The sequence below is a fragment of the Nicrophorus vespilloides genome, unplaced genomic scaffold (genome assembly GCF_001412225.1).
Source record: "Nicrophorus vespilloides isolate i.1.1-1 unplaced genomic scaffold, Nicve_v1.0, whole genome shotgun sequence".
Taxonomy (NCBI): Eukaryota; Metazoa; Arthropoda; class Insecta; order Coleoptera; family Silphidae; genus Nicrophorus; species Nicrophorus vespilloides.
Genome location: NW_017096314.1, coordinates 1 through 72,089, shown reverse-complemented (window position 1 = coordinate 72,089; position 72,089 = coordinate 1). Strand labels below are relative to the sequence as shown.

Here is a 72,089-nt window from a genome sequence, read left to right as displayed (position 1 = left end):
GCTTTCGGAATTTATAAAGTTAAAAATGGAAGGAAAGAAAGAAGGATGCGGCAAAAGGAATCTTCTTTTTTTTTCTGTCAATTAGGAAAGGAAATACCAATCGCGATGACTAATACATCTTTTTTGTGTGTGTGTATGTGCAAGATTCGATCCTAGACCTACTATATTTATTATCGTTACTACAATCTAGTGGAAATATTTTTAGTAATTTATGTCATTTTACTATTAATAAAACTGTGCGCTCGCTGTCGCCGATTCGAATTAGAATCGTTTTATATTTGGACCTGTACGACTCTCACACTCATTTATATGTATTATATATATATACATACACACAAATATATATAAACATTCGTCACCGAAAGTCTTGGCGCCGCAAAAGTTTTGGATGTTTGTGGTCGAACCTTTTGCCGCCTCTGTGACCCGGTCGGTGCCATTTTTTCTTCCCGACTCGACCTTTTCCGGGGACCCACGGTGCGGATCCAAAACAAAAAAAGGTTAGAATCCGCCACCCCCGTTCCGAATTTAAAACGGAATCCTTGTTGTTTCGGGAATGGAAAGAGGGAGAACGTTGGGACGAGGCTTGCAGTGAAAGACCGATAAAGCCAACACCGCCTCCCGCGAATGGCACAACCCCTCCCTCCCACCTCACCGCTTCTGGTTCCCAATTAGATACACTCCAATTCACAAAGTTCTTAACCCACTTTTTCGTGTGCCTCCTTTTTCTTGCCCCGCGAGTTTTATTTTCGATATTCAGTAGCTAAATTTAAGAAAAAGAAAAATCCTCTTCGGAATAATAGAAATATGTGTGCTTGACTCGTCAGCTATTAATAACCGTTGACAGATGACAGTAGTTACATCTCCCCGTCAATTATCGCAATTTAATGGAGATTTAAAGCAAGTGACCTTGTCAATGGTTGTCATTTTTTGCGTCTGACTACGACAGCTCTTTTTATGTTTTGTGTTTCAGGAAGCTTCCTTGCTTATATCCTAATTGCTTGTTAAATAAACGTATTACATAATGTATAGAGTTAATAATTGCATCTTGACTTTTGTTGATAAATGCCATCTCTTGAGCCGACTTACATTATTGTTTTCTCGGAGGAGGCTTCATTATTTGTCAACTAATTAATTATTAAATAAAAGTACAGTAATTATATACCAATAACCCGAACTAGTTTTAAACAGGATGGAAAATTATTGTTTAGAACTTATTTCTATTTTGCTCAAGTACATTTTAGTTTGAAATTTTAAAACTGAACTATTGCAAATCCGGACGTTAACGATTGGATCTCGACTTTTGACAGTTATTGTCTTATTTTGTGTTGATTTACGTATGCAGTCTTTCCTTTCTTGTATAATGAAACAAAACTTCATTATAAACTAATTGACGTATTCATTTATATTAATAGAAAAGTAAATGATCGGAGTTCGATTTTTATCGGTCATTGTTGTCTTTTACTTGAATTTTTTCTTTCTTTTTTTATTTCATGAAAGCTTAATTCCTTGTAATCTAATTGGTTGTTAAATAAATGTATTATCAAATTTATCACAATAGAAAAGCAAATGATCGGATCGCGTTGTTGTTGTTATTTGAGGGCTAAAGATAATGCGATTAAGATTATTATTATAGATATTAGATGGGCGGAATAAAGTAGGAGGATGAACTAGAAAGGAGAGATATAGATAGTTAGATAAATAGAGAGCGAGCCCTTGATATGCGCCCGAACTAATATCCACCCTTGAACTAAATTTTCCAATGTGAGGCAGCATAACACAATGATCTATTTATACGCAAACAAATCGGATCCCACGCGAAATGCATTTACCGAGGCACGGCATTTACGCCCAATTGCCTATCCTGACTCCCGCCGCGGCGTCCGGTCATTTCGTCAAGGGGATTTCCTTTTATCCAGTTTTTATTTTAAATTTTCCGTTCTTTCCCCAATCACATTAAAAAGAATCCATTGCTCCATACAAATTCGAGTCGAAATGCACTTAAGGATCCGATTTTCAATTGAATGGAATGGCGAAAAAGGGAACAGAAAATGTGCACCGTCCAAGGGTTTCACAATCTTCAACCTACCACCACAACCATCGTCGTCTTTGAATGTAGAACCGCTCGTGCCTTCGTGTTGGACTGTAATAAACTCGCATACTGCGGCATTTTATGTCGTTTTATATAGGCGTTCGTGTGTGTGTGTGTGTGTGTATGTGAGTGCGGAGCAATTTCCTTTAAAATTCGCAAAATCCTCATTCGAATTCCCTTTTAACCCGAGCAAAGCCTTCCTCGTGCGCACATGCGCATCAAAGGGCGCACTTTTACAGAAGACTCCATTAAACTTATTTGTTCTGTGGCGTCGGGTTTTGCGTTTCATTGTTTAATTGAAAACTCTGCGGGATTTTCATCATCCAGAATGATAATAAATGTATTTGAGTCAGCCAATTATGTGCACGTGAATAAATAACGTCTCGTCTCTTGATTTTTTTACATGAAAAATTAAACGCCCATGATGCGGATACACATCATGGGAGAACTTGTCCCCTGGTTAATTGGATGAAAAATTGCAAGTTCATGTTTAGCATGAACGAAAGGGATTTTACATGTGTTAAATTTATTTTGCGAATATCATCAGAATTAAGGTTGGGTTCATTTATTAAGAGAGATTAATAGATTTGTCCAACTTTCAACAATATATTACCAAAACATTACCGAGAAAACTAATTTTAAAGCATAAAAAATAATATAAGATTTTTCAGCCCTTTTACTCTTGCATACTTTTACATAAATGTTGGACTGAAAATGCAAATACTTCCAAAATTAGACGTATAATAGTTGTGTATAATATAGGTTATGACATAAGTTGTCAAATTAACCAAACACAATTTGACAGTCGGGACGCGTATTAAGTATTGCAAAATATTAAACAAATTAGTAATTAATGAATTTGTCATTATTTTGATACAAATTATCTACAAAATTTATTTTAAGCATTCAAAATAACATAAATATTATCCCCTTCTTTACGTACTTATAAGTATAGATCTTGGACTGAACATGAAAATTCTACCAGAATTTGGATTATAATGGTTATGTATAATATAGGTTAGGTTTATTTTACTGTCGCAATGATATAAATTAGCATCCCTATTATGTGCAGTAATACCCACGGTCCTTGACGATGTGTGGCGGCGTACCGTCGCATATCTGGAAATCGAGAGCCGCCCTTAATGAGTTGCAGATGGAACCTTACACCAAAACAAAGCAACTTAACTTTAATATGATGTATTTTTGCTTATTATTCAAGATTTTATCAATACTTACTACACAATACTTACATTTAATAAATTAATAACTGTACATTATATAAATATAGTGATATAGAATGAAAGGATTAATTATTCAATACTTGTCAATACCAGAAATGTAAATCAAAGACATTAATCGAAGATATTAATAAAACGCATTGGTTAATTAACAGGTTTTATAAAGATTTATATGTTAATAATAGTAAAACTTGTTTGCAATTATATAAGAAATTTTCAAATTCTAAATTATTTGGCGCTTGTACTTGTGGTGCCATCTATAGAGCTGCCGGTTTACTAAGATTCGATAACTGCGCCACAGCAGTGGCCATACAACAAATTTTCAATGTGAATTGGTCCCCCTAGTAATACCTTGCATAGTGCAGTTTCCGCCAATATACCGAACTATTTGAAACCGGACAAATCAAGAAACTAAATAAATACGTAAATAAACCGCACAAAGCGAAAATTGTCTAAATATTGGTTATGACATAACCTGTCAAATTAACCAAACATAATTTGACAGTGGGAACGTTAATACGCGTATTGCAAAATATTAATCAAATTAGTAATTAATAAATTTGTCATTATTTTCGTTGCAAATTATCTACAAAATATATTTTAAGCATACAAAATAATATAAAACTTATTATCCCTTGTGCTCTTTACGTATTTATAAGTATAAATCTTGGAGTGAACATGCGAATTATAGAAGAATTTGGAGTATGATGATTATGGTTGTGTATAATATAGCTTAGGTTTATTATGTACAGTACTACCTCGCATAGTGCGCGTTACGCCAATATATCGGACTATTTGAAACCGGTCAAATTTTGAAATTTTTAAAGTAAACTATAGTTATTTTCAAACCGCACTGATGGACTCAATATGCGATCATTAATCTCAATTTTTTCAAAGTATTTATATATTTCTGACTAACTTCAGTCTTCATTTAATTTATTTATTGTCATTTTGATTACCAAGTAAACATTTAGTTGTGGGTTGAAATATAATTTTTCGAAATATATTTTTAAATGTCAATAAAAATTTTGTTTGTTTTTGATATTTTCAAAATAGACTATAATGAACCCGTTCATCGAATCCGCACTGTGCGAGATATTTCTGTAGAAGTGATGAAAAAGCATTTAAATAGTTATTTATTTTGTATTTTATACACAATATTTGATTATTTTTGAAAAAAAATATTTAAAATATATATTTTTGGCAAATTTGTACATGTTATAAAAGGTTAAATGATCAGAACTAGTTTTGCGCTCGAATAGTTACGTTATGTTTGGAAAACTGTATTTATCGTAACAAGATTTATTTTCATGTTCGCATACCGAATCTAACATACATATTCCACGAGTCCCGAATCCGAATCGAATAATGGCATCGGCAATAATTCGTCCGCTGCAAAATAGCAATAAAAAAAACAGTAAAAAATTGGTGGAAAACAACGTGAACAATCCCCCAGGCGATCGTATTTGCATTTCAACTCTGGAGCTGCCCGAAAAATGTTCACGAATTGTCCAATTTGCAGCATTATCAAATGAAAAATAATAAAAATAAATTTACATACGCCACCTGAAATGGTGATAATTGATTAAATGAATATACGTGGAAAAACGAGGCGGATTAAGGTAGAAATAAAAAAGAGAGTGGATTAGGTGGAATGAAATATCTTCATGGCGTTATTTTATTTATTCAGTGTGTACGTGTCTGCTTTATTTTCATTTCACTTTGTTCATTTTTGGTTTCCTTGTTCATAGCCCGAAAGTTTTGTGTTTAATTTATAATGTTTGCCGAGCAAGAAGTTCAAACATTGTAAACTTTGCTCGAGCACCCCACACATAGTGTGTAGATATGTATATTCAATGCAGTAATGCGATACTATATAGTACACACTATGTATGTATAACATCATATGATATATGTGTGTACCTATTGGTAGACGAAGTTGATGTCATTCATTCTCATTCCATTACGATCGCTAATATTTGGTCGGCTAATGTCTCTTCAGAATTTGCGCAGATATGGATTGTATGCGAATGTTAATCAAACATAACTCTGATCATCTATCTATCTACATGACAATACGTGATGGTTTTTATTCATTTGAACACTAGACAAAATCATTCTACAATTTGCAAACATATATTTTCCTATGAGATAAAATTAAAATTTATCCTCGTTTGGTTAACACTGAAAATCCATTACGAAATCCTTCAATTTTCAAATTACTTCTGCAGCTCTATATCATAGCATCCGGCGCTAACAGCATTTTAATTATATTAAATCGAATGCAATCGAACTACCCGCTACGAATCAAATACTAATTCCAGTTCAATCTGTTTGTGGGTCATTAAAATGTATGCGTCCTAATAAACCCCATTTCCAATCAAAATTAGTTGATAAATTAAAAAAATGTCATCAATATTTTTTAAATCGTTTGCAAATTCGAGAACCACAAATTATAATTATCAAAACAATAATTATAAACTTAAAATAAACTTTTGAATATATAATAAAAGTTGAGTCAGTTAATAACAAAATAACTTATTGGTTTTATGCAAGTACTTACTTCTCCGATGGTGTCTGAAAACCAAGTTGTTTGAGAACCGAGATGTTCGAGAATTAAAGTTCCATTGTCAATATTGAATATAGAAAATAATTATAAACTTATTTTAACCATTGTTAAACCATTATTAAGAAAATTTTGGCTTTATGTTTGTACCTTGATTTAACGGTTTATAGACTCGAGAATAAATTTGTTCGAGAACTGAGGTATTTGATAACCGAGGTTTTGTACTCATCTCATTTAAAAAACGAAAATGAATATTTTATTAATTATATAAGACAAATGAGAAGTTACTTTTTGGCTTTATGCCATGATTTATAATTTTTGAATATCTTTATAAATTCAAGAACTAAGGTGTTCGAAAATCAGAACCTTGATTTTCTGATTTTTACTGAATTCATTCAGAAAATAGTTATAAACTTGAGACAAACACAAATTACCTTTTTTTATTCCATAATAAAATATTAAGAAATTACTTATTGTCTTTCATATTTTATGCATGTACTAGAATTTACGGTTATAACTTGAGTCAAAATTATAATTCTCTTACAATTTTGCATAAAGATTCATAATTGCGTACTTTATTTTTTCCTGAAAGTTAAGTCAAATATTAATCAAAATCAGTTGATATTCGTAATATACGTACTTTACTTTTTAGGTCCTCCTTAAATACCCATGGCAACAAATCCAAGGCTTCATTTTTCTTTTTTATTTTCTTCTTACAATTAATCAATGTTTATGAAATCCATCATCATGACAACAAATCCCCTCACAGGATGAAGGAATTCGAAACGCGACGAGGTTAAGAAAATTGAAAAAAAAAATGGTACAAAGCAAAAATATTTATTTTGAATACGTGTTTGAAGCAATTGTAATTGAACTTGACGCTGCTTTGGCGTTAAACTAAATTGCGAAGAAATTAAGTGTCGGTGTTGCCATGGTAATAACAGCTGTCAGGGATGAGGATGGGTGGTATCGTGTTACCAGAAATCCGAGCGTCAAGCGTATTCATCGCCGCGGTAACCGAATCAACTCAAGAAACAATCAATGATCGTTAGTTAGATTGCGTTGGTTACGGAAGCGACACGACACGATAATGTTACACATGTTACCAACATTGATACTAATCACGCTAATATCGCCATGGAAATATACATATATCAGACGATTATCTACAGTAAAAGTACGTACACATTACGCTGTGCAATGTTCTATTTGGTATACCTATTTCCGCAAGTATAAGACAAATCAGTTTTCAAAAATAAAAATTAAGTGCGTCTTATACAGTGGTTTATATATTTTTTTATTCAAATTACAAATTGTAATATCGGTATTCTATATCTTTCAAAAATGTCGATGAAGAGGTTGTTAGAAACTACTTCAGAAGGTGATATTTTTAGAGTGGAAAACATAGACCCTCCTGATATTTCTTATTATTCACATTCTATTGTAATTTAATTGTGGAAGTTGACCTTCTAGATATGCACTTATGTACTTATTTTATTGTAGAGTGTATTTCGGGTCAAAGTGACTCCTCTATCGCAATTACATTCTTGAAATATTATTGATATATGGATTTCAAAGTGGAGTAACTTTGGTTTTCCATGTACCAAAACGAGGATAGTCAGTAATTCTGATATACAATATGCACCACACTAATACTGTAAATGAAAATATAAAATAAAAAACTGATATCAAACAGTGCACAACTGATGCATTCGATGATAAATGGCTTTATTTTATTGTATAATAAATATCGCTGGTGTCAACAATAAAATTATATATGAATGCTCACAATTGAGAAAGAATAATTTTAGGTATTCTTTGATAAAACAACTAGGACGTGCGCTGTGTGAACGATATATTCATAACCGAATGTGCAAACAAACGATTCTTGAAATCTTAGAATTCTGATTACAAATATCAAAGCATGTTGAAACACAACCTAATGAACAGATTTTTTATTTAGGTGTTTTTTATTCAAGCAGGAGCGAGCAATGTTTTGGGCTACATGTGGCAGATCAATATTTAATTGACGCATAGATAGTACATGTGTTTATTTTATTTATTCGTAGAAGTTGCTGGTTAAATGGGATAGAAAACGTTTTATTTTTGTTTAGTGAAAATTACTCTGATTTAGGAAGAAATGCTAATGTTAAGCGATCAGTGTTAAATACAATTACTTTGTATAAACATTTAAGGTAATCAACTTTAGACTCATATTTTAAAATGTTATATCATTTTGTATTTAAGTTTACTGTTGTTTCAATTTTTCTTTGTTTGAAAAAAAACTTTGTTATTCTATTCTTTAATACAGTTATTATTTGAAATTAAATACATTTTATGTATAGTTTATTTGTATACTGCTGTTTGCAACAGTTAGGTATAATTAGTATAATTAGTATTATTGTTAATTTGTTTACTGTTTGTATTTGATGTAAACATTATTATTGTAATTACATATATAAATAGTACAATTAAATTGAGTAATTATTAAGTTTTAATTAAATTTGTTTTAAAATACTACTTTAATTTTACTACAATTAATGTACACTGCGAGTTTCAATTATATATTAAGTTTATACACAAACTTCAAGTATTTATACAAGTTGTCAAATGCATGAATCTTGGCTTTTGAAATTAGTTTTTCATACTTGTGATATATGTGTTGCACGAAATTACTTTGTTAAAGCAAAGTTTCTGAGAGATTATAAAATAGTAAGATTTTTATTCTTGAAGATACAATGAGTAAAGCTCTATTAAATAAAACTTTTATATTATATTAAAATTAAGATATTTGTATATATGAACATTAAGATTAATTAGAAACGTATATACGGGATAAAATATACCTCGGTATACGTCCGTTTTGGAATAAGTTCAACTTTATATACATCCTGTTTGAACGCCAAAAATTTGAAACTTTTGTTTAGAATACTAGTCGAAAATCTTTGCCAAATGGATGGATGTCAAAAAATTCAGTGAAGTACGAGGGTAGTCCCAGAAGTACCAGACCTAACAAAGAAAACACAAAAACAAATGAAAAAAATATCTTTATTAAAATGGTAGAATTCTTTTAGCTCTATACACTTTTTCCAGCGTTGTTCAATAGCTTCGATAACCTGGTTGTAGTAAGTATTGTTGAGATCTATAAAATGGAGACATCTAAATCTGGCGAATATGGTGTGTGAGGAAGCAATTCAAACTTTAACTCATTGATTTGTCCATCGTGAAGACGGATGTGTCTTGATCGTGACCAAACTCTGCACCCATCTCCTTCATCTCCAAATTTTCAGTCTATATGCGCTTTTTAAAATACCTACCATGTCTGCTTTCAGTCGTCGGTAATCCAATCTATTTTGTGGATTTGGCGTGGTCACCACTGCGATGTTCGTCTTGGCTTTTTAACTGGCATCCAATATTTTTTTGGTGTAAACGAAGTAGAGTAGAATCTAGATGGGCTTTGATATTGGTTCGACAGACATTGAAAATGAAAGTATTGTATCATATAATGATGACCAATTTTTTCCATGTTTAGAAATTCACTGACATCGGTTACTATTGATGGCTGTCTATCAAGTACTTAACAAAGTATCGTCTTTAAACTTAAACTTTATAAGCTAGATTCTTTTGATAATAGTTTTTTTTTTCAAAGAAAACCGCCATTTATACGTGAGGTTGGGTACTTCTGGGATTGCTCTTAAAGATCAAACAAGCCTTAACCAGATAATGTCACATTTCTGAAACATCTTTAGGAGAAAGCAGAAGCAATTTTCTTTTGACAGAGTTTTTGTAATCTTTAAGCCTGCTGTTCATCAATCAGGTGTAAGTAGAAAAAGAGTCAGGATTTTTTTTTTAAATTTCGTTATTTTTTTAATTATTTCATCTAATTGCTTTTATATTTATGAACTTTGGTATTTTGAATAGACTTATACCGAGATACCACTTTATATACATATTTTTTTTTTACAAATATTTTATTCGTTATTATGATTCATTTAATTTGCACCAGCTTTTAAATAGGAACTCTATAAGTATTCGAATAAATACATTCCGTTCACAAAAAAGTTATTTAAAATTTTGTTTGTTTTTCCATTAGACTTGAACGCATTACTGTAGTAAACGCACGGATTGTTTAAAATCGGCTCAGAAAATTGAGTTATAACGTGCAGCAAGTTTGTTTGTGTACGTAAAGTGGGCGAAACCTAAAACGCGTTTTATTAGCTTCATAACGCAAAGCTGTTTATTTTAGCTCTTCTCTATTTTTCTTCGCCGTCATTCCTGGTGGCTTATTTATTTTATATTTTTCTCTCTTTATTTTCTACCAATTTCTATAGCGCCTTTCCGCTACCAACTTTTGTTTATAAACACAAGTTGGCAACGGTCTCGCTCGAAGTAGTTCGTACAAGCCTTCCTGGCTTCTGCGGCGTTGGCGTACAATCATCAATTATTTTCGAACATTAATCATTCGACGCAACAATACACGGTGTAATTAGCTCAGTATTCTCTGTTACGCTTTGCGGTTACACGGTGACACATTAAATACTTAACGCTCCCAACATGTCAGACAACAATTTTTCGATGTCACTGAATTCATCATAATAATCAGTGTAATTATGAGATTTTACAACAAACAAAATGTATACATAATTTATTTTAGATTTAGATAATATATTAAATAATTGGTACAAGTTGTATCAATGATTGTGTAAATTAATTGACAGCTTCATTTATAATAATATTAAGTTGGTATTCTACTTACTCACTACTCGTTAATTAAAAATATATTAATTTATATTGCTAGGAATGAGAATATAACTAAATAATTTAAAAACACGCTTTTTGAAAACTTTAGGTGTGAGCCTAATCTATTTATTTTTTCTAATTTTGGGGCACCAAAAAATGCATGTACGATACATCATTTTCTATACATATAATTGTATTAGACTCTGCGAAAAGGAAGTTTTGGTTAACAAAGTTGAACAGTAACTACGACTTTTATTGTATATTATGACAAAAGTTGTCAGATTTTGACCATGTGAGAACGAAGTTTCGTTTATCAACATAACTTTTTTATATTTTGTCATAGTACTTTATATTGAAATTATTGTAGTAAATAGTATTGTTGTTGTGAATATATTGAATACATGCAAATATATATATAATGGACAATGACAATTCGAATTATTTTGCCATTTGTAGATAATTATTTATTGCTATAAGTAATTATATAGTAATTACAATATTTTTAATTTATTTTAATTCATTGTACAACATTAATTGCAGTAATTGAAATGAACAGTAACAAATTGCAATTATTTTGTCCCATTTTACTTAGTTGAAAGTTGTTTGAAAATAATCAATCCGTTTTTAAACTAATACTGAAAAGTTAGAATAAGCATGAAAGTGACTTTTTGATACTTTAATTTATATTATGTTTGTTATTATTTATACCTAAACCTCAACTAAAAGTTTCTTAATGCTAAAATCCAATTAAAACTTATGCACCAAATGTAAATGCTTCAATTTTTTTGTAGTGAACGGATAAAGACATCTAGACAATAAAATATTGTGGTTGTTATATAACTCAAGTAGAAATTTAAATAACATATAATTTTTAAATAACAACTTTATATGATTATCTTAAATTATATAAAATTGTAAAAGTAATTTGTCATGTTTTGCGCTTTACTCGAGACTACGGATTTAATATATAATTGAATAAAGTTTCCCGGTGCTAAAATTGAATTAAACTTATAAGCTAAACCAAAGAGTTTTGAAACACTTTGCATAGATCAGGGGTCGAGGACTTGCGAGTATTTCCTTCTTAAATAATTATTGGTTCAATCGGTCGTTCCTTGTTTCTCATCGTTGTGTGCGGCTCCTTAAATATTTAAAAATGGGTCTTCATTCCAAGAAGGTTGCCAACTCCTGGCATAAATGTATTAAAAGTAAGTGTTAAAACTTAGAGCTACTAAAATATATCTGGTAGTTAAGAAATTCTATGTTGTGGATATAAAATTGTAAGTATTCTTGTAAGTTGTAAGTACTTGTGGCTACAGTAATTAATTTAAATTTAGATTCATGTTATAAATTAATCCACTTTGAAATTTATCTTATGAAATTAAATACATTGATTGAAAGTGTTTTATTATTAAACCATATTGCGGTTAGTTTTGCGTAATCTGTTTTTGTGGTGATGTTTTGCTTTGTTAGAATATTAAGCAAATATAATCGTGGTTGACATTAATTGGATAAAGTTTCTCTCTGTTAATATTTAATTAAATCTGTATACTAAATACAGTTATTTGCTTCTGCTAAAGAAGTGATATAACAAAATACATAATTTCAATTAAAGTTTTTCGTAAAAATATGAAAATTTTATCATTTGGTTAAACTAAACAAAAATGATGAAATAAATAAAACTTTTAATGTTAACCCAACAATCTGATAATGTTTAATTAAATTTATGAGCAAAATATCTTAATCTATGCATTAAAAGTTAAAGTCACATTTAATAATGAAGCATGAATGTAACAAAATCCGCAATTTTAATTAATCAATTTTATACAGCAATAATTCTCATAGTGCACATAATACCTCTAGTATTCCGGACTAATCGAGGAATTAAGTTAAAAATTAGGGCGGCCTTAGCCGTGTGCCGTAGTCGTTGGTTCGGTTCCCAAAAACCAACAAAATTTGTGGTGGCTGTTAAACCCGAAAGGGGTAGATTTATAGCAATAAATTAATTGATATAAATATCTTTAAATATATATAAAAAGTTAAAAATGAAACTGTGACATCAAGTGACAGATGTAAATCAATGACAATATTGTCTCATTGTACAGATGCAATGATACCAACTGAAATTAAATAATGTGTTTTTGTGACACTATTCAAGTGACAGATGTTAACCAATGACAGCGAGACAATGGAGGAACTAAAGTGACAGCTGAATTAACAATAATACCAACTGAAATTAAATGTAATTTTTCCGAATATTTTAATACGCACTACTTGGAATTACCGTTCGTGCTCGAGAATATATTTTGTCAAAGTAATTTATAACTGAAAAGTGCTTAGCACGCATCTGCTGTAGATCAGGGCGATGATTATAAATCTATGAATCCTTGCTGCTCGTCGAAGCCGCATATTTATTATCTCGCCGTCGCAATCTCCTCTTCTTTCTCAACCTCCGCACCCTCCTCTTGCCGCCGCCACTGGTAAATCTCCCGAGTTATTTGGGTCGAGATGTTAACGATAATTCATCAGATTATCTTGTGAATTCATAACCGCGAACTGGACGTTATTCAAATTGCGAGGCGACACGTGCTAATAATAATTGTATACTCGTCTCTCTCTCAACAGCCTTTGGCTGCCTCTTCCATCTGTATGCATCCATATAAATTGTCGCAACCCACATAGATAGAAATGATGAATGTAGGTAGATAAGCAAATAAGAAGTACTAGAAAATAAAAATTCTTGGCGTAACTGTGGATTTTCTGCGAATTGACGCTCACGATGATGAAATTTTACGATTCGAATACAATTGATGGATTCTATGGAAATTTTATTGAGTGGTGTGCACGAAATTGGCTTAATTGCATTAATCACATTCAATTGATTCGGAATTATTGCAACTATTTACGTGTGATCGAATTTAATTGAATCAATTGATTTTGTGAGCGCTAATTTTATCTATTCGGAAGTAATGAAGCGATCAACTTGTTTTCATCCCGTTTCGTACTAGTGAAGATTCCAAATCAAGTCAAAATAAATAATGTACTGTAGATTTTTTTTGGCAGATAAAAATAGGGAGAGAATGGGACTTATCATTGGGACCGCAGAGAGCATCAATTCAGCAGATATCAGATTGGGCCATCAGGGGTGGCGTACGAGATTGATGGCATGGAAAAGGGGATTTTCCTTTCGGCGCTTTTCGAGGAAAATGATTCGAATTGATTTTTGCGCAAGAAGAGAGGATCCAAAAAGTGCATTTCGTTTTGTATATATATATGTGATTTAGTATCGAGGTCTCTGCTGCAAATCGAAAACTTTTCCGACTAATTCGATCCAATCCGGAAACGGAAAAGAGATTGCAACTGCTGCCGTCGTTTCTGCTGCTGCTGCAATGTGAAAGGGTGGAACGCTATCTCGGAACGCCAATGGCTCGGAAATATCGGACATAAATTCCGAACGGTTTCAGGCCGCGGAGGAGGAAACTTTTCCCGATCTGGAGTACCTGAAAAAAAAATATATAAATGGAAAAATTGCATTAGTCGATTGAAATTTATTAACTCGCTTCGAAAGTAATCCTCAGAACTTAGGAACGTATACCGATTGAAAGTGACTCTTTGATGCTTTCATCGCATTACTTTTGTTGATTTTTGTTTTATTCCAAAAGAACATTAGATTAATTCGATCGCTGTTAATATTAATTGAATGTAATTATTGATATATTTACTATTAGGACGAATATAGGTTGATAGTTTTGGAAACTTATGACAGCAAACTAAAATAGTAACTGTATTTTTAGCTATACGAACTTAAATAATATACCATTGAAATTTCAGTTCGGTTTCAAATAAGCAGGAAAAGAACTATGCATGCTATAAATGAAAGATAATGTACTGTAGATTTTTTTTGGCAGATAAAAATAGGGATAGAGATTCACAAATTCCAAGATTTAAAAAAATCATAATATCTAATTTTGTTTTGTAAATCCTGAAATAATTTCAAAATTTCAACTTACTCATTTAACTTTATTTAATTAAATATTTTCACCATTATCAGCAGTAGCAATTACCAATGGTGAGCTGTGCATACTGAGCAGTCGGACAATAAATTCAATGTAATTTATGCGCCAACTCGACGTCAGATCCCGCGCTCGATGGTAGTTTACTTAGGTTTAGGTTAGATCCGGGTCAAACCCTGAGCAGGAGTGCTATAAATTCCTGCAAATTTATTACCATAATATTAGGTAGTGAGACTTGATTAGGATACGTACAATCTATTCTAATTCTCTATCTTACAATACATACACACTATAATATGATATTCATATTTCAGGAGTCTTGTAGTCTTGTCCTGACAGTTCATTTGAATTGCAACTGAAATTGTACTGTACTTAAAATCACTAATATTGATATACACTATGCACAAAATAAATACTGTTATTATTAACTACACTTTAATTAACTCTTTGAGGGGCGGTGGGACACGAATTTACCACCTATTGAACATGCCTAGTAGGACATTATTATAATTTTCTAGAAAATGTCCAGGAAAGAGGAATTATCCTTTAATTTTGTTGTTATGTCAAAGGATGAATCTTATTAGGCTTACCATTCGATGTTAATTCAGTTGAAATAAGTGTCTGATTCAGTTGTTTAAAATTTATTGGGTTTAGAAATTTATTTAATTCAGTGAATTTCAATTGACAGATGCATTTGTATTATGCCTTCAACTTAAAGAAATGTCACTAATATTGACTTAAATAAAACTATTTCTTGAATATCTATGTAGAAAATAGTTACTAATATTGACAAAACTACGTATATCTTCGTAGAAAGTAGTTACTGTAATAGTTATTGATAGTGGTAATGTGTTATGACAGTGAATTTTAATTGACAGATGCTATTGTACTTTAGTACCAACTTAAATTAATGTCACTAGTATTGACATAAATTAAATTATTTCTCGTATATCGACGTAGAAAGTAGTTACAATAATTATTTGTTTTTAATAGTTATTGCTGTTTAAAATTTGTTATGACATTGAATTTGAATATAAAGATGCAATTGTATTGTAGTACCAAATTAAATAAGTGTTACTAGCATTGACATAAATGAAACTATTTGTTGAGTATCTATCTTAATAGTTATTGCTGATTTTAGTGTTATTATGATAGTTAATTTAAATTGACAGACGCAATTATACTGCGCTACCAACTTAAATAAATGTCAGTATCATTGACATAAAAGAAACTACTTCTCGTATATCTACGTAGGAAGTAGTTACTAATTAGATGGACCCTTTAGTGGAAGCAACGAAAACTTTTATACCGGTAAAAAGTAATTTGCGAACGTCTCGCGCAAAATACCAATAACATTTTAATTGCGCCTGGGCTTTAATCAAGAGAACGCGCCGCGACTTTTAATTAGCGCCACTCTTTTATTTCCTTCCTTTCGCTCTACTTACTTTCCCTTTGGCCGCGTAATTGCGGAACGGAGGAAAAGCAGACGCGCGATCAATTAAAAAAAATATTGCACATCATATATCGTTAGCATTATTTGATTGGAAACGAACTTTTAATTGCTAATTAAAAGTCCACTATGACAATCGTTTTCTATGATCACGCTATTTACATGTTACTGTAATATAAATGAAAATGAATATTCTACAATAGGTACAAAAAATAACTCAAGAATTGGCAATCTAAAGAAAAATAAAATTATGGAAGTTTTTCAAGATTTTTCACGCGAAAGTCTCTTTAAATAAGACAATTTTAAATATATGTTTCATGATGAAAAACATAGTTTAAATTTGATGATTTAGTAAAAATCTAATAATTGGCTATTTTCTTTACAATTTTGATAATTATTTAGAAAAAATATGTCAACTTGATTATAAAACAAGGCATTTTATTATTTTCCACCAGACATTTCAGTAAGTTTAATATTAATTTAAATATTAAGTACATGAGTAATAATTTATTATGTCTAACATTTATTCTTATTCTTATTGTATTATATTTGTATTATCTTATTTTGTCAGTCATATGGAATAATTTGCTTATTTATTGTACTATTAATAGTATACTTTATCACTATGCATAGACTTATTATCACTAAGTAAAAACTTGTTAACGTACACGTTTCCACTATAAACATATTAGTGATAAATAATGCATATAATACAAATTCTTTGTAGTTGCTTTATCGTACATACAACATAGTTTTAGTTGTTCTACATATTAATCTTTAAATAAGTGTAGTACATCCAACACTAAATGTTATGATTTTTTCACAATTTGCTAGTTTGCTTATTTTATTCTTACGGTGTTTGAAGCAAGACATGACTGGTTCAACAAATTTAAAATGAAGCAGTTTTACATAATATTAAATTAATACAATAATATAAAATTTTGTATATTAATGAATAAATATTTTAACATACCATTTTTGATGATTTCATTTTACATCCCTCTATTTTGGAACATTCAACATTTGCACACATTTTCAAGAACTAAACTGTGTCCATTTTTTTCTCGGAAAATTTTTCGATTTTAACCGGGAATTCGAGAAATACAAATCTTAAAAAAATCGAGAATAACCAAATTACGAGAGATAAATATTTCTCAGAGTGTATCAACAATCATATTAGAAAATGAATAGCAAAATTAAGCACACGAATACAATTGTTGTCAATTGCTAAAATTAATTTCTTTATTAGTTGAAAAAATACAGTTGTCCAGTATTTGTATATTAGAAGATTATACAAGTAATTCTTACAGGTCTACTTCTTACATTACAATTAATTTGATATCGGTCCCATTTGATTTTAATAACATGTATTATATTATCGGCCTTTCTGGAGCCACCTGCCTGTTAAAAAAGTCTAGGGAGCCGCACGTATCATTATTGAGAGCCACATTTGTCCACCACTGATACAATATATCTAATACAATGCTTCTCAAAGATATATTTTGTAGAAAACAATCGATAGACAACAATTAATATAATACTTATTACAGTTTCTTACTCATCACAATAACATTTCGAAATAAATATTTAAATTTTTTCCATGTTTATTTTTTTGTTTCATATTATTTATCTTATCCGTATAGACCTGATATTATATTTCATATTACGAAATGCAAAATTCTCTGTGAAAGAAGTTCATTTCGTATTTGACATGTCTATTTATTTTGGTATTGATGGAATGTCACAACATGCATCTTTTTCGGCTTCATGATTCTATCAATACGAATCAAAGCCTTATTGATTTTGTTTTTTTGTTATACTTATGCTTATATAATATTAGACATAAATTATAATCAAAACTACCAACCACTTTTGTCCGATATCATTGAAACTAAAATGATAGCTGCAATTGAATAAAGACTTAAAAACCTTGCTTTACGTCATTGGCTGCTTTATTAAATTGTTCGAAAACCGAAATCATTTTCTAAATAAATCATTAAACATTATTTTATTTTATATTCATATTTAATCGTATATAAAAGTAATGAAAGACATCAACCATCAAATTTTATAACATATATAAAATATAGACAAAAATGAAACATAATTGCAACATTACGAAGAAGAGTTGAAAAAGTAAATGGAAATTATAGAAGCCGTGAAAGAAAGATATATGTAAAGAAACTCATGCATTTTTATATTAAATGTTTGTACGGATACCAAATTATACGTACCCAGGGGCATTCGAAAAACAAAGTCAATGTATTTTATATTGGATTGTCCGGAAAGTTCGTGTTGAATTTTCACGAAAATTAAAATCAAAATTTTTCTATATAGATATATGATTATGTATGCATCATTTTTGATCTATAAACCTTTCTTAAACATTACATCCTCCCAGAATTGATAAGGTTTTTCGTCAAAAAAACTTCTTCAGGTGTTTTTTTATATCGACTACAAATTAATTGTTTTCGCAATTAATAGAATTTTGCAATGATACAAATTTGTGTAAATCGAAAAGTGCATTATCTGCTAAATACCTGCTGGAATTTTGCAATAATTCAATTGATCAGTTATTTACTTATTTTAGTTTTGATGGAATACCATCATATATTTATTGATTTTATTTCTTATTATATTATCTATAGGACATTAAACATTAATGACAATCAGAAGTACCAAGTTCTATGGTCAGATGTTGTGGTATTTCTGGGAATTTTGTGTTTATTTTTCATTCATTCTGTTTCTTTTTATATTTATGCGTTATCCATATGACATTAGACATAAACGACAAACAGCAGTACCAACTACTATATGTCACTGAAACTAAATTGATCGCTTCAATTGGATTTAGTTTCCATTCCTACATTACGTTATTAGTGTGTGGTATCCTTTATAGTGTGATTGCAGCGGGAATTTCGCAATAATTCAATTGATCAGCTGTCAATCATCTGCCTGGAGCAGCGTCATGCGTGCGTCAATGTGCATCCATAGAGGATATTATTGCTCGCGTATTTACGTAATGTTCGCCCGGCGCTGTAGTAGTTTTATTAACGCTCCTTTAAGCGTGTTAATTAAACCGGATGAAGTTGCCATTGTGCGGCTCTCCGGAATTTTCAATATATATATATCAGGTTATGGCATCCTGTGTTCTTGTATATTTTCCCGTTTGCTTTACGATGGAAGTGGTATTTTCGGCTTTACGATTCCGCGACATTAATTCCGTCTCATTAGAAGTCGCGTTTTTGGCAAGCGAATCGGCCATAAAAAAATACATGAACATCAAACATATTTCTTTATGTCCTCATTATTTACTCTTTCTTATTTTTGTGTGTGTATTTTTTTTTGTATTTGTGTCGAGGGTTAAAACGAAAAACAAGTTTTTATTACGCCAATTAAAATTAACGGGCGGTACTGTTCCTAAATCCTCTAGGGATTTCAACGAAAGACGTGTTGGGTATACGTATGTACATACAATACAACATAGGAGAACGACAATCGGGATGTGGTAATCGAATTCCTTTTGGCATTCACGCCGTGAATGGCGGGCAATCAGCATCAATATTTACCTTTTGTACTTCGTTTCTACTTCCTCGCGATTCGTATTCTGCAAACGTTTTTTTCCGATGGAGGAACAGGATGAATTTTTCGACAAGCCGAGGGCGGGTTTTACTTCGTCTTTTATTTGCACCGTACGCCGTCTTGCCAAGAGATGAGAGAATAGGGAGGAAAAGCAATGAAAAAGAAGAAAGAGTTTTCCGCTCCTTCGGGGGCCGAAAATTTACGGTCTTCACTTTGACGGCGACGTTTATTGCGATCACGATTACCTGCGATTCGAACAATGACCAAAAAAAGCCAAAATAAAATAAACGGCAAAAGGGGAATTGATAATGCACATAAGAAACTATTGTTGCCAATCGACAAAATAAATTTCACACTAAACTGAAAGCATATTGATACAATTTGTACAAATATTTACTATTTTTGTTATTTATCTACAAATTAGTATTTTTTTTCTATATTACAAGGTTTTACAAGTAATTTTGACAGGTTCATCGAATTAGCATAGGTTTTATTTTTAATTATATAAGAGAGGGTTGCCTAAATTGGACCACTTAAATATGTTTAAATATTAAAAATAAGGAATCACAGCAACTTGTTTCCCAGGATGGAAAGTGCACTGTATCATGTTTTCTTAGTCAGTTTCTTAAATAAATTATAAAAGCATGTACTTTTTTTGCATAGAGACAACAGCTTCCTTCATTTTTTTACTTTAACATATTTGGGATGGATATGAATTTATAAAGGAACTACTTCTTATTTCCAATAACTTCTACATTTTTCTAGGACAGGTCCAATGTAGGCAACTTATTATCATTACTTAATGTAAAAAAAACTTTAAGACATTTTCTATAACTTCAGATTGTTCTGATTTTATCGGTCCAATTTATGTAACAGTTTATCTTTGTTCATTGTAGAAAGATTTTATCACTTTATGTTTACAATTTATATTATTCTTTTATAGTTTCATAGGTAACAGCTTATATTTGTTTATTGTAGAAAGATTTTAGCACAAGATTTTTTAACTTCAGGTTGTTCTGATATAGATAGGAATAAGTTGTGTTTGTAAATAATTTTACTAATACTAGTTTTAAACCAAAAACTTTCAGTCTTCCAGTATAATATTCAGTTTTTAAGTAACGAAAGAAAATTTCTTCTAGGCAACCTATGTTACTTCGTACAGGGTGCCAGTTAGTAGTCCAATCTTGGCTTTGTTATACGATCATGTGTATGTTGAACGATTTGTTTGCAGTACGAAACTATTCGTTAACTCACTAATCAGATATTTTAATTATTGACATGTGTACTAACTACTGATAATTTCACTAAAACTGAATTCTAGGCAGCATTTGTAGCTTATGATTTTCAAAGAATCATTTAAAATATGACAAAATATTCGGTCAATGACTTTTCTGCTAACTTAATTGTAAATAAATATTGTAATCTCACTTATAAATATACGTGAAAATATAATTTGCACCAACTTCAATAATGCTAATCAATATGCTAACCTCATTATATAATGCACTTAACCAGGTTGTACCATTTATTTCAAATGCGTTGCACACATTTTTTATTGCTCGAAATATGCTTGCATCTGCTGCAACTTAAATAATTTATGCCACTATATTTTATTCCTTATGGTTACTTCGCTAAGGGGATGTATTTTCCGAGTTATACACTATTCGCGTTAGTTCGCGCGTAAAATGTATACAACATTATTTATAATGCATAAAATATGTATGAAAATGAACTATATACTGAAACTTATTTATCAACTTGTATATCATAATGTTAACTAATAGCGAGTTCATTTAACATTTATGTTTGTACTTAAAGTTTGAAACAATATCTATTATATAAATTACATTACTTTCTGAAATAGATACGTTTATATTGAAATTTAAATAATAACTAAAATTTATTAAATGTATATAGATATTAATAAACTAATGGACTTATTGATAGCAGTCCTTTTGCCCTTTTGAAACACAATGGAACCTCGGATGTCAAACATAATTTGCAGTTGGTCTGTTCATCCTTGTTTGATATCATAATATCGAGAATTTGAAAGTATTTTTTTGTGGAATTTTGCTTAACGATTTCCGGATATTTACTCGTATAGTGAAACATATTCAAAAATATACATAATATGTGTACACAAGTTTTAAGTGTAGAGTGTATATTGTGCGTGTATTTGACGTGGTTGTTTTACTGCGCGCTTTTGTCTTGTCAGCTTTTGTTACTGCGCGCTTTCTTCTGCGCGCTCTTGTCCTGCTTGTTGTTGTCGCCCTTATAATAGTATATGGAATTAAAGAAAACTTATATGTTTAAAACATGGAAATATTATTTACAACAATCATATTTAAAAAAAATAGATTTGTTCGGGACACGAATTATACATTACCAGCGGCGTTATAGCAAAACTCTTTTACTGTATATTATTTATTTGTAATGTAAATATTAAAATAGCAAAAGCTATATTGGCAAGGTCTTTAAACGCAATGTTATCTTGAGAATACGCCAAGCGATCCGCAAAGTACTTATTTTTTCTTACAAAACAAATTTGTTACATTTTGTGGAAAATTTTATATGTTGGCAACGGTACAAGAAATGCTCAACCAATTGCATATGCAATGTTCACTATATTTTTTGTTATTTCCATTATATAACTGTTTTATTGAGTTATTTGTTCTAAATTTTACTACTTTTTTATTTTCAGCTTCCGAATGTACCAAGGTTAACAATATTGAAACATTGGTAAGATTTTGTCGTATTAGGAAAACCCAAATATAATCCACAAACTATATAACCAAACATTCAGTAAAGTGAAATTCAGTTTTTTTCTAACGGTTATTATTTAATTTTATCGCTGATTTAGTTTGTTATTTCGGAAGTATAGCGAAGTATTTGCATAGTAAATAAACTACATTTTAATTAAGAATAATAATAATTGAATCCTCATTAATAGTCATATGTACAGCAATACCTCGCATAGTCTGGGTTATCAATTCGGCCAATACCCAGGACTGTTTGAAACTGGACTATTCGAGGACATTATTACCGCATAAAAATAACTACATCAAAAAAGTTCGGGTATTTTTAAGATTTATATTTACAAATATTTATGTAATTTTACACCTTAATTTGACTATTATGTGTTTTTCTGGAATTCTCTGGATAATTTCTATTTTAAATTTTCTATTTTCCGAAAAAAAAACCTATAAACTCTAACCTAAATCATATATATATTTACTTATTTTTTTTCCTCAAATTAACTATTTTCTCGGGAAACAAAAACACTACGACTTATTGGTTGTTTGAAATTCAAAATCGCGAGAATATTTATGTAATTTTATACTTTAATTTAAATTTTTGTGGATTCTTTTCAAGTTAATTTTAAATTTCCCATTTTCCGGAAACAAATATCACCGGACACAAATATATGTGGTTATACTAAATCAGAATTCAAAATCGCGTTGGTATTTTGTAATTTTATACATTAATTTAACTAGTTCGGGAATTTCGGGAAATTAATTTTCCGGAAACGAAAGTAGTCCGGCTTACAGGTCGTAACACTAAATCGATATTCAAGACCGCATGGATACTTACGTAATTTCACTCCTTATTTTGTCCCTACATGTAATATTTTGTAATTTCTCGGGAAATTAATTTTAAATTTCTTGTTTTCCGACATACAAGAGATGATTTTAGAATTAAATGTATTATGTGTTTTATTTTATTAATTATTCTCTTTTAATTTCAATGTTAAAATGTTATTGTAAGGTTAAATTTATACTTATCTTGAAAATACGCTAAATAATCCGAAGACTGGATATTCTTTCTTGTAAATTGATATTTGATCTGCTAAATTTAGCGGAAAATCTGCCAAATTGGCAACGCTGCAAGTACAAAAACCCTTATTCAGTATGTGACCAAACCGTTCGCAGTAATTCAAATTCCATGAGCGTAAAGGCCCTGCGAAATTGCAGCTTAAAATAATTGCTATTATTTTTCATGGTTCGCGCGACGCGATGTTTCAGAATTGCAAATTGTCCCTCGAGAGAGAAACGAGGGATAAAAATAATCCCCTTTTGTCGTTTAATTGACAGCCATCGTCGTGTTTAATTGCGGAACAAGGGGCGCCTTCGTTTCTTTTCTATTCCCTTTTTTTCCTTTTTTTTAAATACATTCACTGCCGAGTCTGCGGAATTATTCGTTAGTTGTTTTTTTTTGTAGGAAGGAAAAAGTGTGTATTTATTCCATTTAATTTTATACTTTTTTTTGATTATTTCTTTATACAATTTGTAGAATGTGATGGAATGATCGATTTCATTTGCTGGGCGCGCCGATTTAACGAGTCTCGTTAATTTCGGTCCATAAACGTAGCCGCATTTATTATGTGTCGGGTATTATCGACACGCGAAAATAAATCCAGTACAGTCACACCTCGATTAACGAATGGATAATGCATTCCACGAAACTTCTTCTTCAAAAGAAACTTTGTTTTGGGAGGTAAAAATACTATGACCAGAATGTAAAGAAAACAAAATGTTTTCTAACAAAGAAAAGTTTTATTAAATCAACAAAACAACTTACAAAGAAAGTAAAATCATATTATATTAGGTCATGAAATGTCCCAAGTACCAACTTTAATACCAGATATCTTATATTTTGCTTTAACTCTTTGAAGGGCCGGAAATTACTAAATTTCTAGACAACTGAATTAAATAGCTTCGTCAACTGAATCAACATTGGATGGTATAGTCTATCGAGCGTCCTTTGACATAACAACCAAATTAAAGGATAATTTTCACTTTCCTGCCGCCTCAAAGAGTTAACTAGAACCAAATAAATGAAATGATGAGGGAGTTATAGATTAAACAGAGATTGGTGAATCCAAATGAAGCCAAAATTATTGCAGGAAAATACTCAAACTACAGGAGCTGGACTATGGAACTCTATCGTCCATTGTATTCATCAGATCTTGCACTAACTGACTATAATTGTTTCTAAGCATTGGACCACTTCTTGCAAGGATGTATTTCTCGATTTTAACAATTGATCTTCAGGTTTCTTTGGAGCCGGCATTAACAAATTAACGTCAAGATGGCATTAAGGCAATTATGGGCTCCGAGGAGAGCAGAAAGTATTGAGTTCTTCCTCTCAACAAAAGGAAGTGGCACCCAGAACTTTCCCACGCCAGGGGACTCACTCCCAGCCGGAAGTAGAAGATTTTGTTAATTTACTTTAGTGCACGATATCACCCATCGTGTTAGACGTTAATCAATCCAAGTGATGTTTTTAACTGGTTAAAATTAATTATGCAATAATTATTATTAAAATCGTTAAAGAAAAGTTTTTTGATTAATATTAGTCAATTAATTTTAAACTTAATTCTCCATTATAGTTAGCACAGTGAAGTATTCTTGGTAAATTTCTTAGATGTTTGGGTCTTACTTGTTTCACAAACAAAAAATACTATAAATGGAACATTTTATTCCATATTAGTATTTTCATTCATTTTTGAATTTCTTAATAATAATATTTTTCGCCTCTATTTCTTTTGACTTTATCTTGTTTATGATGTTAAAATTATTTGGATTATATCTAAAATTAAAAAAACAGTTCATATAATAAACCAAACTTCAAAGTTCAAAATAATATAATAAAATATGAGTTTAAAGCTGATTGTTTGTACTTTTTTTTATTTAACAATTTCCTATACGTTGTTATTGCATTTAACATTGATTGCTTAACAATAACACGTCTTCCCAAATCAAGATCGTTTTCACTAAACAAAAACATTTTCAATATCATTTAACACGTTGACTATGAGATAACTAGTAGTTTGCGTTATTGCCTAGGACGCCAACAACGAGTTATCTCGTACTTTGTTTACTTGCTATATTTTTGCAACTACTATGAAATTCGTAGTATATCAGTCTAAATGTGAATACATAGCCTTAGGGAGGAAAACAAAAAATCAAAGTTGGTTTATATGAACAGAAAATATAATCATACAAAGTGTATGATCAAAAAGCAAACGAATATTTGTATTGTTTGTGATAATTTTTAAAACATTATTTAGCGCAAAGGGCTGATTTCTCTTGACACAATTTTGAAAAGTACCGTGACAGACGTTGACGTTAAGGGATTTCTGTAAATTTTCTTTTCCTTCATTTTTTTTTCTCATTTTAGTTTTAATTAATCTGCTTTCAATAAATTTCTAACATCATCTTCATCAACATTTTCGAAATCCATTGATTGAGAAATCTGGCTAACTTAATTTCTAATTCGTTGTTATACTTCTGATCATAGAAATTACTGACTTCGTTATACCGAAGCTTCGTTATCTTAGATAATGTTAAACGAGATACGATTATATATAAAGTAATTGTACAATAGTTGATGGTATGAAATTAGTAACAAATTGATTATGTTTTTTTGAGTTTATTGAACGCTTTTGAAATGTGCGCACAAAAGGGAATTGGAAAGGGTATATGGATATTAAATGAACGTTTGGGTTTGTCGATGTTGGATTGTATGTGTGCAGGTAATGGTGAATGCGTCGAGGCCAATGCGGAATTTCAATTGACATACCTGTGCAAGGGTGGAGGACCGGCCCCGAGGAATTACGCAACGTATTCATCCACTTTGGTTCGGGCAACTGCGGGTGGAATTAGTTATTGCTAAATAGTTGGGGCCTCGGACTCAAACAGAAATTATTTTGAACGAGTGGATTTATATGCATTACTTATTCATACGTTACACACAGATAAAATCCAACTGAAAATATATTATTTTTAATTTATTGATGTTGTTGCTCTTATTGAATCTTGATGTTTTGTTGCGGTCGAACGTTATGTGTGTATCTGGTAATCGGGTAGTTGATTAATTGCATGGTCTGCAGATGATTAATGCTTGCAATCACTCACCGGGTTGTCCGAGTAATGCGGGGAACCCCCTCGTGCCGTGTCAGTAAGACAGCGTGATTAGAGGATCGTTGTAATGATGATGATGATGTCGACGATCGCAACATGACCAGATGCGGAATCACTGTTTCAATAACGGCGCAAATCTATTGATAGTTAGTTATTGGAAGTCGGAATTCACGCTTCACCTATTCTATCTCCCTCTCTTATTTAACTATACAAATATATATTACATTTGCACATAGTGCTATTCGATTAATCCAAGTTTGAAAATTTGAATTATTCAAAATAAAAGTGAATACTAAAAATAGTACAGATTTATTTTTATCGAGAAATAATAGATTTTTCACTCTTTTTGCGGTATTTACTTTTTTTATTGATTTAGTTCCTCGATAAAACCGGGATTTTAGCACTGATTGTACTGAAGTGTAAAACACAGATTAAAACCTAATTGTAACTATATAATGTATTATTTTGATTGTTATAAAGCAAGTGTTAGCGTTTAACTTTAGTATCATATTTTTATTGAAGTATTAAGTTAAATGAAACGTTACCTTTCTATTTTACTGTCATTTTTTTGTACTTAACTCTTTGAGGGGTTAAATTCCTAAATTTCTAGATCGAATAAATTTCTAGACAACTGAATCAGACAGCTATGTCTGAATTAAACTTATCAAATAAAAGGATAATTCTTCTTTCCTGGACATTTTCTAAAAAAAATATAATAATTCCCCATTAGGCATGGGCCAGTGCGTGTCCAACCGCCCCTCAAAGAGTGATGTTAATAGTCTAAATGTCTCAAAATCATATTATTATAACTTCAAGTGTTATAATTCTGTAATATTTGCAAGTAGTCATAAAATAAACGTATTTGCTTTGTATCATATCCATTTTTCTTGTTTGAGGTTATGTCAAATTTTTAGATAACAGTTGTAAAGGGTTAACTATTTAATTTTGTTATGATATATGAAGAGATCAAATCAATTTGTAATTGACAGTTGCGAAATATAGATCAATCTTTCTCAACCTGTGGATAGCGACACAAAATTGGGACAGGATACATTTTTAATGGGTCTAGAAATGACAGATGTCATCTTGCGTCAATGTATCAATTCTATGCTATAAACAATTGGGTCGCAGTACAACTACAAATAAATATGTTAACTCGCTTGCCAAAATGGTTGAGATTCGCTGATGTAATCTATCTAATACATATATAATTATAATATTGTCATTAAATAAATGTTATCATTATTTTCATTTTTATTTGACAGTATTGTATTTTGAACTATTCAATTCTTTCTTGATATCTCTACAACGGTAACCGGACAAAAAAAATACAATAACAAAAGATATATTATTTTCATAAAAATGTTTCGTCAAAATAAATGTCAATTTTGTAAACTATGAATAATGATTTTCGGTTGGGAATTATTGTAATCAACTATTACATCTAAATAAAGAGGTTATTTGGAGTGAATTTTGGTCAATATTGGACATTTTTTTTGCGAAGATAAAAAGGACTGCAATATTCGTAACCGGTGAATGTATTGTGTGTTATTGAACATTTTCCTTCAGCCTCAGTTAACACACATGGCATCATAAAGATGACTATACACGGCGTACATAACAAAAGATAAAACACATTTTGAAAGACATATTTCTTGGTCGATTTAGTTCAAAATTTATATCACCACATTCATGGCCTCCTCGTTTTCTCTGATTTAACAGTTTCAAATATTTGTTCATCTCGTATAAAAAAACTCAACAAAATGGAAAGAAAAATATGATGATTATTAGAAAATTTCTTATATAAAAGCTTTTCTTTATATTACTGTGACCGTTTTCACTGAGTAAAAATATTAGGTCAATATTGATTGACTATATATTTTATACATAATTGAAAATATTGAGTATATTTTATATAAAAGTATATTTTTATATTTTCTCTTGTAAAAAATATTTAACATCAAAATGGTAACGCTTTTTTCATGAGAAGCTTTGTATCTTGATTAATATTAAGTTGAAAGGAAATGTAACTAACCTGTACTTATTGTAAACTAGTCATACTAGTGTATTTCACCTTTAGTATATCTATTTGTTGTATTTCTTTACACATTTATAGGATTAAAATAATATAATTCATTTTTTATAAAACATAACTAAGACGATATGTGGTTGTATAGTAACTATACTGATAATCGCTTTCTGTTTTTTCTTTTAATTTGTCATATCCAATTTAGACAACTATTTATGGTCCAGAATTAGGTACCTTTGATAATTAGTAAATAATTTTCACATGACCGTAATTTGTCATTATAGTCCGGATTTATGTTTTCCCTTGTGATTGTATGTATTTTTTTTGTATGGTTTTAAAGTCCTCGTTTACCCAGATTATGTCATATTACTAAAGTAATTATAATAAATTGTTGTTAAATAAGTGCCATTTACACTATTTGCTTTAGGTCATTGCTATAGTAAACTAATTTACTACTCACAAATTGCAACCATAAGTCAATTGTGCAATGTTACAAAATTTTTATACTGCTTAAGGCACTTGGGCACCGTTCAAATTTCAGCATCTTTATTATTTTAACTTAAAAACGAAACTTCAAAAATGTGATAAATGTGATGGTTGTAAGGGAATTACTTATAATCGCCTTCAATAATTTTCCTGCATTTAGGCAACTAATTGTTGTCCAAAGTTAGGCAATTTTGACACATTTTTAAAAATATTTCAACTAATCTTTATTTTGAAATATATTATGTACAGTCAAGTTTTTTATGCTATGTGTGGGATATTACCGAAATAGCTTAACCGCACTATGCGAGTTATTGCTGTACATCAATGATTGTATTGATGAATGAAACACATTCCACGTAAAAAATGATGGTATTCAACGCGATTGAATCTAAAGTCCAATATTTATTATTCCGATGTTCGTTATTTTAACCCAGATCAATTCCCGAAGATAACATACAATAGTAATGCGCGTTCGTCTCTATCTGTGTATTGTATCAAATGGTGGATGCGCCGGGTATAAAAGTAAATAAATTGCATTCGCTTGTTCTGAATACAAAAGCTCACGAACTACAAATCGAATGAAAACAACAATCTTCTCGAATCGAAGCTGAATTTCAATAAAAAAAGCATAGAACTTTTGCGGACGGCGAGTGGAAAATTATCGATGGAAGAGCGGCAAACGCAATTACCGACATGAAAACGAAAACCGAACGTGCATTCCAATTACACGCGCTTTCGGTTTTGCGGTTCGTTAGGAGGGGCAAAATGTTCCGTAAATCCTTTTGTATCGTATTTAATAACGTTTTTATCCGCGAAGGCCGCAAGATTGGAGCGTCGTTTAACCGGATTTTTTGTAACGCAATTATTTTTTTTACTACTGCCAATAAAGTGAAACGATTCAACTAATGTTATGAATGCGGAATTATGATGAAGAGTTTTGTAGTTTTATGGAATGCGTTAGGGAATGTAATATGCTAGACCGTCCGCTGTTTTCGTGTCAATATTGTTTTTTTTTGTAAGGCGACTTAATGAAATCGGCGCCGACGAAGAAGAAGCAATAAATCATTTTTGTTTATGTCATATTTACATCGTCCGTTATGGAATAATGAAAGAAATTCCCATCATAACTACTATATTTGGTTTAATTTCTGCATTCATTATCATCCAATAACGAACGACGTTTCGCTCTTGCACGAGGTTAGGCAGATTAATTTAATGCATTCCATTACGCATCTGTGGCCCCGACCAAACCAGACGTGCACTTAATGGTGCAACCACACCACATGTCGACATGCGAAGTAACTTGAATGTATAGTGTTCAAAATGTACCTACAACTAGCAATATATTTCCATTTACTGTAGTAACTACTGGAACTAAATATAGTGATATAAATGATTTAACTTAAAACATGAGTAAGTGCAGCCTCTTTTTGAAATGAAAATTATACTCCCTCCAAAAATATGGTATACATTTGAAAGAAAATTTTAGATTATCTAGAGTTTCGAACGCAACTGGCAATACTATTTATATTGGTATTGTTTACATTGATAGCGAAATAATCTAACAAATTTGACAGTCGTTGCTTTTGAGTTTAGTTGGAATTTGAATACCAAAAATTAGTTTTTCTAAGAAAAATAAAATAGTCACTGCTGTAAGTACAAAATGGAAAACTTTAACCCAAATAAAGTGAATTTACAAAGAAGAGATAATTCGAAGTAATTCATTAGTCAACAACGTCGTGGTATATTGCAACAGCTATTATAGTATATGAAGAACAGACAAAAATTAGAACACGGTTCTACTGATTGTTGGAATATTCAATTTAAGTCACAACCATTTAAACTTTTTAGATTTCGATTTTTTTTTAACTATATTGAATCACTACGACATGAAGCTTCGACAAGCATAATTGATGAATTGATTGAATGTGTTCAAGGTGCTTTTAATAAATTAGAAAGAAATAATCTTGATAACGTTTTTATAACATTACAGACGTGTATGGAATCAATTATGGAAATTTCTATAAATTTTCTAATATAAATAAGATAAAGTTGTGAAGGCCGATTTACTGATTCAATATGGCTAAATCTCACTTTAACGAAATTTTGAATATACGAAAATTATTTGTATTTAGTTATACTAAAAAATTTAAATGTTTAACATATTTCCGGACAGAGTATTTATTTGCAAGTAATCATTGCACAAAATGATCAAATTCTTAAATTACTTAATTATGAATCAACATCAACAGTTCCATTTCTGTAAATGTGCAATGGATCTATTTTTTTGTGAAAATTTGTAGAAAAGTTCTGTTTTTGTATAAAGCCTAATCACAATATACATATTGAGTTATGACTTAAATGTTTTTCAGGGATAAAAAAAAAGTAGAGAAAATATTTAGAGGGATAGTTCAAAATTGAATTGCGCCTGTGTCCTCTCAAGTGCGAAAAACTCGCCACTGATTGCGATAATTTCAATTAATATTATGTATAAGTTTATGTCAATAATTATTATTTCAAAAGTTAATAATAAATAATTAATTGTATGAAAATTCAATTACAAATTATAAAGCAATATATTGATTTTATAACATATGAGTAGATATTAATAATTTTGTTTATACTGTAATAATTATTATTAATTTCATTCACAAATTAATAGACAATCTTGATAAAATAACTAAATAAGTACAGAAAGACCTATGGCCAATTTGAAATATCAGCTCTGTGCAGATTACGAACTGGGCACGACAGATTTTTGGTGTATTCTCTGCACTATGACTGTGGGATGATATCCACTACAAATGATATATTTTTTGAATGCCCAAATAATAGTATGCATACTGTTGAGTGAATTTATATAAAACAAAAATGTAAATCTCCCAACTTCAATAGATGTATTGCTAGGAATGGAAGAAGGCAATGTTATTTGTGTTTCATATTTAACATTTAATTAAATTTAGTATTGACTGGCTACATGCACCCCCATTGTGTGATTTATTGTTGCAATAAATATTACTATTATATTAATAAAAAATAATATTTGACCTATTAATATGTAAAAATAAAATAAACATAATATACAAAATAAATAATAAGGAGAACCAATAATTATAGTGTTAATAACTAAATATAATGTATGAATTTTTAAGTTCATTTTCTATAAATTAATTGTCATTATTTTGCTAATTATTAATTTATAAAATTTAGAGATTTTTTATATAACAGTCTAAAATCCGGATTTATTATTTATTTAAGTTTGAAACTTCCTAAAAAAAAAAATAAATTTTAATTGAGAAAAATTAAAATAAATTCTTAGAAAATAAAACATAAAATTTCTAGATCAATTTGTATAGAAGAAATTAAGTCTCTTTACATATATTTTATATGGTTTTGAAGTCTTTGTTTAGTCCGATTTTAAACAGTTCGGAACATTTGTTTAGAATTACAATTACTAAAGTTCTATAGTCATAAAATTCGTTTCAAAACCCAAATTGTTCGATACCGAAACCCTTTAAAACTTAATGTAAATTTTCATAATTCCTTTTTAAAGTTCATAAATGATTGCTTATTTTAATGCTTACATTAGTAATTGATACATAAAATAGTTTATTAAACAACTTACATACAATTCTAAGCAATAAAAACATTTATTGCAACAGTCATAAAATAAACATAACAAAAATTGAATAACTATATTCTTTGAAACAGTCAATTTTTTTTTTAAATTATGGATAATTTGTTCGAGAACCGATATTTTGTTCTGTTAGCGTATTGTTCTAGTACCGAATTTACACTGTAATAGCATCTAAACCATTGTATTACAGAGGTGGTATAAATACATCTTTATATATACATTATCACGATTCAATGTCTATTTTTAAGTTGAAAATCAACATTTATCTAATAATTGGCTTTGTAGTGTGAAATTAAACGCATTTATCTCAAATATCGAGCGTCTTAACGAGTCCAAGATAAGTTAGGTCTCTGCGAACCGGAGCAAATTACACCAAATGTAGGTAAAAATGTCTATTTCTACAAATAAAATGATTAAAAAGTGATCCAATAGAGGTCTCTCAAATGCGAGGCTGTAAATTTGTAACAATAACATTTAATCGATTAGTGAATTAATGGCATTGAGGGCGCGCGTTTGATGCACCGCCAATTCTCAAATGCATTTCATTATGCGAACTCAAATGCGGCAGCCACGTCTTTGTCTTTCGGGCAACATCAACAAGTTTCTCTTCATGTTTTACCCATTCACTTGACTTTCTTCTCCATCGCAGCACGTTCCCTATCTCCCTTTGTCTATGCCAACGCATTATATAACATTATCACGGCTTGAACTTTGCTGAAAAGCCTCAGCGCAAAACAAATGCCAAACACAATTAAAGGGGAGTGCCGGGCTTCAGCGAGGACGGTGATAACAGCACCTTTCCTCCACCATCAGCAACCGCAGCCATCTCACCACCACCCGGTGCGAATGCAAGAAGGATAAAAGGGCAATTCTGCTGCGAAAAGAAAACAATTTAGATCCCTTCATCGAGATACATTTTAATGATGCCGGAGGCAAAACTTTTAACGTTATCAACGCTTCTGAAAATTTACCTTTCTCGACGATTCTGTGCGAAAGAGGGAATAAGTGTGGATATCAGAAGAAGACAAAAGGATAGTTGATTAATCTTTAGCTATCGCGTATGAAATCTTATATCTTAAACGAAATCTCGACCTTTTGCTGATAATCCAAAATAACGCTCGACACACTCATAATCCAAAACAGTCGATGATGACTACAATTTTGACTTCGCGTGACCTACATTGTGCTGATGTTATGAAAATAACACATGATATAAACGTGCGGCAATTAGTTCTAATCCTACTTTAGCGCAATACGTTTCAAATTGGGGAAAAACAACATTAGGAATCTCAACTTTTCTATAAACCGGTTTGTGATAAATTGAGATAATATATATTTACAACTTAATTTAAAACTTTTCAATATATTTAGACAAAAGTAAAAGCAATGCTATATCATTGAATATCACATAAAAAAAATAAATTTATCTCAGTTTTGTATTAAAAAAATGCCAGAAAGAGAAAAAATTCTCTCCTTTTTAATGTATGGACTAATAAATTTATTTTATTTTATCTTCTGTTTGTACCCTTTAATACTAAATATTCATTTCTTCCAGTTCTTGAATATATTTATGTATCGATTTTCAACACATTTTTCATCATCGCAGTTATTTTCAGCGGTACCCAAAGTTTTTCGCCCTTAATATTTTTTTTCCGCGGAGCCCCATGTCAAACTCAGGTCAAATTATGTCAATAATAGTTTTTCTTCAATTTTTGCGACGGAGCATAGTTTAGGAATCCCTTTAATATGGAATAATTTGTATATAATTTCGACAAAATTTATCTAGATAACTTAATGATATTAGATTTTGCAGCTAGAAATACGTCTTTATCCAAACGTTATGTAGATTTTGTAAATAAATGAGAAGTGTTACTAATACCATTTGTCTTCTCTCTTGAATTCCTGTCTAGCATAAAATAATTTCAGTTTGAAAATTGTTCAATTCACGTAACAACATATTGAATATTTCAAATATATTTTATGGTTAGACTCAAAATCCGTCTTTATAAGTTGAAAAACATTGATTTTCCAATAACTGTGTTGCGAATTTTGGTTTTGTAGTGTGAAATAAAATTCATTTATCTTTAATATCGAGCGTCTTAACGAGTCCAAGACATATTAAGTCAGGGTAAAATTACCCCAAATGTGGTAAAAAATAATATTTTTTGCGGACGTTTAAAATTTGTTATTTGCAATAACCTACTTATGCTAACAAGAATTTTCTCCTTTAATTAAGATAAAAACATTGCAGAGAAATCGACAGGACTTTGAAAACAGGACTATCTTAGGTGCCTGGGACCCACGATGTATTTTAGCGTATACGAGAATTTGTGGGGCCCACAAAAAAATATTAGAATTGAAGAAAACATATGTTGATGTCCCCTTGTCAATCTAAATGCATCCATGCCCGAAGACTGTTGGCAAAAATTAATAAAATTTGGGGTAATAGGTGTTCACAGACCCCTGTTTCAAATAATTTTTAATTCTTCAGTGTTATACATTTAGCCTTTATGAAATATCTCACATTATCGACTCATCAATTTCAGCGTCTTTGACTGTTGTGTTAAGAAATCAACATCAAATATCACTTTAGTAACCTCAATCTTCATTTTTGTAGTCTATGTCAAAATTTACCCTAAACTAATAGCTGAAATTGTCAAAAAATAGCTTGACATTGACAAAAGTCCCTTAAAACATACATCTATTTGTGAAAACCAAAATTTCTCAACCCATTATATACATTTCTTTAAAAAAAACTGTAATCAACATGAATGTGAATGGGTTAGGTCATCGATAGAATTCTATTTATGACTATAAATAGTTACGTTTTGTGTTTCGGAAGGGAATGCGGGCATATTTATAAATAAAAAATAACGTATAAAGCTTTTCGTGTCGACGCTGAAATGGTAAAACGAAATATTTGCTCCATCACAAAATATATTTATTGCGCTGATAATTTTCACTTCACGCTCGGCCTCCGAAAAATAATCAACGCGAAATCCACAAACGAACGTAAAACAATTCCATTTGCAGATAATTTGCAAATAAAAATTTTGGATTGAACAATATTATGGATTAAAGTCGTACACAATCGAATCGGTTTATTGTTGAAATTAGTTTCAATTGAATATAAGTGTTTTTTTTTAAATTTATGTTTATTAGTTTTCGTGCATTTAATTTGCCATTGAAATAATGTTTGATAATTTACGGTATTAATAATGAATAAATGATTTTAATTTGATTTCTAGTATAATTTGGTTTTGACTGATCACATTATTTGGGTCAATTAAACACTCAAATTAGTGTAGACAAATGAATTATTATTTAATATTAATTATGTTTACGAACAGTGAAACGTAAACTATTCGTTTTTAATGATGTATGCACAAAATTACTTAAAATAAATAATTATTTTTTATACAATTAGAATTTATATGTAATTAAATGGGAATTATAATAGCAATATTTGAAAAAAAAATGGTGTAATAAAAATCAGTTCAAGTTCAATGATTGAAACCTCATCATGTGAGGTATTGAATTATATTTACTTGAAACCGCACTATGCGCGGTATTTCTGAATAGTGAATTATGATTGGTTTAAATCGCACTATTCGAGGTTTTTCTGAATAGTGTATCATAGTTTATAGGAACCGCACTATGCGATGCATTACTGTATAGTGAATCAGGATTGATTGAATTCGCAATATCCGAGGTATTACATACTGTATCAAAATAGCTTGAAACCTCACTACGAGATGTATTGCTGTATAGTCAATTAGGATTGATTAAACTGTTATATGCAAAGTATTTCTGTATACTGAAGCAGAATAAATTAAAACCGCACTATGCAAGGTATTACTGTATAGAGAATCAGAATAGATTGAAACCATACTATACAAAGAATTGATGTAAAGTGAATCGGTATAGTGAAATATTAGATTGAAACCGCTCTATGTGAAGTATTGCGATATATTGAATTATAATTCATTCAAACCGCATTATGCGTGTTATTGCTGTATACTGAATCAGAATAGCTTGAAACGCACTACAATATATATTGTTGTATAGTAAATCAGGTTTTATTTAAACCTCACTATGTAAGGTATTGCTATATAGTGAAATATTAGATTGAAATCGCTCTATGCGAAGTATTGCTGTATACTGAATTAGAATAGCTTGAAACCGCACTATGCAAAGAATTGATGTAAAGTGAATCGGTATAGTTAAATATTAGATTGAAACTGCTTTATGCGAAGTATTGCTGTATACTGAATTAGAATTCATTGGAACCGTATTATGCAAGATATTGATGTATACTGAATCAGAATAGCTTGAAATCGCACTATGAGATGTATTGCTGTATAGTCAAATGGGATTGATTTAAACCGCACTATGTAAGGTATTGCTTGTACAGTGAAACAGAATAGATTTAAACCGCACTGTGCAAAGAATTGGTGTAAAGTGAATCGGAATAGATTGAAAATGCTCTATGTGAAGTATTGCTGTATTTGAATTCATTAAAACCGCATTGTGCGAATAGCTATATAGTGAAATATAATTCATTGAATCCGCACTATGGCAGGTTTTGCTGTATTAGTTAAAACTACATTATGCGAGTTATTACTGTATAGTAAATCAGGACTGATTGAAACCGCACTATGTTAATGTTTTTGTGTTCATGTAGATGAAATTTTTGTTTTATTAAGTTTTTAATTTTATATTGATTTTTACTTTATATTATTTTTTTTGTATTTGTGGTGAATAAATAATTGTTAAATGTTTCTCATGATGTTTTTTTCTGTTTTATTAAAGCTTACACTCCTAATGCAGTTACGCTCTCAAATTCGCTGTCATTCGTTTCCATAACTACCAACATCTTACTGGTAAGTAAATCGCATTTTTTTGCTACTTTGTTGGTACACCTGTCACAAATATTTATAGCATTTAACAATTATAGCAATATTTGTTTATCACGATGATTACGCACCCACATAATAATAGCAAAATTCTTAAATGAAATCATTAAAGAACAAACCTTTTTGTTTTTAATTAATGTAAACTCATATTCCGATTTTTTTTCTTTGATGAATAATATATATAATAGCAATGTGACTATCAAATTAGTTATTATTAAAGTTTTTAATCTTATATATAAAACTGGATATTTCATTATTTTATTCAAATTTAATTAATTATTAGTATTATCAAATTTCCATACATTTTTTTTGAAAGCAATGTTTTACACATATGGAACATTATATTTTACAGGTAACTTGAAGTCCCTTAAAGCATACCGCCTTTCAAAGCCCACTTTGTGTTTGATTTATGTTTTCTAGCGTACCCAAGGGTCCACTTTGGGAAACAGGAAACCTATTAAAATAGCAACACAAATATTAACTATTATTATTATGTACATATGACAAACTAAATCTTAAAGCAAACAATAAATACAAACAGACATTATTAATTTAATCTTCAACAAATATAAACAACTAACTAGTTAGTATACAATTTCATATTTTTGTAATAACGGAACCACAAACTTCTTGTACTTCATAAACCGAAATCATCATGTAATCAACCTACAAAATTCTGTTCGTAAACAGATCATAAAAAAAATATATTATATAAGAGAGACAATCAAATTAATCATTTAAAAAAAGTTTAACCCTGATTGTTTAATTTTGGATGTTGTTGTTTTCAATTATTTTTTCATTTGATATTTACAAAGAAGTTTAATAATTATTTATTGCTGTATATAAAACTACTTATTGTTAACATTTGTTGTATTTAACCATAATATACTATTATACAAATAAAAATAAACATTTATAAATAAAAAACATATATAACAAAAAAAAACTACTAACAGTTTATCTATATTTTACGTGAATTATTTTAACATTTTTGGAATTTATGTAATACATTTAAAGTAATATTTAATGAACGTAAGCATTTTCTAAAAGCAAAACCTAGTTCTTTTTATTTTGTATCATTTGTTCGGAAACTAATACTTCTGAGAATCAACATTTAGCTGTGTTTTATTTTCTGTGTATTATTTTTAATATTATTATATAAATACAAGTATTTATTTAGCAAAAGGTTGTATTTTTCACTACCTTACTTGGGCTTATTAGAATACACAAAACTAAATATTTAATGAAATAATATATGCGTTTTCCAAGTGAGAATTTTATATTTTTGATCGTTGATCGTATCTTTCTAAATTTTGTATGTTTCATATAATATTGGGTAAAGTAAAAAGTTCTGAGCGTGTTGTCCCATACATACAGCTTCTTCTTGAGACCAAACTTATGCAGATGGCTCCAAATGGTTTTCTGGCTAATTTGCAGTTCCTGAGCCAACATTTTCCTTGATTTTATTAACATTTTTGATGATTGGCCTACCAAAGCGTGTCTCATGTTCGATGTCCATATTACCAGAACAGAAGTATTAGAACTAACGCTTTGTTGTTGCATTTGATACTGTATTGGGTCCATAAAAAACATTTTTTTTTGGCGAATCTACTTTTCTTTTTTTTACCACCAACACACAACTGGATCACTAAACACAAAACTGTCAAAGAACTTTTTTTAAAGCGTTATGTCGCCTTTAAGTTTTATAGTATGACAAGATTCAAGATGTATACATAGTGAGATATGTGGCTCACTAAAGTAATATAACAAAAGACGCTCAGAACTTTTTATTTCGCCCAATATATTTAGAACGAATCAATTTAAATGCCTAATAATTATATTTGATATTATTTTCTAAAAAAAAAATTATTTTTAGGTATATTCTACGAGTTGTGTTTACTATTTTATTTCCTATTTTGCTTTTTTTACAATTTTTCTACGTAAAGCAATTAAATAAAACTTTATTTAATTAATAATCATTTCATAAAAGTTCAACTGTGATGTTTTTTTTTGTATCATTGATCGAGAACCGAGACTTTCGAGAATCGAAATTTAGCTTTTTTTTTCTATTTTTTGTGTAACATATCAACGAGGCAGCTATTTATGATACTTTGACATTATTTATTCCAAGCAAAACAAACTTTATTAACATAATCATAATGTTAACCTAGATTATTAGATTTTGGATCATTGTTCGAGAACCAAATCTGTCCAAAAATTAATTTCAGCTTAATAATTATATTTGATATTGTTAGCTAAAAACAAACATTTGTCTCCAGTTTCTTTGGAAAATTTGTATTTAATCATCTCTTAAGTCGATTCTGTTATCATTTCTGCAGTTATCACAAAATATAATCATGTAGATTAATACAATGAAATCAATATTTCTTAAACGATTAATATTGTTTTCTAAAAGCTAAACCAAACTAATTTTGTTTTGAATTTATGTTCGGAAACCGATTCTTATTAATAAAACTAATATCAGATTTATTTCCACTTTGACAAACAAATATGGAGAACAATAAAATAATTAACTTAATAATTTAATTTATGAGAAACTTCAAAAGCAAATCCATACAAAAGGATAATATTTAATTAAGAAAATGTCAGGATACAATCGTTTGTATGTATTTATTAAAATCTACTCAGTTATAATTATATTACATCCTAGTATAATCTGTTCTTAACAAGATTGGCCACATCGCATTGGAAGCCCGAGGCTATAGAGTTTTCCTCCATTTGTTATGCAAAACAACAAATTAGTTTCCTCCATTTATCCAATGCAGGGACAGGGCGCGCCCCGCTCTCGGGAGATCGAGCGCAATTTGTAATTAGTGTACCTGTAGAATGATCAATTATTGCTACATTTATACAGCAAGAAAGGAGCATGAAAAAGAAAACAACATTGATTGATCACGAGAAAATGGCGTACTTTATACATGTTTGTATGTGATTTGTTACAGTCAATTCGAATGCGACTATATAAATATTTAAAGATGGAAAAGCATGCACAGTCCAATTATTCTCAATTTCTCCCCCATTAGACACAATTCCTTTTCATCTTCTCGATGCACGAAACCTTTTTCTCTCATTAAAATATACATACTCTTTGCGTTATTCGGTTTAATCAATGCTCAATGCTAAATGAAAAAGAAGTGAACAAAATAAAAGAAAATTAATTTACGTGAAAACTAAACAAACCGTAAATTAAAAATAAAGGATTCTGTATTTTTTGCGGCTACTTAAGTTTGAATGGAAATATGAATTTCCAATTAAATTTTCTCGTCGCTTCTGACTATGACGGTTGTTTTTTTAGACCGCTAAAAACCGCAGTTGGGGTTGTGAATTCCTATTCATTCATTATATCATCAACATCATGAATGTTGATTGCGCTTCTGGGTGAAACTGAGATAATAAAGAATTTAACTCGGAACAAAAATAGAAGACTAAAAAAAGGAAGCTATATATGATATAATAATAAGCGACGAATGAAGCAAAAATGAGATGCTGGATGTATGCAGGATATAAAAGTAGATTGGAAAATCCGGGAGATGCGAGGATGGAAAGGAGATAGGACGTTACACCGAGTGAGAATTTGCATTTAAATTTGTTCTAATATGGACGGAAGTGCCGCACGGTTTCGGATTATGCGCGAAACGGAACGCATCGAACAGGGGAAAAAATAATTCGCTCACGAAGAATAAACGCAACGCGAGTATTGTACTTTTTTTTTGTTCGTATTCCGGCTTGAAATGGATGAAATTCAATAATAATATATATTATTTATTTCGCACCACTTATTTATTTCATTTGAAAAACTAATTAAATGTGCAATTAATTAACATGATACGCGTATTGATTTTTGTAATTCCCATGTTTACATGTAAATAATGGAAAAAAACGTGCAACAATGTTAATATTTGAAAATTATATAAGAAAACCCCGGAAACATTACAAAAAAATTGTAATTAAAATTCGGATATAAAATCGATTAAATTGGCAGCAAACAATAATTTATATTAATCATAAATTATATTAGACTCTCAGATAAAATAAAATTTGATATATAATATATTATTTAAAAGAAATATATTAATATGAAAATATATATTTTTATGAGTGTTAATCGATTTTAATTGATTAGTTTAGTCTTTGAAAAAATTTAAATAGATTTAATTTTTTGATAAAATAGTACATATGTGTTCGAAATTATGTTCGTAGAACAAAGCTTGTTTGTTATGTCTTTGAATTTTTTTAAAATAATTTATTTTTTTGATTTAAAACAACTGATATTTGAAATTATGGTCGTAAAGCGTATAACTACAAAAAAGGAATAAATAAAGAATCGCATTAACATTAATTCAATTCGGTAACTTTTTTCCACCCTCTCCTGTTATATCTATGAAAATATCTAATTATTACCGAATATAAACAGATTTTAATAAATTCTTTCGAAATTATGTTCATAATCAGAGAACTATTTGTTTTGTTATCTGAAAGATATTAAATGGATTTAATTCTTTGATTTAAAAAATGATATTTTTAAAATTGTGTTCGTAAACCGAGGGCACTTTGCTCTATCCGTAAAATATTTGAAATGGATTTAATGCTTTGACAGACATGTTCATATGTCCGTTATTTTAGAATATCCACTTTATTACGTGATAAAATAATAATTAATTATTTTTAAGTTTTTAAAGTTATAAAAAATATAAAAAAAAATCTATCCGTAAGCAAAATTTTTAATTAAAATGAAGATGAAAGAGTAGTTGAAGTGAAAGTTCCGAAGTTAAATTAAAAAATGTTCGTAAACTAGTAAACTGGGTATAGAGCAGCGATGAATGCAGTGACCAAAGCTAATCATTAATTCTTTCTCAAATTCTTATTTTTTTTATTATTTAATTTTTATTTACGCCTTTTGTTTTATTTTAAAGTTTCTGGCTATATTAAAACATATAAAGTGTTATATTTATACAACAGGTTGTGATATAGAAATTAAAATTGAAGAACTGTTAACATTTATTATGTTAATACTATGTTGGTAGGTATTAAGTCTTTACCATTCTACTATAGTGTATGAATCTTCCGCTTCCGCCTCCGTTTTGGTGATATGGACATCAAAGATGAGACACGCTCTGGTAGGCCAATTATCGAAAATGTTGGTAAAATCATGGAAATCGTCGAGTCGGACCGACATGCGAGCACTTATCCCATTAACTAGAAACTAAAGATTAGCAAGAAAACCGTTTGTAACCATTTGCACAAGGCTGGTCTCAAGAAGGCTGGTCTCAAGATGTATTGGACAAAACGCTCAGAACCAATACCATATAGTATGCTTGGTGAAATGAATGAATGAATGAATTTCTAAAAAAATATATTCACTTATTATGTAATAAGAAAATTGTTAACTGGTCAGAAAATCGCTCATGATAATGTTGAAATTAAAGTTTAGTAAATTCTGATATTAATTAAATTGAATTATTCTCAAAATAAAGCTATTGATAAAAAACAATCTTAAGATTTGAGAAATTCTATAAAAAAAGTCACATTTTGTGTATGCATTATGTATGTTAACTGAACGTCGAATATATATCTACAACAAAGGAATAAATAAAGAATGGCATAAACGTGAATTCAAATCGGTAACTTTTTTCCACCCTCTCTTGATACAGACGAACACAGAAAGACGCAATCCGGACAAGAATTGAAGTAAAAGAATAATGCAAACCTTATCTCTACTTCGTTTTATATCGAGTGGGAATTTCGTTGCAAAACTTTATTGGTGCTTTCTCTCATACTTCTGGGCTTTTAAAAAGTTTTCACCACCCCTTCTGCTGGCGACGGGACTGGGGGATGAGTCGGAGGTCCAGTTTTGTTCATCCCGATTCCCTGCACATCTCTGGTGGGAAACGCAAGGGATGTCGATGTCGAAGACGAGAGAAGTTTCGCACGAAATCGAAAATCATATTTCATAGTGCAGGAGGAGAAAAATCTTTCCCCGAAGGAAAAAGCGATTTCCAAACTTGATCCATCTCTGTCACGCCAGGATTCCCACCCTTCGATACGTCCGGCTCCGGGATCTCTAGTGGGCGGGCTGTAACCTCTCACTCTTTGATTTATATACACACACATTCCACACGATCACGCGAATCCGGACTTCGAAGGTTGTCCGTTTTTATTTTTACCCCGTTGCGTGATTAATGAAAAATCACCCCAAAAAGAGCATGAAAAAATGGAATAAAAAAGTTAACGTAGATGCTGTTATTAAACACACGTCATTATGAAAATGGTATTGAAAGAAGTAACAACCGAACGCTAAGAATGCGTGCCCGAAGGTTTTCGCAGATTGACCCAAAATGCAGATTTTTTTCACATTTACGCTTTTATTTGCTCCAACACGAAAGAATGCATGAATATTAAAGGGAAGACCATTCAATTTGACCGTCAAATATATTTCTACATCATTTAATATTATAAGCAAGTAAACCTCACTCAATAAGTTTGTAGGATGACATATAGATGGCGCATATATCTGATATTTAGTAAGTACCAACCTTTCATGGCAATCTGACTTTTAGTTCACAAATTATAGTGGTTTCAGTGACGCTACTTTTGTAATTTTCAAAACAATGAAACAATCTGAATTTCGTGTGTTGATAAAACATTGCGTTTTAATGGAGAAAATACCATTCAAGGAAAACAATGGCTTGACAAGTGTTATGGGGACTGTTCTCTCGAGAAAAATGCTAGAAAAGTGGTTTGCTGATTTTTGCCCCAATTCAGAATTGTTGCAGAATACATAATAAAAGCCGATCGTAAATTGAAGTTGCGTGAGATAGATGACACCCTGAAGATATCAGAAGGCAGTGTATTCACCATTTTGCATGAATATTTGGTCATGAGAAAGCTCTGTTCGAAATGGGTACCGCGTTTGGACACAGTGGACCAAAAACATTATCATTTAGAATATAATATGATGTTCAATATCCGAATTGTTTGATATTCGAAACCATTGTCCTTACCCAAGAATGTATGTAAATAATAATTAGTTATTTAGCACCATTTTTCTGTTCGGGAACCGACATTTAGTTCGCAAAATATCGAAGGTTTTAAATTTTCTAAAGTATTTGAGGAAACTTATTTCCTCCATCAATTTTAAAAATTAAACCCTTATATTATATCATTTTGTAGATTTAATTTAAGACAGTTCCAATAATTGCTTGAAAAGAGATTTGAAACAGTTTATTTATAATTTACATAATTCAATCCTTACAATATTACATTGAACTTATTTTATTTCCAAAAATTCTATGTTTTTTGATGAATAATTATATCTGATAATCTAGTACATCTAGATAATCTATGAACTAGAACCGAAATTCAGTTCATAAAGTTATTATTACTTAGTTTTGAATTGGGAACCGAAATGTTCTATAACCGAAAAACAATACATTTTTTGTATATGAAAATGTTTGCCAATACTACAGTAATTAATGATAATAAAAGCTAAATCTGACAATTAGTAAGAATGACTTTTAGAGGGATTTTTGATGCGGCGATTATAATGATTATTACTATGCGTGACTTGAGACATAAATATCTATCAGGCGTACTAATTATTTTGTATACATGGTATTATAGTTGTTAATTATTTTAATTGCGTAAAGCAAGGATTTTCAACCATTATTGTAATTTTGATTATCCAAAGCTTTTAAAGCTTTATTTTGCCATATACCAACATTATTCATTATTTTCCACTGTTACAAATAAAACTGCATAAAAAAGGTATTATCGACCTAATTATAAATATAATTTTATAATTATAAAATGTATTAATTAGTTAAATTTTACATGAAATTTCTAATTTCATGTGTACATAATTATAATCAATAAATATTTTAAAATTATTTTAAAAGAAAACAAATACTTAGCACAGTCCGGAGAATCCCGAACTGTTTGTAACCCGACTTATCCAGTAACTAAATACAGCACCGGACGATCAGTTCAGATTCGATATTTTTCTTTTATACAGTTAAGTATCTTTTCGTGCTGTTTATTTTAGTATGTATTTTGTTCCTCTATTAGTCAGGTTTCAAACAGTCCGGGATATTGGCGAAATGGATTATCCGCACTGTGCGAAGTATTTCTTTAATTTATTCGTGTGCTGAAAGACACTGTAGCTTTTGAAAACAAATTGAAGCAAAACAAAAAACGCGATGTTGGATTTTTTGAATTCAACTGTTGGAAAAGAAAACGAAATTGTTTTCCGACCAACACATTTGGACCTTAATACACCTTGAATTTGCTTCATTTTAAATAAGATAGTTACAAACACAATACTTTTATTCTTCAACTATTTTTAATCTCCTTATTTTTTTATAGTTGAAGAACATAAAATATTTCAAATAAATAGTAAATTTGTACAAAATATTTTTTTTATTTTTGAATATTTACAATATTTTTCATTGTATTTTAGAATAAAACAATTTACTATACTTTTATTAATTTAGAAGACACAACACATTTATTATACTCAAAATAAAATTGAACAAATTTCTTTTTCCAAATGTTTATTAAAATTGTATAAAATAATGTAATGTTTTCATAAAACTGCAATAATTCTATATATAATATAAAATACATAAGAAATAATAATTACATTTTTGAAATTTTCATCATCTAATTAATATTTTTGTGAATTATATTTTAAAAGTATAAAAATGAACGTATGATTTCGAAGAAGTAAAATAGTTTTTTTTTTAACTTATATTATATTGTCATCTACATTTATAAATAATCGTGGAGTGGAATCTCGTTTAACGAACACCTCGCATAACGAGCATTTTGCTTAACGAGTAAAAATCCAGAAATTTTGGATTATTTGTATTATTTTAGTGAAGGTTAAAATAAATTACTTGATGAAAAACTGGATGAAAACTACTAGAGTGAAAAATGTACTGACGTTAAAATAGTGCAGAGATTGAGAAGGAAGAATTTATTTTAACACTTTCTGAGTGTTATGTCGATTTTTTATCCTGATTTTTTTATTGCGTCACTTTTATTTTAGACAACGTATAAAATAAATAATTCACTATTTTTTTTTAATGATTGTATACATATGGTTAATAGGACTTTGCAATATAATTATCTCAATGTGGAACAATACAATACTCATAGCCCGGGTAATCGATTCCGCCAACATTCCATACTGTTTGACACCGGACTAATTGACGACTTTAAAACTGCATAAAAGTAAACTGAGACTTTATAAAGTCAGAAAATAGAAAGAAACAAACGATTATTTATATATTCAATAAAAAAAAATATTTTTATTTTGTTAATTTCAAACTGTACTAAAATAAATTTGCAATGATAGGAGTCGCACAATAAACTTTATTAGTTTGAAACTCATTTAAGTATAATTTGTATAGATGTTCAAAATAGTGTAAATATTGCATTGTAAAGAATTGATTTTGCCACTTCCCTAGTTGTAAGAAGAAGACCAAAAAAATGAAGACAAAAAAGATGTAAGAAAGAGTTGTAAGGGTGGAAATGTTTAAAGAAGCGAAGGATTACGAAAAGGAGTGTCGCCGGATAAATGTATGTGTATAATTCCTCATCTCGTGTACACTCACTTTTTGTTCATCTCATCCTGTCCCTTCTTTCCTCGTCTCTTTTATTTTAGCCAACGTAAAAATATAGAAAAAAAGAGCTGAAGAGGTAACTGTAATATAAAAAAGGAATAAAGAGTATAAAACATAAGGCTACGTTGCCTTCAGGCGCCATACACACACACACAACCCTCTTTGACCCATTTCACTCGAATTCCTGTAAGGATAACTAAAATTCCCCCCTTCAGTAAATGCTGCAAGCGTCTGTTTTTTCCTCCTTTCTTTCTTTCTCTCTCAGGCCTAACTTTCTCGCATATGGAAAGTCAAACCTGCATCCGCCTGCCTCGATTTTAATACGCAAATTCCTCATATCCATACGCCAAGAAAACGGGCGTCCTTACTTACACGTATCCTTTTTAATCCTTTTTCTCTCGAGCGTCTTTGTTTTTTTCTCTTTCTTCTCTTTAATAAACAAAGCCCTTGAGCAAAGTCGAACGACATCGTGCAAATTTGCCACCACCCCTTTTTTTACTCGTTTTTATGCCTCCCGCATCGAAGCTGAACGAGAGACGCGCGGCCGGGCGGAACAAATGCAATTACGCCGCATCTCCCTAATTACCGAATCATGGAACCGTCAAAAGAGAAATTCTAAATTCACCGCTAATTTCCACTCATCCACAGACGGTCTCCAAAGACGTTTAATCCACCGTCGCAGAATTGAATATCGTGCTTTGAAATCAAAAACGTTTAAAGCTTTACTTTTGATACTCCACTTAAGAATTATATATGAAGATTAGGAACCAGGAATTATTGAAATTGCATTAACAAAATTTTACAATTAATAATTAATATATTTACTTTGAAAAATCTTCTATTCAAGTTCATATTTACTTAAAGCTGCATCAAATTTAATACATAATGTAAGTATTTTCTCTTTAATTGATTACTAATAATGATCATTTGGCAAATATTATAAAAAAGAGAAATTACGAACACTGTTCTAAGATAATTACAACTGTCAAACGCATCTGACAGTTGAAAATGAAGTAATTAACATATAGCTATTTTTGTTTCAATACTAACAACTGTACTACATATGTTTTAACGAAAAATTAACAGTCAATGTCATTATTTAGTGTTTCCCCACGTGCCCCAAATAATAATCAATTGCGTTGATTGTTAAGTGAGGCAATTCGAAAATTGGCATGTCTACATTTTAAACGTATGGCATATTATGTATATGATATATATAGGGGCCATAAAAAGGATCAGGAAACACTGATAAAATTCATAACGAATGTACCTCGTATAAAAATCCAAAATAAAAATACTGCCCGCGGTTTTCAAACATAATTTTGGTTATGACATAAGCAAAAAAACGGATTTGTGAGTTGTTTGGAAAGTGTACTTAAATAAACCTCTTTTACCTCAAGTTTTACTTATTAACTACCTTCCGTATAGATAAAGATTTTATTTCAATTTATTATGTTTAATTTTCTAATTTTTGCAATAACAAAATACTTGTTATAACTATTTAAAATTTTATTTATATTTTTATACGTTTTTGCATGTATACATATTTAATTTTTAAATTTTATATTTTTTTTTTTCAGAAATAGAATTTCGAACATATTTTGTTAATAATTGTTTGACAACCGAGTTTTTATTACATTTATGTAATGGTATATATGAGTATCATCAGGCTTGATGATATTATAAACTAATAATAAACATTCAGAAATATTCAGTATATATAAAATTTATAACCATAATCAAATTCACTAAGGTTGACTTATTATGTACTTTAAAAACAAAAAATATACAAGATTATAAAGTATTAATGATAATTGTGGTATATAATAGGAAGTTTTAGAAGTTTTGAGACAAATCAGCAAAGAAGAAACATGTGTCATCTTCATTTTTACCATAAGTCATTCATTTGTTGTGTAAAACACATATCAAGTGTACCATCTATTACGTCATATCAATAATAATTGAAATGCCTAACAGCCTACTATACGAAGGTAGTCCCAGAAGTACCCGACCTAAGAAAGAAATCTCAGAAAATTGGAAAAATATCTTTATTTCTCAACATGGAGACTATGTTTTAGCTCGATAACCACATTTCCCAGTTATGTTCAATTATGTTCAAGAAAATAATCCGAGGGGGCTAAAGCTGTGCAAGGAATCAATTCGAACTTTAACTCATTGATTTTGGCCATCGCAATATACAATATTTTTTAATGCTTAACATGTCTGCTAGCTCGCGCACTTTCAGTCGACGGTCATCCAATACTATTTTGTTGATTTTCTTCACCATGTCTATTCATATATAGATGAGGCTATATACTTCTTGGACTACTCTCGTATGAGACACATACTATGGACGCAATTTTAAAACACATTTATTACCACATATTAGAAAAAAATCCGAAACAAAACATATTGGTTTGAGGGATCTACAAAGTTCGAGCTCAAACGTCAACTCTTCCATGCATTATTAATCGGATGCCGCCCTCTTGCTTAATATTTATATATTCGATGTTTGAAAATGCGCTTTGACGTCGGGCGTCGATGGACGTCGACGAGGGCTGTCAAAGAGAGGAAAGAGGTGGTGATTTAACGCCTTCCATGACCATTAATCACAATATCATCATCATCATCATTGTAGCCATCAGCGACGTCTCCTCCTCGGATTTCGCTTATATAATACAGCGCACGTTGCGCGCACTTACATAAATGTGCAGGCGACAATTATAAATTACGTTTGACGCGACCGATTTATCTTCCTCAACGCTGAAAAGTGGCGTGGTTGAAGAAAAAGAAAAATAAGAAAAGGAAGAAACGGAAGAAAAGGGAGAAAAGTCAAATAAAAATGAGCATTAAAGACGACGCACGGAACTATTGCGCTGGACGATATAGCACATTCCCAAAGGGATTTACCAGGATTTTCTTCGGCAATTTATTATTTGCAGTAAACGATACTATGTAGGATTTTATTTATCTGTATGTCGGTTTCGAATCGTCCGCTCTGTGCGTCATCAGTTGGATATTCGTCGATTTATTGCCGATTAATATTTGATTCCACTTGGGTTGTATTATTAGACCGCAATGTGTAATAGCTTTGTATCGATGATGTATGGAAATACAATAGAAACACGATTGAATAGTTTAATGTCATCTATGGACATGTACGTAATAAAATTTCATTAAAATTTCAATACTTACTAAATAATTGCACTTTGATTATTCAATAACTGTGAATTATATGAATGAAAATAACCATCGATTTGCATGATTCATGAGTGTAAAAAAAACATGTAAATCGAAATTGTAACTTTGTGAATGTAAAACCTTGGAATAGTTTTCAAAAAATGCACATCACTCATACATTAATATCGATAGGTTGCTTTTGATAATAACCAGTTTATTTTTAACATTTACTTTTTAATCGTCTAAATGTGAAAACGTGTTAAGAAAGATTTTTTTAAATGTATTGCAATTGGAATAATTAAACTAAACAGTGTTAAACGGTTAACGAACGAACAGTGACCACTTTCGTGGAATATTTTTATGTTCAAATATCAAATACATATTCGGATAACGAATAACATAAAGACGCATTTAAAAAAAAATAATTATACTTCTAAGATCTTTATACTTGAAGTTATTCATCCGTTATACAAATTTACATTATTCTTATACAACAATTACAAAGTAATAGAAAAATAAATATTTAAAAAAAGCAAAGTCTACTAATTTTGAGATCTGAGCAATTTTTTTCAAAAACTACGTTCTTATAGTTTGCCTTTATATAAGCAATGTAATTTTATATTATCGCTACTTTTGTTACTTTGAGCTTATGTAAAGTTTAATTTAATTTAAGGTGTATAGTGATATTTAAGAAAACAAGTATTTTTAATAGAAACTAAAATCTCTGTTTTGTATAAAAGTGTCAATTATAGTAAGAAATTTAAATATTTTTATATTGGTTTTATTGCATCCATATAAAAAGAAATGTGTAGAAAGTCTACGATTGATAGCCAAAATAGGACAATAAATATTATTAAAAAAACTATTAATAATTACAACAAGTTTGCATTAAAAACGTCGATTATATCAAGAAACATTATATATTGTGTATACACTAAGAAAATTTGCTTGAAAATTTCATATATTGGTATAAAATTAAGTAAAATGTGTGGAAAAAATGGTTATTTCGATTTACTTATATTTTTGTATGACTGATGAAATAAACCTTATTATTTTACATAATTGATTAAATTTCTCATAAAAATCATGCATTATAATACGTTATAACTATCAAATATTTTCTGTATTTGAGAAAGTTTTTACAAAATAAAGATGTAAAATGGTTGATCTTATTTTATTTTTTTGCTGGAATCATTTCGAAGATCCGCGGGGCGCACGTAACGAAATTAGCTCAGTGGTAATAAGTTTTCGGTATCTGGGAATTGGGAGGGCTGTAGAATCCGGGAGAGTTCAGGGAGTGGGAGGAAAAAAAATCGTGCCTGGATTTCCGAATCCCCTCCGTTTTACCGTCAGAATCGAGGGAAACCGAAAGGAAAATACGTCGAAGGAGAAAGAAGCGCCCGGCAGCTATTGGGGGGGTGACAAGATGCGGATTCGAGGGATGGCACTTGACTTATTGTCGCATGACGTGTGAAGATTTGATTTTTCCTTGAATCCGGAGTTCTGTGAGAATTTCGTGATTTGCGATCGAGAATCACGACATCAAATATAATTAAGATTAATGATGCGAACGTCTAATTAGTTTCATTTTATATATGCTAAATATTTTGTTAGATTTACAGTCACATGTTTTTTATCTTCATCTAATTCAGTCCTATAGAATGTTTGCTGTTTCATTCATACTTTATTTATTTACATTTTTATTTAGAAATTGCAGCTATCATATTCAAGCATAATATTACACAGAAATAATAAGTTTGAAGCTTTGAAAATAAGTTTAAACAAAATATACACAAAATTTTATTTCAAACTAGTGTTATAAAAAATAATCGCATTTTATACATTTTTATTTGTATTTCATATTTTTTATAATAATACACAATATTTATTATATAATTACACACAAAGGGCTATTGACCCATATATTAATTAACAATAATATTAACTCGTTTTCAGAATCTCTGGCACACAGCATATTTTATATATTTGATAAATAGTTTAGTGCGAATAAAACATTCTAAACAAATAAATAAATATAATTGTACACTTTCTGCTTTGTTTTATAAATACAGAGGAATCTAGCTTAACGAGTTTAATCATTTCCAATATTTCCGAAATACTCGTATAGTGAAACATATTTAAACATGTTTTAAAAATGATGTAGCAGATGCGCAATCCGGGACTTCTATTCTCATCGTCATTCGTTATGCGAAACGTTGCTTGTTAAACGAAATGCTCGTTATGCGAGTTAAGCAAGATTCCACTGTATGTGTGTATTGATTATATTTTAAACCCTTTATGCGCAAGTGGCGAATATAACCGCCCAACATTTTATACAGAAAACTATGATTACGCAAAATAGTATGCATGAGCACTGTGAGGGCAAAGTCATCGAATCTAAGTTCTTAGCAACTAGTAGCGCAGTCTTTTTGAGAGGGTGCCGTTATGTTGAAGATTAATCTTTCACGTAAGTTCTGTAGAGGCTCTACTTATGTTATGAAAACATTTCGATATCCTATTTATAGTGAGAAGCGACGATAGCCAGCAAGATTCCTCTTCATTGTTGGCAAATATTTTACCACTGAGCCATTTTTCTAAGTTTGGAAAGAGAAAATAATCCGAGGAAGCAATTCGAACTTTAACTCATTGATTTTGGCCATTGCGATAACGGATGTGTTAACTGGTACATTAACAAGCGTGGCACCCATTTCGCACAGCTTTATTCCAAATATTCAGTCAATATGCGATGTACACCTCTTTTTGAAATGTTTACTATGTCTGCTAGCTTGCACACTTTTAGTCGACGGTAGTTCAATACTATTTTACTCTCTCATGAAAATAATATTACAAATGCATATCATTATTCACAAATTCTATTTTTTTTTCATACAGATATACAATGAAATAAATGTTATTATTTGTATTCGTTATTGTCTGATTAATTTATTATTTTATTCTTTAATTAATATTAATTAAAATTCTTGGTTGAAAATATTTTATAAAATTTATAGATAAACTGCATTTTATTTTATTTAACATCAATTTTTACACTAATATTTTTATTGTTTTATTAAAATTTTGTAATATTTTTTAACGTCTTTGATTATTATTATTTTAATGTATTTTGTTTACATAATATAAATTGTAAGATCAGTTAAGGATAGATCAAATGTTTTAGATCGCTTCAGTCGTTTGGTTTTTAAACCAAGAAAATTGACAGCTAATACGTTTGGATATCTTTCTAACTTTATATTAGTATCGGCCACTGTTTTTTGCACTAGATTCGTTTCCATTTGAAGAACCTCTTAAATTTTTCTGTTCGTATTGTACTATGAAGCACAAATAATACTTATTAGATTATTCTACCAGAATATTTGTATAATAGCAACATTGTTGACTCCCACAACTGAATTTCATAGATCCACACGTTTTAAAATTACTTTTATAAATTGCATCAATATATCATCATTTGCACAAATCATCTGTTTCCGATTTTACAATTTCTTTAATCTAAAGCAGAAGTCTGAGTACTTTTATACTTATTACCCCTGTTATTTTCTCTAATTCAATAAATGTGAATTAACTTGTTTTTTTATTGACCTTCGAGGAACTTAAAAGGTTAATTATATTTTAACACGTCTACTAATTTTAATAGATTCATAGTTGCTACGCAAATTAGATATAATTTATAGATATACATTTTAGTAGTTAGGAGTTTAGTACCCAATGTGTGTTTCCTCGCGTAAAGACAGCGTCGTACATATGCGTATTACTGCTACGTCGTTTCATTAGCAGTTTGACGCTGTGCGATGGTAATCTCAAATTTGATCAGGGAAGGTCGAGAGGAGAGCGGATTAGCTGCGAATGAGAGCGTGAGAAAAAAAAATGTTAGCGAGCTGAAATTAAAAAAGTTACCCCACTGCGAGTTTCGTGAAATTCCAATCGAATTTAGTGTAGTGGAAAAGAGACCAACAACCACGAAAATTTAATCGAATCGCAATTAAATTTTGACGGTAAATTATTAATTTTATTCATTTAGCTATGGAAGAACGGCGCGTCGAAATGGCCTTAATTGAGGTCAGGCTCGAAAAAGTAATTTTAATTAGGAAAGTTTCTCGAATTCGGGATTGAATCATTTCGGTTCTCGCGCGAACATTACCCGAAGAGCAACGAGAAAAGCAATATAAAAAAAAGTAGAATAAGAAGAAAGAAAAAGTATAGAAAAAGTTCGCAACTTTAATTACATCGAGGTTGCAAAGACTGATTGAAAAAATAAATGGAATGGCGTCATCTGTCGGCCGGATGAATGCAATCGCAGATTACTAATTAATGTTTTGGCAGACACGTTAATGTATGCAAATGTATTGAGTAAGATTGAGTTTCCATGGAAACTAGTGCTCTTATCAAATCGATTTGCGATGGGAAGTCGCAGCGGTAAGTGAATTCTGATTATGCAAAGCGCAAGAGCAATCTATTAATTAGTCGAAATTACTAGGTCGGTTCTGCTTAAAGCAGACTATTATTATTATTCTAGTCTCGGTATTTGAATAACATTTGGGGAAAGGGACGTGACTGGAATGCAATTTATGATGAACCCGGCGCATCCATCGATAATAACTATAAAAGAAACTATAAGAAATACATATTTTTAACTTTCATAACCTTCTGCCAATTTTATTTTCTAAGATTTTAGAATGATGATTTTATTAATGGTCATTTTTTTCAAGTCTTCAAAGATAAAAGAAATATTAACAAATGAAATAGAATAATTAATATATGAAGACGTATGAAATGCAGATCAAATATTTATATATATGTTTGTATTGTCCTCACGTGGACAATTATCTCTATATGAGCATTTTGATTTTCTAGAACTTTATATAACTTTATTATAATAGTTTAAAATTCGAGTTTGGTGAAATATTTTCAGTTCATTGTCAAAGTTTCTTAATTTTGGCAGTTCTGCAATTCAATATTGTACAATTAGAGTCTTAGGATGTTATTTGACTGTAGGACATGACTCTAGTGGAATTTATAATGATCCCGGCGCATCCACAAATAATAATTATAAATTATTATGGTATAATTGAAATGATAAACTACACCTTTCTTAACAACCTCAATAATGATAATTTTTGTTATATTATCAAGGAATTGAAAGATAAAACATATATAAACATAGGAAAATATAATCCTTCATTATTGTTTTGGTGAAATTTATAAATTAAAAATCCCGGCGCATCCACTAAATTGAGAGTATAGATGAAATTATTGAAAATGGTATCAACACATTTTTATTCGTCGAATTGAGGTCGAATAATAATAATATTAAAAAGAAATAAATACAGAAATAAAAAGAACAAAATAAATATATATAATTTCAAACCCTTTGTGCTATTGACCATAAGTCTTTCTGCCCTGATGTCGAATATTAATCGGCTTCCACGTTGACCCACTATAGTAATTTATATAGGAAATTTTCATGTAATGCCTGTCAACAATGCAAAACCATTATGTGTTAAGAACAAAATAACATACAATGTCACATTATTTGCTCGCCAAATAGCAAATCAAACATAAATTGCAAACTAATATTGAAACAAATATCATCGTGCATATATGAATTATAATGATTTGTACCTATTATAGCTTTAAATTCTCAATTTTTATATTTATTTATAATAGGAAAGAAAAACATCTCATATTTGTACCTTCAAAATCTCATGTATTTTTTGTAAAGTAAAATCTCGATTGTTTAATAAAAATCTACATAAAGAAAGTCTTGGTTTTTAAAGAGAATTTCAGTATTGGCTATTTATTCATGAAAATTGATCTGAAAACGATCGAAAACTAAATATTAATTTTAAATGAAAATAAATCTTTTCTATTTCTAAAACTATTTGTAGAAGTTTAGTTTTACTAAATTATAGAAGTAGTTGATAATTCATGCTAAATTGCTATGCTGTCCAAGGACAACTATTATTGATCACTAATAAAAAATATGACTATATAAAGTGGATATCGCGTTAATACGCTTCTAAATAATCCCACACTATGCAACTCTGTTATAATCAAGTTATTATTACAACCTAGTTATCATCAACCTAGCCTTTCAACAATGCAAAACCATTACGTATTAATAACAAAATAACATACAATTTCACATTATTTGCTCGCTAAATAGCAAATCAAACATAAATTACAAACTATTATATATTTAAATTGCTTTGACATCTAGGAAAATCAATAAACAATACTAGGAATTAAAATCATCTGATATTTGTGCCAGTTTTCTTCAATCTCTCATGTAAATTTCGATTGTTAAATAAAAATTCAACCAAAGAACGTCTTGTCTAATATTATTAATATTATGAAAATTGATCTGAAAAGTATCAAACATTTTCAAAAACTTTAGAAATATTATTTTTTTAATGCAAATAAATATTTTCTGTTTTTAAAATTGCAAAAACATAAACTTAAATTTATGTCACTTTATTTTATAATATATCGTTACTATTTGTTGTATTTTTTTGAACTGAATAAAATAAGTGACAGTGAAAGAAAATATTAACGCTTCTATTATAACAGACGTCAAATAATTAACAAATTAAATGCAGTAAACGAAATTAGCAACAACAATATTAAGTAAATTTATACCAAGATTATTGTATTAACAAAAAAAATTTAATTCCTATTTAGTTCTGAATCGATCTTCCTCTTGATCTTAAGTGTACTTTTCCTCTTACCTCCTAAATTTTCACATGTAATCTTGTCTTCGCGCGTAATTCATCCACCCACGAAACTATTTGAATAACTTTGAATTAGGGGTGTTAACCGCCCTCCAAAATGCGAGCGAACGAGCGCAAAGTTCAAACTTTCAAGAGATATTAATTAATAAAATAACTCGCGCAGAATACACACACACACTCATGTCACCACCCGAAATAATCCGTCTAATTAATTGCTACCTCGCAGATACCAAGCGGAAAATAAACGCAGAAAAATGGAAAATTAATTAGGGCAACGGAATGCAACAGCGATTAAGGATAAATAAAAAAAGAAGAGAGAAAAAATGAAACTCACGTTTTCCTGAGTTTGTCTGATGGTGAAAATGAGGTAATAAGTTTGAAGCTCCCTTTCCTTTGCGTCCAGTTAATTAATCTTCACTAATTACGTCCATTCCGCGTAATAAACTTCGATATTCGCTGCAGATTGTAATTATTTTTCATTTATAAATACAATTTTTATAAAATAAAAAAGTTGGGAACGAACACAATTAAAATATAAGTAAGTTAAACTTTTTAGTAAATCGCTTTTAATAAGATAAAATTCAATCGAAAAATATGCAAAATATAGAAAATAATATTGATATTTTAAATGTGAACCAAACGATATAAAAGAAATATAAAGTTAAGTATATTTAACATAATATTGATGTTGAATTATTATTTGTTTCTTGTATAAATATTTCAACTACTTTAAGAAAGTATTCACCAACTTTTATAAGAAGTTCCGTGTATTGGTATCATTCACTTCCATTTAATTAAATCCGTATTTCATTACAGACTGGACAAAAATAATATATTTCTTTCTAGCCGAGGTTATATCAGTTTTATTTTGACATTTGTTTAGTATGGATTATTCAATTGAATGGCCTGTAAATATACACATGTCAATTATTTAAAGTTTGTCATAAAATAATCGTTACCAACTCATGTTTAATCCATGCTTTTACACACGATATGTTGTATTAGTTTTTATTTAATATTTGTATTTTGTAGATTATTCATTTTTATGTCCTGTAAATTTAGTCTTTATAACCTTTAAATTTATTTTCAATAGTATCACATTCTCCTCTTTATTACTTGACGCGCGTCATTGCATTCTAGTGAGTTTTTTACAGTTGATTAGTGTGGATTATTTAATTTGATGGTCTGTAAATTTACTCTCAATGAGATTTTAGACCTGTCAATAATTTGACAAATGTCATATAATAAACCTTACAATTTTAATTAGTCTTTTCATTCCAATTGAGGTTATGATATTTATTTTTATATAATAAAGAATGTTTTATTAATTAAATTATTGTCCCAAATTATTTATACTGCTTTAAACATAAATTTAAGAAAATATTCAATTATTCAAGCAACTAAGATTGAACTTTCAAACTCCATTTAATTCTGTAATTAATAATTCAATTTAATTAAATTGAATATATTATACTGAACAAAATTGCTTTTGCATAATTTTACTTTCAATTTGACGTATGTCATAAATGAAGCGTTACTAACTGCGTTACTGACATTTCTTTCCAGTTCAGGTTATGCCAGTTTTCTTTTGAAAGTTATTTAATATTGATTATTCAATTTTATGATAAAAATAATGTTTCCAATTTTATTTACTGTCATTAATTTACATTTGTGGTTATGTAGTTATCTTTCTGTACTTATTTAGTATCGATTATTCATCTTTATGAACCATAAATTTACACTGATTGCGATTTTAATAATTTGACACGTGTTATAAAAATGGTGTTACCAATTTCATTACTATCTGTTCTTTATAGTTGAAGTTATATTAGTTTTTTTTTTTGACGTTTGGATTATTGAATTTTGTTGTCGATAAACTTTAATGAGATGTTTTTGATATTTATTTAATACAGATTATTCAATTTTATGGTCAGTAAACATAAAATAAACATTGCTCTTTCCAATTGAGGTTATGTCAGTTTCCTATTGACATTTGTTTTACGTAGTTTATTTAATTTTATAACCAGTAAATTTACTATGAATTAGCACGTCTCAATTACTTTCATAAAAGAAACCTTATCAATTTCAATAGCTGTCATTTTTTCTAGATGAGGTTATGTGAGTTTTTTTTGACATTTTTATAGTTTGGAATAAATTTTCTCAAAATGCGATGCTAAACCTGTTAATAACTTAACGTATGTCCTAAAACGTTATGAATTTATTATCTTTTTTTTTTTTATTTAATATTAGTTTTTTACTATGAATTATTCAATTTTTTCGTCAATGTTTAATTAAAATTATTATTCCAAATTATTTTTATTGTGTTAGGCATACATTTGAAATTATATTCTTTGTTATTAGAGGTTAATTGAATTATGCGAAAACGCTGCAATCAAAATCCCTGTGCAAATATGAAATAAATTATATTCATTATTTATTTAAATGTTATTGTTTGCGATGAGTTTATTGATTTCATAATAGCACATTTTGTTAATACTGTATCATTGTTTGTATATTATTAAGGTTTTAGAAGTACTTTAAGAATTAATTTAAGTATTCCCGGAAAGATTCACAACTTTGGGTTTAAATTAAAGATTTTTAAGAAAATTAAAGAATGAATTAATTTTACTCTCTTTACGACTGACACCCGTCAACAGCGGAGAATTTTCCATTAACGCAATGGGAAACATAGCGCTACAGGCTTCGAGAGGCCCTAAACCAAGACATTTTCCTAAAAAGATTGTTTTTAGTATTTTTGGTTCCCGTGGGTAACCAAAAATACTAAAAACATACTAAATCCATTACTATCTGTCAATGACTTGATAAATGTCAATTCTATACTGTCATTTCTTTCCAATTCAGGTTATATTGGTTTTATTTTATATAGCGAGGATTGTTCAATTTAATAGCTTTTCAATATACTTTCAATGCGATTGACATCTGTAATTCTCTAGTTTACTTTTGTGGATGCGCCACAAATGTCCTGTACATCTCCATAAACAATAATCATATAAATGTCCGTCGCAAATGCAACTAAATGATTTCATGTAGTCATAATTTATCAAGCAAATGGTATACTAAATATGGTAAACATGGCATTAAAACGAGCATGCATGCATTAATGCTGGTCTCGCGTGTTCGCAGGATACGAAACAGAACAACGAAGAACTGCGAAAGAAACAAAAAGTTTATACATATATAGAAAGCTAGAATATTAAAAGGGAAGAGACATAAAATAAAAAAGCTATACAAAAGAGAAAATAAACCCGGAAACGGATGTAAACGTAAATCCCCCCTCGCCCCTAATTGTAATTACTTCCCTATGACAAACCGACGAAGGTAAATACATCGTGACCACACGATTCTAAACCGCTGAAATCTACATTAACATCCCTATTACTTTGGTTTATCTTCTTTTCACTCATGCACCTTCATTCAATTTACCTCCATTTTTATTTTAACGACGAAAATAAAATAACAATGTGTAATGTTTTACTACATTTATAATCTCTTTTGTTTACATCAAAATTCTCTGTAATAATTAACATGAAGATTCAAAGAGGATAATTCTCTAATTCCTTTAATCATTCGTTTTGTGGACAAATTAATATTGCATTTCTTTTTAACATGCATAAATCTCATTTTTAATCCTTTTTGAAACTAATTAACAATTAAATTCTATTCAATATTCAAAATGAGTGGAGGTCCAAATGGGATGATTCTTTCTTTCCTCATTACTAATCCATTTTTCAATAAATTAAAGCAAAAACCCTTTAAAAATGCAAATGGTTGGTGATTAGAATTCCTTGTAATGTTTAAAATGGTTATCCAAATAGGTCAATTCTTTGAGTTCTTATTAATAATCCTTTTTTTGAACAAATTAAAATTCCTTTTGATATGCAAAATGATTGAAGGTCCTAAATAGACGATTTTCTGATTACTCATTAAAAATCCTTTTTTAAAGAATTAACAGCGAAATTCCTTTTAACGTGCAAAATGATTGCACTCCAAAGAGGACGATTCAGTGATTACTGATTTAATAGTTCGCAAATATTCAAGAGATTACAAGTAAATTGGCTTCGTGAAATGGGTTTTTCCTCTCATTTCCTCACAAAACAACCCCCACGTGCAGGGCGAAACGCCCTAATTCCTATTACGTCATCCCATCATTTGTGGCCGTAATTGCACCTAGATGTAGTTTTTGAAACGTGATGGCTTTCTTTGAAAATGAAACAAAGCAATAATCATTCTTGTTGCAGTCATAACTCACTAAATGGGATCATTTAATTTGTTGAAGTTGATGTTTCTACATTATTTTAGTAATATATGCTCAATTTATATGCAACTAATAATATTACACTTTTTTAATTTTGCACTTTTTACATTTATTTCATGATTTTTTGTACAAATCCAATTACAATTAAGATTTCACTGACATCGCTGTTATATTCCATCATAATTAACTAAATATGATAAAGAACTTTGTATAATAAAACAGCTGCAGTTTTTGTCAAGTATAAATTGTATATATATATAACTAAGATAGTGCGTCTTCAATCGCGGATTCACTATAGTACGGCCAAAAAATTAAAAACAAATATCCATTATTCCGGTTTCAAACATTGCGGAATGTTGACGGAACGGATTACTCTCACTGTGCGAGGTATTGTATTTTTGAGTCTATATATTCACTTGTTAAAATTTGTTACAATTGTACATCAATTATATTTATCATCACATATTATTTAACTTTATAAAGTTGTCAAGACATAACTATGCGATGCATTCGTTGTTGTCCCAAAATACGCATGTAGAAAATATGTATAGAAATGTTAACGTTATAGAAAGCAAAGTTTCCTATTAAATTCAAGTATAAGTTTGCACTTGACAAACAACTATTATATGAGTTCACTGTAACAAAAATGAATAAAATTGTAAATCGTTAGGAATGAATACAAAATATGCTTTTCATTTGGATAAAATTTGATTCATTCATTAATTTAGGAATTTGTCATCTTTATAAGAATAAAATTTAGATTTATATTCCGATATGAATACATTTTTATATTACCATTAAATTTTGGAAAATGAATTTATATTTATTACTTATTTTGAGAGTTATTTTTATTATTTAGTTGTTATTATTATCATTTATTATTTATAGAATGTATTTTTTTCGGATTTCCTGTCTGATCAATAAATTATTATTATTATTATAGAAAAATATTATAGTGGAGATACTTGAATAACAATAAATTAAATATTCTCATTATTTTTGTAATTTTCTAAAATACAAGGTATTTGAGGACAGATTTAATCTCGCCAAAAAATAACAAATACTACTAAAGAAATTAACTTTATTTCTGAATAAATTTAAGTAATGAACACATAATATTTAATTGTAAAATCATTCAATAAAACTACTGTCAGCATCAATAACTACCTCTATATATGAGATGTAATCGTCCACAAGCATGAATTAAATGATTATGATTCATAGCATTAATTACTCTGACCATAGCAGCTTGCATGGAATTTTTTATGAGGTGGGGGTTTATTGACGTGTCCTCCAAAAACGCTACACACTTAAAAATCCAAGAGATTGAGGTTCGAAGAGTTAGGAGGTCTTTTATAAGTGGCCGCATTGATTTTCTGGGACCATGATCAATAGTTTATTGCAATCATTCTCAAAGTGGGGGAAAATATTTGGGGGGTCGCAGAAAAATTGATGACAGCTCAATCTGGGATATTTTTCTATACATACCTATTCTTTACAAATCGATTTACAAATTGATAAACGGCCACTAACTCAAAGAAAGACGCGAAAAGTTTATCACAAATATAATTATCAAATAAATATTGGAATGTATACTGATTGATTGATGTAACCATAAATAAATATTGGAAGTACCACTGGTCATCACATATGAAAAATGTTGGAAATTGATAAGCGAAAGTGTGAGCTAAATAACTATGTTTCAATAAGAAAATATCGTAATTAGAAAAGGGAAGCGCCAAGATTATACATGTTTAATTCCTTGTTACCTGACTATAGTTAAAATTTATTAAATTTCAGCAATAGTGACATAAATGTGCTGATACTTATAAGTACCGTCAGACAACAAAGGATTAAAAAGGGCATAGTGACATAAAGTATGGAAACTACTGATATAGGATGTTCCACTGAGAGCGCCGGATTTTAATTTGGCGCCATTTTTTTCCTATAAGTTTTGGTTTGGACGAAAGATCAAATTGCGCGGGAGAATGGAAGAAATCATTACATATTACACTTCTATACTAAAACTATTCTCAACTAATACTATTCTAATACGATCTTTTAAGCATGTAGAACAGCGTATTAGAATCCTCCTCCTAGCTAAGCGTTCCTCACCAACTTTATGGTGTACATTGTTACCACCTTTCACAACCACTGTTGCGCTCAAAAAGGTTGGCATGGCTAAATATTTTATATGTGCCTTCTGTTAATATTTAGTTAGTAAATATTGGATGCTCGTACATGAATGACCAACACGTTCTTAATGTTAAAATCATATTTAAAATAAGTAAAGTTTTGCAGTTCGCTAATTTCAAGTAATTTTTAGTCATAATAATTCGAAAAATACAAACATTTGTACTTTAGAACGAACTAAAATTTTTATTATTTGTAGGGAGAAAGACGTTGGTTCATAATCCAAAGTTTTGTCCAATAATTTGGTTTAAATATTTTTTTTAATAAAATTATATTTTATATGAAATGAAATGTAGTTGACACATTTTGCTGATTACAAATTAACGTGTAAATTTAGTATTAAATGATAGAGATGTTAAAAAATATATACAAACAATTGAATTGCTTTATTGGATTTAAAAACTAATTTACTGAAAACACAATCAAAATAATGGATATTTAATAGCGAAATGCAATCAAGCAGAACTGTATTGTTAACCAAATATATTACAAATATTAAACATATATGAAGAGAGAATATTAAAATAATTTTAATTCGGCTGTAATTACTCATGGAATTTATTTATTACATGTAAATATTATTTTACCCAAATTTACCAAAATTAATCCTATCAATTTGCGATTTTATAATTAATTATCAATGGCAATTATGATAAAAACACTAAATAAAATAATATTAAGTAATTAATTTATTTCATGTTACTATTATGATCATCAATGAATTAATACATAATAAAAAAGTACTTAAAAATTAATGGAAGTGATTGAAATTTAATAGCGAAAAACAATTAAGCAAAATCACATGATGGAATAAAAATCAATATTTAATACAGTTATTATTCGAAACGATGAAAATTTAATAACGAAACAAAATCATGTAAAATGATATTATAGCCATAAATAATAGTAATAATAATATTTGGTGCAAATATCAAAACATATTGAATTAAAAAAGAGGGATAAAATGAAAACTGTTGAATTCAATTACAGAGATAATATACATTTTCCATATATTTTAATGTTATTATAAAATACTATACTAATACATACTAAATTTATTAATACTTGTCAAAGTAATATGGATAACTGCAGAAATATCTCACATAATCCGTCTTCCTTCAGTCCGGATTCACTATAGTCCGGTTTGAATATTTCAAAACAAACTAAATTTTAATTAATAAAAATAATAATAAATTCGAATAAAATGGTACACAAAAATAGATTGTGTAAATAAATTATTGTTATTTTTAATTTACTTGTTGTTACACAGTTTTAAAGTCATAAATTAGTTTGGTTTCAAACAGTCCGGCGGAACTGATTATGTAATTAAAACTTTATCAAAGTTAACACATTTTATAAGTGATTTAATAAGTAATTAATAAAACAATAAAATTTTGTTTTTTGTTTACTATTGAGATTGATTTATTCAATATTATTTTGAGGAAACATTTTTTTATAGATTTGCAGATAATAAATAATCATTATGCACTTACATTTTTAATCAATGATGACAAAAATTAATAAGTGAAATAAATTAAATCATTGAAATTGTATATACTTTGTAACCTCCGTTCCACCCTGGTTATCCATCAATTTGATTCCCTGAGATATGCCTCAATTTACAACAAGATATATCGGTTTTCAAGCAGAATTTCAGTTCGAGTTTTAGAAATGTATTAATGAAAATGTGTATATAATTATAATCATTACAAAAAATGATATAACTCTTGGAAATGTATAGAGGAAACATTAAATCTAAAATCGATGACAGTTATGAAGCGTATTTAAATGCGAGAGATATAATTTGTTTGTAGGTTCACACTTGAAAGGAATGAAATATGATACGCCGTCAAAAAGTAGATTTAGTATCAAAGAACAAACAAAATAAAGCGTGCATCAGGAACTTTTTTTTTTATTATATTAGATTTTAAGAGCGATTTTTTGAAGCGAGCTTTAGTGGCATGGGGTAAACGCTGAAACGAGAAAGAAATTGAAGGATAATCTCTCAAAAAAAGGGCTCTAGTGATTTTTTTTTTGTATATATATATTTGTATGTAGATGCGTGCATACTGGAAGTATATAATAAAACACTCGACGTTTAAAACGAGCGAGGCTGTTGCTGCGCCTGCTGGAGTAGAGATCAAGTTTGTTGGTTGCCGGAGCGGAACTTCCTCCGAGAATATATCGTGGAGAGGCGTGCATTCCGCGAGCGAAATTTCTATTTAGAATATAATAAAACGAAAATAAAAATGTAAAAAAAAACGAAGGAAGCTAATATTAAAAGAAGGGTAGACGCAAGCACGCTCGGCTAAGGAAATATTGGTTTAATAACAATCCATCCTTTTCTTTTGTTTGCAGGAAGATGAAGTGAGATCTGAGGTGGTGAGAGGGTCGTCGTCGTCGTTGAGAACGGTAGCATGGAGAACAACGAACTAATCTTAAACCAAACATCGGGCGTTGGAGGCAATGCTAGCGTTTCGATGGGCGGAGAAGCAGGTGGAGGATTGGAAGGAGCAGAGACGGAATGGTCAGATTTCCTTTTGCTGTTTATCAGGGCGACTATCATGGGTCTGATCATCATCGCCTCGATATTCGGTAATCTTCTGGTCATCGTCTCCGTGATGAGGCATCGAAAACTGAGAGTCATCACCAACTACTTCGTGGTATCATTGGCGCTTGCTGATATGCTTGTGGCTATGTTCGCCATGACCTTCAACGCAAGCGTCCAGATCTTCGACCGCTGGCTCTTCGGGTATTTCATGTGCGACGTCTGGAATTCGTTGGACGTATACTTTTCAACAGCATCCATCCTCCATCTTTGCTGTATCAGCGTGGACAGGTACTACGCCATAGTGAGGCCCCTAAAGTACCCGATCAGCATGACCAAGAGGGTGGTCGCAATAATGCTGCTGAACACGTGGATCAGTCCGGCTGTGATCAGCTTCGTGCCCATCTTCATGGGATGGTACACAACCACCGAAAACCAGGACTTCCGGAACGAGCATCCGGACGTTTGCGGCTTTCGCGTAAACAAGGTGTACGCCGTCTTCAGCAGCAGCATCTCATTTTGGATCCCGTGCACCATCATGATCTTCACGTACTTCGCCATCTTCAGGGAGGCCAATCGACAGGAGAAGGAGATGTTCAACAGGCACGGCGCAGCGCTTCTGCTGCATCAGAACAACACCAACGGAGACATGCTCAGCAATTCCGGAGGATCTTCGAAGACTTTGATGCACGAAATCAACCAGGATCTACACCACACTCCAACCAAGGAACGTAATATTATCAAGATGAAACGCGAACACAAGGCTGCCCGCACGCTTGGCATCATTATGGGAACGTTCATCCTCTGCTGGCTTCCATTCTTCCTCTGGTACATCAGCACGTCTCTGTGCTCGAGCTGCGATTGCCCGGACATCGTCGTCACCGTCGTCTTCTGGATCGGATACTTTAACTCCACCCTTAACCCCATAATCTATGCTTACTTCAACCGCGAGTTCAGGGAGGCTTTCAAGAACACCCTGCAGTGCGCCTTCTGTAGCCTCTGCAGACGCCCGCCCTCCGATCTGGACTCCTACGATGTGCGGAGACCCTCCATCAGATACGATGACCGCACACGCAGCATCTACTCTGAGACCTACATGAAGCACATCGACCGCAGGAGGAGCTCCGAATTCGGCTCCAGCCTCTGAGTAGACCTAACTAGTAGCAGACTTACAACCACCAGCTTTTAAATCTGCTACTAGTTAGTGTCACGAATCCCCTAAAACCCAAAAAACAAAACCAACCAAGAGGAACACGATTATATGAAAAAAAAAAAATATTTATAAAAAAAATAATAAACCGGTGCTAAATTAAATCTCTTAACTAGTTAAGACTTAAACTATATAAAAAGCAAAAGGACTGAAGAGAAGAATGAATGCAAGACGACATAAATGTGATTCAATGTGTGTGATTTAATAATATTATATAATACCTATCATCCTCTCGTATATCTGTAAATAGCTTAAAATGTAAGAAGAACAATCATTAAAATTTAACGGTTTCATTTGGTCAGTACTTCTACTTCCAATTCACAAAAAATAGCAACAAAAAACTTTTCTTGTTTTTTTGTAAATATCGTAACCACAAATCGATTAATAACGATAATGGTAATTAATAAATAGACTTTGTCATGTTAATTAGTATTGTTGTTATTAAACATTATAGAGTACTTCAAAAAAAATGTAAATACTATGTAATTAAGCTAAATGTACAAAAACACGATATAATAATCCTTTAGACTCGTAGCAATCGTTATATAAATAGTCATAATAATAATAGCAAGTAAATGAATGTCTCAATGTTTTCATGATCAAAAAATATATATATAAATTAATAATCAATGTACTTAAAACTTAATCGAAGTGGTGGAAATTTTAATAGCGAAACACAATCAAAGCAAAAAAAATAGTATGATAGAAAAGTCAGTGTTTAGTTCAGATACCAAAACGTATTTAAATGAGAGAGATAGAGAGGAAACATCGAATAACGCACATTAAATTAAACAAAAAACAAAGGAGTCCTCGATTACTCGCTCGCATATAAAAATACACACACGATTTAGTCTTCCCAACATTAACAAGAACATGAATTGTTACATTAAAACTTAGAAGCAGCGTTCTTTAGAGCTTATTCGATGTTTATAAATGTTTTTAAATGTACTAAAAGAAATTAATGTAATATTGAGAGAGAGAGAGAGAGAGAAAGGGAGTATGGAAAGATAAGCAATAATTAACATTCGAGGCTATATAGAATGAGAGAGAGAACACATTTAATTTATTTAGTTTATTTTTTTTTGTCATTTATTTGTCATCGAACTAACAAACTTTAATTAAAGAAAGGAATAAAACCGAAATACGAAAACAAAAAAAAAGCCCTAATTTTTTAAGAGCCATGTAAATAAATAAATAGTGAATAGTAAACGTATGATATGTAAATTATTAAGTTTGTACACGATTATAATTTTCGCTGTAAATTATTCTCTTAGTGCATTAGTGTTTTTATACATTTACTTTTCGATTTGTCTGTAACATAATGTTTGTTTTCTTTTGTTGTTGTTGTGTGTCGTTTGTTTGTTTGTAATTTTTCTTGTTGTTTTTTTCTTTTTGCGTATATGTATTACATAATTAGTTTGTACACGATGGTAGAAAAAGTGCGCGTTTATTATATTTTTAATTTACCTTTTTTTTCTGATAGCGCATGACGATTTGTATGTATAGGAAAAGTCATTTTTAACTTATTTTTTATTTTTCGACGACGAAATCAAAGAGAGCGGATGTTCGAAGAAAGTGTGGAGAGAAACTTACGAAATATTATATAAATACGTATATATACATATATATTGAATATAATTTAAATAAAAATAATAAAAAATAAATACATTAAAAAATACCGACAATTTTATTTCTGATTAATTATAATAAAGGGAAGATGATTACACAATTATATACTTATTTAAAATTTAAAAAAATCTTGATAGGAAATTGTGCAGGTAATTATAGCAAACGGTAAGTAAATATTTCAGAATATACCAAAACTTTGTGTTGTATATTAATACATTTTTGCAGACATTAGTGCTATGTCATCCGCGAATGTAACAACAGTACAAACAAATATAACAAAAAATGACAAAATTTGTAAAATACATTCAATGTGGGTTTAAACATAAGAAAATAGGTATGAATTGGGGAAAATGGAGGCGGGTGTTGACAGCGACAGTTCTTGAACTTGTAGATGACTATAAACCTAGATTTTCCAGGTTTAACATCAGAATGTAAATAAAGTAGCCCGAAAATCAGACTTGCGTATCTATATTATGATTGTCGATGAATTGTCTCTTCAGACATTGCACCATATTTGTTAATGTATGTGGTGACTACGGATTTATATTAGTAATTGGTTGATGCAACTGTTTGTTTTTTAAGATAAAGGGATATCGATAGTTTGTTTATTTATTGATTTTACATTTGCATTCGGTTTTGTTGGCCGTTTGGGACACTTAGCAGACAACGCCGCATTTTCCTCTAAACTTAAATGTTTAATAATGACAGCATATAAAAATCACTACTATGTAATTTTAACGCAAAAAAAAAGAAATGGTGGCAAATTATAAATGAGACTCCAGACACCCTTTCGTTTTTATTGGCGTTATCCCTGCTAGACAACAGTGACACCCCCCACAGACTAAAGAGACAGAACACCTTCGGCCTCCCATTTGTTTTCTTGTCCATAAGAGTAATATTTTTATTTAAGTTTCATAGTGTTGTCAAAATCGATTTTTAGTTGGGTTGTTATTGTCATTGAATTATTTTCTAGTTAAATTTATATTTGTTCATAGGAAGATTTCCGATGGAAAATCGTTCTGCTCCACGCTAGTTATTTTGTTTTTCTGTTGACTACTCTTTTTTATCAATCGCCAAAAAACTATTCAATTCATTGTCAAAATTGTGGCAGATTGTGAATTATTAAATGTGAAAAAAAAATAGTTTCATTGTTAGCAAAAATAATACATATTTATTTTTCAATGCCAAAATATTACCAACTCATATTTATCTAGTTCAGTGTTTTTCAACCAGTAGTATCCTGATGTTGTCTATATGTCCAAATATATAAAGAAAGTTGAACGACTCTGGTTTAGACAATTTTTATGTTATATATAAGCTAACTTCCTGTACAGGTCATGCTAGGATGGTGAACCAATCAGGACTATACTGTCGATGAAACGTGTAATCCGATATCCGAAAACAAATTATGCATGAATTACAGTAAAAATAAAGCCGATACTAATAAAAACATATCAACAACAAAATACATAAACCAAGCAGAGACAACAACCACATGAATTATATTACTGCAAAGCCAAAATGCCACTAAAGCCATAATTATTTTTTACTGCATTTATGGAGAACTTACTTTAGCTGAAAAAACTGAGCGAAAATGTTTTACTTAGATTAAAGCTCCTTACTTCAGCCTCAAATACCATTCTTCATGCTAATAATAATGATTAAAGAAAGATATTGATCGAGAATAACCCATACTATCGTAAATTAATTAATAAAATGGTATATTTTACAATATATAAAAGTTTTGAATTTTAGTGAAAAATTGGCACGAACTTTCCAGACAACCAAATAAATAAGGTATGTTATAAATATATTATAAATGTTAAATTAATTAATTATTAAATACACAAAAATATATTTGGTTACAAATGATTTTTGTTAAAAGGGTGAATGACTCATAAAATCAGTAAATTTATTTCTGGTTCAATAAAAAAAGGTTATTTGAAAATGTGTAAAAACTGATACTCCAAAGAAAAATAACGATAAAAATATTTATATTGGGGCAATAAAAATATATGTATACTATTTGTATTAATTACGATTTATGCAAATAGTGCGGAGAGGTATCTAGGTAGCTTTATAATGCTATGAACTCTCCTCAACATTATCATTTCATTATTTATTTCTGAAAAACTAACATAGAATACAATAATGGCAATAGAAGCAGTGTCCCAGAAGCGCATATTGCAAAAAGCAGTACCCGATGCAGAAGAATCAGTTAGGAAGAGAGTTAAGTATCAATAACATGTTATTGATTTATGCTTTTCTAAGTTATCTACGAAATGCAAGAGCAAAAGCAAGTGAAATAAAGTTGCCAACAAGAGAATAGTTATGCCGCTGTATCGTAGGGTGTTGAATCAAAATAATCTGAAGATGATAATTCAAGAATTTAGGGTAATTATAAAGAAGAATTGAGGATTATTGAAGCCAAATGTTTTAAATTGATAAATGTAAATTGTAAATATTAATAAATAAACCAATATTTTAATTATAAATTAGATTTCTCTTCTTTTGACTACTTAAACAAGTCTATTAATTTATTTTTGGGTTTACATAAGTGGCAATATGGCAAAAGATGAAATTATATAATATTTTTAATACAAATTGAAATAATATGTTAATAATTATTAAATATAACAGTTTTAATATATTTATTTTGTTTAACACTTTTAACATTATATTTATATTTACATACATTTCTTGATAATAATGTTACTAGGTGTATTATTATCGAACTTATTTGCAATTGAAAATCCAAATGTTTGAAATGCTTCAATTTTCTTGTTGCCAAGCCGTTCTCCAGAAGGTTGACCACCAACGGATTCGGAATATAGCCTATCTATGAGAAATCTTTGATAACCTCTTCTTCGAACTTGATACCATAGTACTATAACAGTTTCATAATGGCGATGTAGCATTGTATCACTGTGATTCTTCTCAGACTTTGTAATTGACATATTTAGATCTTCTAGCAAGCAGTTCCCTACAATTAGA

General features: G+C 29.9%; 1 protein-coding gene and 1 pseudogene across 1 annotated transcript; one reads left to right on the top strand and one right to left on the bottom strand.

The window, feature by feature from the left end:
• The window catches only part of LOC108556651, a 4,160-nt pseudogene extending 2,272 nt beyond the window's left edge, over positions 1-1,888 (bottom strand).
• A 20,488-nt stretch (positions 1,889-22,376) lies between these two features.
• LOC108556652 (octopamine receptor beta-2R) lies at positions 22,377-67,642 on the top strand. Its single transcript, XM_017912848.1, has 3 exons — positions 22,377-22,414; positions 37,563-37,633; positions 66,067-67,642. The coding sequence occupies exon 3, from the start codon at positions 66,126-66,128 to the stop codon at positions 67,401-67,403; it is 1,278 nt and encodes a 425-aa protein (XP_017768337.1). The 5' UTR covers positions 22,377-22,414; positions 37,563-37,633; positions 66,067-66,125; the 3' UTR covers positions 67,404-67,642.
• Positions 67,643-72,089: the final 4,447 nt, after the last annotated feature.

What these genes read in the sequence shown, in the direction of transcription:
- LOC108556652 (XM_017912848.1), top strand. Translation starts at nt 66,126, where the DNA reads ATGGAGAACAACGAACTAATCTTAAACCAAACATCGGGCGTTGGAGGC.